This window comes from the organism of the source record quoted next, unplaced genomic scaffold (assembly GCF_019419815.1).
Source record: "Pyrus x bretschneideri cultivar Hongxiangsu unplaced genomic scaffold, Pyrus_bretschneideri_v1 Contig8, whole genome shotgun sequence".
Lineage (NCBI taxonomy): Eukaryota > Viridiplantae > Streptophyta > Magnoliopsida > Rosales > Rosaceae > Pyrus > Pyrus x bretschneideri.
In genome coordinates, this window is record NW_025999820.1 from 2,997,724 (window position 1) to 3,069,812 (window position 72,089).

The following is a 72,089-nucleotide window of genomic DNA, read 5'->3' on the forward strand; positions in this document are numbered from 1 at the left end:
CCAACGTGCTCTACACAACCTCAGGATCACACCTAAATTTTTAGAAAAATTTTCCACCGCCGCACGCGCCCACACGCGCCGGCCACGCGCAGGCACGTGCCTGGCACGCTGACGGCGTCAACTGACGCCGTTAGGAATATTCCGTCAGTTTTGACAGATTCCGTTAACGGCGTTAGGAATATTCCGTCACCTTCTCCGGCGAGCCTCCGGTGCCGTCGCCGGCGCCGGAAAACTGGGAAATTTTAAAACTTCAATATCTCGTTCGTTTTTCATCCAATTTTCACGATTTTTGTACCAAAATGACGCCTAGAACTAGGAGAACAACGATATACCACTTTTAAGGGTTAAAAACTACGAGATCTCACCTATCCACACAATCCAAAATTGACCAACTTCGAACACGGTGATCCCGACGTCCAAATCCTTCAAACGAACTACTCTGAGACTCCTTGGGACCTCACCAAGCTACCTACGAGCTTCATTTCCCCTAAAATGTGAGAATTTACGTTTGCATGAATAGTACTCAAATCGGACAACTTCGAATCGACGTGAAAACGATAGAGTTCTCACCTGAAAATGGTATGGTTACACTCGCACGAGCCTCACGAGCTCGAATATGTACTTGGTTCCTTCGATTTGTGGGTGTTTGAATGGTTTTGGTGTATGTCCGTACGTTTTCAGGGGAAATGGGAGGAAAGGGGGCTCGGGAGAGAGAGTACAGCGAAATGGACAGCGGGTTAGGAGAGTGATAGTGTGAGTGTAGTGCCCAATCTCCAACACCACACAAAACGACCACTAAGACTAAAATAAGCGACTAGGCGACAAGTAGTCTTTTCTTTGTCACTGTCCCGTTTTCTCACATCATTTTCGGCCCTTTTAAGCTCACGGGACTCTGTCTCAATTTCTTAAAACATTCACAATCAAATACAAATATATTTTTGATCCTAGAGCAAGGAACCTAACCATGGCCTTGCATGCGGCATCAATGCATGGTGCGAGGTTTTACCATTGAAGCCGAGAGCTTGAGATCTCAATCTCTAACCCAAGTGATGTTTCTATCACTGAATTGTGTTTTTGAGCTTTAAATCCAGTTGTGTTGCAATTTTTGTGGTTAATTTGAGGGCTTAATTCCCTGCGTGTGATTTCAACAAAGGAAAACGGACAAACTCCAACGAGTTCAAGGTCCAATTCTAGGTGAAATCTCTTGCATTTCACCTGGGTAAGTTCTCAATCCTATTCTTATGGTTTCTAACTTATAAATCGTGTTGGAAACCTTTGCGTTGATGCAAACATGCTGTCGATGCATTTTTTTTTCTTCAGATTTTCAGACGAACTCGAGCCATCACGTTCAAGCTATTTGCCTTCTCCCTTCGTGGCTCTTTCCCTCTCGATACCCTCTCCTGCCTCGACCAACTCTGTTCCTTAGCCTCCACAACAATTCCCTCTCTGGCGCAAAAAATTAGAAAGAAACAAAAGTAACTGACGTCAGCCTGCGTCATGTAGGCCGTCTCATGGGTTTGTTGATTATGGGCCAATCTCTTGCCTAGCTTGGGCTGGCTGCCAGCCTATGGCTAGAGTGCAAAGCCTGGGTGCCGGCCTATCAGTTTCCCGTTGGAACTGCTTTTAGGATGCACTACTAAGTGCTTTTTACAGAAGCAATCTCAAACGAGTCCTAAATTTATTATCCATTATGATCAAAATCGAACTTTCCATTCCATATATGTCTAATTTCACCAATGTGTGTGCATGTGGAAGAGTAAAATGTCCTTTAATTTGGCACTTAAATCAAGTCTAAAAGGAAATATTTACCAGTTACAAGTGATGCACACATAGGATTAAATGAAAATCTTGATCGAATGCCTAATGTTTCGTTAATCACAATGGTATTATTAATAGTTGTTATCTAACTATAAAATTTGACTTACTGTTCATTGGTGGTTGATTGGTATGGTTTGGCAAATTGTCCCAGTATATAACTGAAAGTTTGTTAAATTAACGACATGGATATGTTAAGCCAAATGTGGAGGACGATATTGGTGAATTTCCAAATGTGATGAGGGACAAAAGAAAGAAGTCCGGCAAACATTCGGAATATTATATGATTAAACAAAAACGAATATATTGTCTTAGTCAATGTTTTAAAAGATGCTAACACTAGTTGAACAATAGGTTGGGACCTAGCGCTTAGGCTCCTAGATGGAAACTTAGGCAAATGGATATAAATAAATTTATTATTTATCATATAAATAAATGTCTATTTAGACTAAAAATATGAGCATAAAAAACCCGAACTATTGCTAACTAGCAGCCGTCCCGTCATCCACCTCTACAATTGCAAAAAGTTTCTTTCTTTGTGAGTCGCCAGTATCACAACAGGGCTTTTTTTTACCACATCGCCGAGGCCGCTAACCCGCCCAGATGTGTGCCTGACGCCGCTCAATGGTCTTCCTGATTTAATACACGATACTGGATTAAGCCCGCTTTTTAGAACATTAGTTCCGGTGTAGAACTGAAAGTTTGACAAATTGACGACATGGTTGACATTGATATGCTGAGCCAAATGTGGACGAAGATATTGGTCAATTTTCAATTGTGAGAGATAAAAGTAAGAAGGCCGGCAAACATTTGGAATAATTTATGATTAAAAAATGAATTAAAATTTTCCTTTTTTTGTGAATACATGGAATATTTTGTACATTAAAAAGTAGATAAATGATATAAAAAAGGAACAATATTTACATATATGTTATTTTATACGAATCTTTAGATGCTTTGACATAAAAAAAAATTTACCTGAATAATCGTTATTAATGAGAATTGAACTTTAAACTTTATCACCTTCAAGCAAGCACAAATACTGGGAAACGATTTAAAAATTTTAAAATGAAAGGAAGCTTAAACGGCGTTTAAACGTACGCCCGAATGGCGGGAACCAACGGTTGAAGCTTCTTCTTCAAGCAAGACCTGCAAAAACCATCAGATTTTACCAATGCAGTCCCTGAAAATACCCAAAATTCAAGAGATCGATGAAGTTCCACTTCTACAAAGAACCCACAAAAACCCTTACCCAAGTCGCCACTAAGCAGATCCTCAAACTGAACCAAACGCTCGCCAACCTCACTCGCTCGCACCGTTACTCAGAGGCCCTCCAGCTTTTCACCCAAATCCACTCCTCTCCGTCCGTAAGACCGGACCACTACACGCTCTCTTCGGCCGTCACCGCCTGCGCCAATTGCCGCGACCTTGCTTTCGGAACCCAACTCCATGCCCACGCCATCCAGTCTGGCCTCAAAGCCTACCCTCACGTAGCCAACACCCTGCTCTCGCTCTATGCGAAAGCCGAAGACTTGACTTCTGTGAAATGGGTTTTCGACATGATTGAAAACCCAGATGTTTATTCGTGGACCACGCTGTTATCGGCTTGTTCAAAATTGGGGCATGTGGATTATGCCTGTGAGGTGTTTGATAAAATGCCCCAAAAGGGTAGTGTAGCGATTTGGAATGCAATGATTACCGGGTGTGCAGAGAATGGGTTTGATGAGGTTGCTATTGATTTTTTTTGTGAAATGCATAGGATGGGTGTTATGCATGATAATTATGGTTTTGCTACTGTTTTGAGTTTGTGTGGTTTGGGGGTCTTAGGTTTTGGGAGGCAGGTGCATTCTTTAGTGCTTAAAACCGGGTTTTTGGGTAGAAGTTCTGTTGTTAACGCTCTGATAACTATGTATTTTAACTGCAGAAGTGTTTCAGAGGCATTTTATTTATTTGAAGAAGCGGAAGGTGCAATATATGATCAGATTACTTTTAATGTGATGATAAATGGTTTGGTGAGTGCCGAAAGAGATAAAGAAGCTTTGGAAATGTTCAAATTGATGCAAGAGGCATGTCTTAGGCCTACCGAGCTGACTTTTGTAAGTGTCATGACCTCATGTTCAACTGCAAGAGTTGCCAACCATGTACTTGCCCAAGCTGTTAAGTCGGGTTTCGAAACTTTTACTTCTGTGAGCAATGCAGCAATAACCATGTATTCTGGTTGTGGAGATTTGCATGCTGCTTACCAGGTTTTTCAGACATTGGAGGAGAAGGATCTCATATCATGGAACACCATGATCTCGACTTATGCTCAAGGGAATGACAGTAAATTAGCCATCTTGGTCTACCAGCAAATGCAGAGGGCAGGGGTCAAACCAGATGAGTTTACTTTTGGAAGTTTGTTAGCAAGCTCGGAGTTGATTGAGATCTTGCAAATGGTTCAAGCCCTTGCACACAAAAATGGGCTTATCCTTAAGATCTACGTTTCAAATGCATTGGTATCTGCATATGCTAAGCTGGGTCTGATTGATCTGGCCTATCCAGTATTCGAAGATATCGAGTCCAAAAATTTGATCTCCTGGAATGCTATTGTTTCCGGATTCCTGTTGAATGGATTGGTAAAAGAAGGGCTAGAGCAATTTTCTAATCTACTAATGTCAGAACACAGGCCAGATGTGTGTACCTTGAGTATTATTTTGAGCATTTGTTCAAGCACATCAGCATTGAAAGACGGAAAACAAGTTCATGGCTACATTCTCAAATTTGGGTTTTCGCATCAGATGTGCTTAGGTAATGCCCTCATCACCATGTATGCTAAATGCGGCGTTATAGATTGGTCCGTAAGAGTTTTCAATGCAATGACTCAAAAGGATACAGTCTCTTGGAATTCCCTGATAGCTGCTTATGCACAGCATGGGCAAGGAAATGAAGCTGTGCGCTGTTTTGAGGCAATGCAAGACGCATCTGCAGTCAAACCAGATAAGGCCACCTTTACGGCAGTCCTTTCCGCTTGCAGCCATGCTGGTCTAGTTGTTGATGGTACCCGAATTTTCAATTCCATGATTCATAATTATGGCTTTATACCTGAAGTTGATCACTTTTCATGTATAGTTGACCTTCTTGGTCGTGCTGGGTATCTTGATGAGGCGAGAAACTGTAATAAACAGCAAGCAAATTGAAGCACATCCAAACATTTGGTGGACACTAATCAGTTCTTGTGCAGCACATGGAAATTTAAGGCTAGGACGAACAGTTGCTGGGTTTCTCCTTGAAACTGAACAAAATAATCCGACAGTTTACGTGCTTCTGGCCAGTATTTATGCAGCTGCTGGTCAATGGGAAGAAGCAGCTAATGTGAGAGAATTGATGAACAGAACAAGGGTTCCGAAGATTCCTGGATTGAGTTGGATTAAGTCATAAAAACATGCAGGGTCGACTGGAAACCAAACCAAGCCTCGTCGTGCCATTCTAAAGTACTAATCATAGTGGAAGCCTTACAAGATTCATTTTATTTGACACTCAGCACTGCCATTGATGAAGTTAATGCTTCCGTGATCAACGAATGAAGACGTAGCAGTAAAAAGGTAAGCTGAACCGACAACTCTTCCCATCGTCTCTTAGTCCAGTGTTCATCTATAAATAATGCACAGAATGTAACACAAAATATGTAACGTATATTTCTTCATATTGTTTTCAATTCGAACATCTCACATATACTTTTACATTTCTTTTTTCTAGCCATACCACTATAAGATATACAAATTTGGCAATAATGTTACAATTCATTAGGGAAAATACAATTGGATTTCCTCTTTATCTATCGTCAACAAGAAAGAATTTGCAGGTACTGACTGGTTTATCTCGACTCTTGACAGCAACAAGTCTGAAGCATGCCACTGCCTTGCCCTCCCCCATCATTTTCTGTAGCTTACTCGGCAGGAGGAGCTCTATGATAAGCTGGAATAGTAGCTGGAAAGAACATCTGTCTCACTCCTTCAGCCTTGATGATGGGAATATTATACCAGAAGCACTCTGACAAAAAGAAAACGCTCTTTGTTAAGAACCAGAGAAACTGATTGAAATCATGTATACTACTATGACGGCCGTAGGATCTGCTCAGTTGGAAAATTAGGTATCTACTATCTAGCTTATACGGAAGTTCATTTATAAAGCTTTGCCTTGAGATCCAAGGTACTGGTAAGAACCAACCAAATGGCTTCACATGGTGTACAATTTTCGTTCACATAATGAAATTCTGTTGTTTGATTAGAAGTCATCGATATCAAATGAGTCATTTGTCATTTTAGGCCAGGAAGAAAAACATGATTCAACATTCTATAATCATCTAGGAAAGCAAAGGGGAAAAGAAAAACCCACCAAAAGTAATCTAGCTCCAATCCACACGCGTCTCGGTGAAGGAAATGGTAGTAGCAAACGACCAACACCGTATACCGCCACAGCAAAAAAATGAAGAACTAAATTCAACGGACGAGGATTTAGACCAGAGAGCAAAGCCACTGGTCCAGTTGAACAGGCACCTCCAAGGCTTAGATAGTCAAAACAAGCTTGGCGCATCTCCGTCCTTGCTTCATCAGGGGAGCAGAGAACACTTTGTATAGGGCACCTGCCAAGGTATTTATCGTAGATGCAACCGGCTGTGAAAACAACGCTAAATATCAGTAGGATGAATATGTGATAATAACATCTCTAATACAAGCAATGCAACCTTGAAATCAATTGTTTTGCAGCCAAACAAGAAACGGAATTGAAACAGTTCGATTTAGCAAAGTATAAAAGGATTCTGCACATCGATATTAAACCGGCACCCATGAGCAACAGAGCTTACCTTGCGCAAGGTATAAAAGGATTCTAGGTATGTGCACAACGAAGCTGCATCATGTAGGTTCCGCAGAGGCTTAAGAAGATCCCTGAGTACAACAATATCAGAAAGTGCCACAGTCATTCCTCCGCCGGTTAAAGGATGGCGCATATTGAAAGAGTCACCCAGCAAAAGGGCTCCTGGAGTTGGCTGTGGATTAGCTGGCATGCTTTTGTTTGGCATTGTTCTAATATTTCCCTTATCAATTGCAGCAACGAAGGCATCATGAAGTTCTGGTGGAACCTGAAGCAGACATTTTCTTCGTTAATTCAAAATAGAAGAAGCCGGTTCAGCCCAAAAAGGGACAGAAACTACTGTCGAAAAAATAGGATCAATCAAAATGTTTCAATGTTTGAACTCAAGACCCCTAATTTTGAAACCGAAAGGTACCTGTGGAGCCACCACAGTCTTCAAGTAGTTAGCCATTGCACCATTGGCAATGGGAGGTACCCTTTGGCCGGGCACATCGACCAAACAGCGGACCTCTGTACTGCTGATTTGATAAAACAGGATCGGAGAGGGATCCGCTAGAATAACATGCCCATGATTTGCAAATGGGAGTTTGCAATTTTCCAAGATTAATCCCACGAACCAAGAGGGCACTTCAAGCTGCAAAAAAAAGTAGATCGATACCATCTTTGTCAATGTAGGAAGTGCGGGTTCCAACAGAAATCTCTGATCCTCGGATATGAAAAAATTAATGAGGGTTCCAGTTAAAGGTTTCTGCAAGTGCATCGGCATCCTAATCAAACCACGTAATCGTTGTATTAGAGATTTGAAGAAGCAACTTTACCTGAGGCTTGCAAAGAGTGCGGCGCAGATTTGAGAAGCAACCATCACAAACAATCGTAAGAGGAGCAGTGCGCTTGAAGTTCTTGACGATCCTTGGTTTTGTATCGAACACCCTTAATTGTCCCATTTACTTCAAGCAGGGACGTTACAGTACCTTGCTCCAGTTGTACACTTGAAAGAAAACAAGACACAAGAGGATGCAAGGGGGTCAATCATCGCTGCATTACGAAAACGGAACATTCACTGAAAAAATGCTGATAATTTACATGAAACCAAACATCATGGACTCAAGCACGACAACATAGCGTTCAAATGAGGAGGCAAGAAACTTACTTGGGAAGCTTTGCAGCTTTTTCCCTCATCCTCTGTATGAATCGGCCATTGTGGAAACTTCTCCCCGCCACATTGGAGTGGAACTGTTCCAGAGGATAGGTCAGCCGAGTGTTCTTCCCATCCTTAAAAAGAACATAACCGACCACTCGCTGAGCATCGATTTCCTCCACACAATCTGAAACCAATGCTCATACATGTTACTGTTATTGTCAGATTTCGCAACCGAAACCAATACTAAGAAAAGCGGCATATTCAACATTTAAATTCAAAAAGCCAACTTAAGTAAGAAGAGGAACAAAAAGAAAACTCCAAGAATTAGCAACTTTTATTACCTTCAAGACCCAACTCAATCAATTTGAGGTACCCTCCTGGCTGGAGCAGCTCGCCGACGATTCGATCTGGCTCCGTCAAGTCTCTTTCAATCACATGAACATGTCTTCCCTCCTGGGATTAGCAACAGATAAGTAAAACTTTCTACAATTCTACAGAGCGCATTGACATGCCAGTCTTGACGATGAACCGTCAAACTTTTTATTTATTTGCAAAGTTGATAAAAGTAAAATAACAAAAACTTGTGTACAAAGTTACAAACAAGAGTTGCGTCATCAACTTTAACTTTTCTAAGTGCATGGCATGCCAAGATCGTGACTTTTCAATCGGGCAGTTAACAGTACTATTCACAACACAAAAAGTAAAAAAAACAAGCGTTCTGAAGCCGACACGCTACGCCACCCAGATTCACAAACAACCAAAGAAGCTGACAATTTCCCAAAAAATAATAATAAATAAAATCAAAACTTTAATTTGGTTTTCTTTTACCTTGGCGAGGGTAAGGGCGAGAGCAGCGCCAGCAACGCCGGCGCCGATGACTATTACATCGGTGCCAGAGCCGTGAATTGGGGGGAATTCTCCGTCGTCAGAGCTGTTGATGCTTTTATCCTGAACGATCGTCGAATTACTCTTGTTCTTCTGAGCATTGCTCTTGGCATAGCCGGAATTCCGGCGACGGAGAACAGAGAGAGCGAGAAAGCCTAAGAGGGAGGCGAAGAAGGTCCAGAGAATGTACGGATCAACCGCCACAGTTGCCGCCATCTTAGAAGAAGACGCAGATGAGAAAGAAGAAGACCCAGATGAGAAGAAGAAGGCCCAGATGGAGAAGCCGGCGATCCAGATGAAGAAATGCGGGAGTGGGTGCAACTAGTAATGTTGGGCTTTCTTCTGGTTCTGGTTCTGGTTTTAGAATTATGGGAGGAGAGAGAGATTGGAGGTAGATGATGAGGGATGTGAATTTGAAATTGATTGCTGTGGATGACGATGGAGGAGGAGGGATGTGGGTAACGGCATGGGCGTGGACGTGGACGTGGACGTGGGGGGTTTTGTAGGAGCATTTTTGGGGTAGTTGGGTGAGGAATTGAATGCTCATTTTGCGTGCGTGATTACGGACTGTGCTTGTGTTGTCATTTGGAGCTCTCTCTCCCTTCCTTTATTTCTCTTCCTCCCGCCGCCAGCGATCCAAGAGTTCCTAATCCCTCGAATTCATCGCTTCGGAGCTTTCCAGTTGTGGAGAGGATAGGGATTGCCGCCGGTGGCTGCGGCAGTTGGCGAGGTTGGGTGGGTGAGAGGATAGATGGCTGGGTTTCTTGTTTTTTTTTTTTTTTTTTTTTTTTTTTGGGTAAAGGGTTACTTTATTACTAAAACACAACATAATTACATAAACCATACACTTTAAAAAAAAAATAAAAAAATAAAAAAATAAAATTTACATAAACCATACAAGCAATGGATGGCTGGGTTTGTTGTTTTGTTTTCCTTTCAAAATTTTAAATTTTCAGATTTTTTTTTTTTAATTCATCTCTTGTTAAAATTCTATTATATTGAGGATAGGTGTCAACCTCTGAGATTAATCATAAAAAGGGCGCAGAGAAGTTTGAGCGTAGAAGATTTGAACTCTTCAATTCGACATGTAGCTTCATAAAGCATCACTAGAAACTAGGACACAAGGACTACCAAAATGAGGAAGACTTAAAGAGAAAAGTTTGTCAATCTAATAACGTATCATTATGTATAAATTATACGACTGCTGAAACCCAAGAGTTATTCTCTTTAAAAAATGCAATTTTTAGACTCGTATTAGTTACTTGTTAGGAAAAGATTAGAAAAGAAAGACTTGTCCGTTAACGAAAATAAAATATCAGTTGTCCAAGTTTGTAGAACATAGCAATTAGTGGCATCATACAAACCACAAAAATGAATTCACATAGTTCTGAAATATTAAATATTTGAGAGGTGCCCCTAACTATAGTGGCACTAGTAGTATGTAATTTTGTTTGGTTTAAGTTCACTAGTCCTCTTACTAATTAAGAAAATTTTAACTAAAACTAGCAAACTGTACCCTTACGGGTGTGCTTCAGAGAGGTTAAATAAATTTACTTGTTTTTTATTTTAAAATAGGACCTGATATGTGTACATGATTGTGAGAGCGGCGTAAAAATAGTAAAATTCATGTTATTATGTAATTATTAAATTGTCCATTCTTTTAATTTTCTTCAGTTTTGAGGGGAGGGTTAAAATTATAATTTCTTGGAATTTCAATTGACAAAAAGATTAATATCCTAGTGGATGAGTGTGAGTGTCACATCCCGGCCCGGAGCGGATCACTTCCCGAGCCCGCTCCACCACCGTAGCACGATATTGTCCGCTTTGGGCTTACCATTCCCTCACGGTTTTGTTTTTGGGAACTCACGAGCAACTTCCCAGTGGATCACCCATCATGGGATTGCTCTAGCCCCCTTCTCGCTTAACTTCGGAGTTCCTACAAAACCCAAAGCCAGTGAGCTCCCAAAAGGCCTCGTGCTAGGTAGGGATGGGAATATACATTTAAGGATCACTTCCCCTGGGCGATGTGGGATGTCACAGTGAGTTTCCACCCATGCCTTCAGGGTTTAAAATTCCTCTCTCTTCTAAATAATTATTATAATTTTGAATTCTCCCCCTCCTGTTAATAATAATAAAATTATAAAAAATAAAAAATAATCCTTTTGAAAAGAAAAGTAGTATAGATAATTCTTATATCATAAAATCATATTAACTGAAAATTAAAGTTCCTAAAAGAAGAAGGGCCAAATCGTAAAACCAGGGACCACAAATTATTAAAAGCATGCAGCTTTTTAGTTGGGCAGTCCAAGGCTACCATTCGAGCCTAACTCAACACAAAAGAAAAATAGAGAAACAATTTCGATACTTTTTATTTTATTTTATGTTTTGTAATTATTTTTTATTTATTCAATACAAACATTGGTCTTCTCAAAATAATAATACAAATACTGGTAGAGCCAAATACAAGGCTCCTATGGGCTAAGCATAGAAGAAGTTTTAGTTCTATTTTTTTTTAGGAAATTGGACTTTCATAAAATCAGGGCAAAAGCCAAATTACAAGGAGAGAGCCACGAAGGCTGATAGAAACCAACAGAGAGAAAGCAAGAGGGATGTAAGGGTTACAAGATGTAGCCGAGCACCGACAAACACGTCGATCCAACGCTTTCTAACGAAAATAACTTACGGGGCATGGGAGACCGTCCTTGTTGAGGATTCCCACAAGCGAGGATGGAGGTATTTTGATCCACACAGAATTGCGTATCCCTGCCACACAATGTGACGCAACAAAGTCCGCCATAGCATTTGCTGATCTTAAGATCCAAGACCAGGTACAAGCCTGGAAAGAACTTCCCAAAGCCAAGACAGGGCTTAGAATGAGGAGAACTTCCCAAGGAGTACAATCCAAGCCAACATTAAGATAGGATATCACCAGCTTGGAAGCAGATTCAACAACAATCTGGAGCTTATTCCTTCGACGAGCAATGGCATACCCCTCCCAAATCACGATGGATTCCACCATCAGAGCACTTGAAGCAACAACTTCCACCCGAGCCACCTCAATGCATCTGTAGTGAGCATCACGGATAACAATGCCTGCAAAACCCCGAGAATCCCCCGACCTCCAACTAGCATCAACATTGACCTTAACCAAATTTGGAGGAGGAGGAGGGGACCATGGAAATGACCAGATAGACGCCCGTTGGAAAGAGGATGAAGGCAAGCAGCGCGTTGCAAAAAGAAGCAATCAAACGCGTTCCTAATGGCAGCAATTGTATTTAAGGGCAACGATTGGTACTGTTCAAAGACTGACATGCACCTGGATCTCCAAATGAACCAGCAGGAGAACGCAACCAGTATGAGAAACCTCGCCCTCTCCAATTTAGATCCATTAATTCCCATTTCCCACCCTAAGAAGCCAAGCATCAAACGATGAAATGAAATTCTAGTCCAATAAAAAACCAAGGAGGCCATCAAACTAACCTGCTTCCACCCATGGGCATAAGAGGATGAGGTGTTCAGTTGACTCGTCATGTTCGCCGCAGATTGGACATGTAGGGGAAGGGGAGCATCATCTCTAAAACAAGTTCCGGGAAGTGGCAATAGCTCTATGATCTCCACCACATGAAGTTCCTCATCTTGGGAGGCGTCTGTATTCCCCAAATCAACTTCCAAACATTCAAGTTAATTGATTCAATAGGACCTACACAAGGTGGTCTTTGCCCAATGATCTATCGATAACCTGATTTGACCATGTATCTCCCAATTTTGTCTGCCCGCCAAACCAGATGGTCAGGCCTCTCGAGATCACCAAAATAAGAACTCTCAATTGCCATTTTATTCGTCATCGAGATGACATTACAAATAAGATCCAAATCCCATACACCAACCTTATGATTAATGATTGACTCTACCGTCTGCTCCAAATTCATCGCACCATTGCTAATGGGGATAAGATGACCAACCACAATACTTGGGACTCAGACATCTTTCTATAGTCAAACTTTCCTACCATTGAGAACCTGCCAATGAGCACCTTTCATAATTACATCTCGTCCCTCCAAAGTACTAGACCATATCCATAAAGCTTAGCCTGCCTTTTAGCCTCTAAGAATGAGGAATTTGGGAAATACCGATCTTTAAGGACCCGAGCCCATAATGAATTAGGCTCCTGGATAAGACGCCAACTCTGTTTGGAAAAAAGAGTGAGGTTGAAGTCCCCAAAATTCTTGAACATCATACCGCCATTACACTTGGGCATCCCCATGTCCCGCTAATTAACCCAGTGGATGCCCCTGGCCTTATCAGAATTCACCCACTAGAATTTCACAATTGCCCTGTCAATATCTCTGCAAAGCCTATCCGGGAGGCGGAAAACGTTCATTGGGTAAGTTGGCACCGCTTGAACCACAACCTTAATCAACACCTCAAGACTGGCATATGAAAGAAATTTGTTCTTCCATCCTTGAATTTTTTACAATACCCGATCCTTAATATAAGACAGAGTCACCATCTTAGTCTTGCCCTACCCTGCTGGGATTCCAAGGTAGGTTCCAAGATCCTCCACCCTTGTCATGTTCAAAATCCCACATAGCTCTTCCTAAACAGACAGGGTTTTTTAGCACTGAAATACACAACCGATTTTTGGGTGCTGACCTCCTGCCCCGAGGCGTGATAATAAGTCTTCAGCAGCCTGTCCACATTTTTTCAATTTCGCCTTGATGCCACAAGAAAATCAAGGTATCATCCACAAATAATAAGTGAAATAATGTAGGACCATAGGCATTAATCCTGATTCCTTCGATAAAACCTGTCTCAGAAGCATGCATGCTTAATCGGGACAAGACTTTGCTGATGATAAATAATAAATATGGGGAGACTAGATCCCCATGGCAAAGGCCATGAGTTAGCCTAAAGCAATCACCCGAACTTCCATTCGATAACACCAAAAACTCCACAGTCATGACACATCTCATAATAAGCCCTACCCACAATCAGCTATACCCCATTTTCAGCATAGTGGCTTCAAGAAAGTCTCATTCAACTCTATCGTAGGCCTTGTTCATATCTAGTTTGATGCCAAGCTCGAACTTCGTCTTGGTCTTTTGGAGCTTGAGGAAATGGAATACCTTGTAGGGCAATGACGATGTTGTCCTGTATTTGGTGGTCTCCCACAAAAGCATTTTGGCTTGTTGAGATGATCATGGGAAGGAGGGACTTTAGTTGGTTGGCAAGAATTTTTGAGAGTATCTTTAAACTTACAAATACTAATCATCTAGGTTATTTTATGATTTTTAATTGTCGCAACCCACCTATGAAATGAAAAGTCTAAATTCTATATCTATTTTTAGGGAAAATAAGAGTTTTTTTTTTTTTTTCAAACAAATGATGTTATACGCTAAGAGAAAGGAGGTGTGCTTAGCCTTACAATGAACTAGCAATAATATGATTCAAATTTGCCTTTGACAAGAATCGAATTCAAGACCTCTCACTTACAAATGAAGAGAAATACCACTAGACCGTAGTACTAAGTGGCAGAAAAATAAGAGGTAAATAAACTCATCACTTTAACCATGCTAAAATTTAATAATAATAAATTAAAACTTCTACTTACTTTATTCATTTGAAATTTTAAAGGTTAGAAGCCTAGAAAAAAAATTTAAATTTCTTACTTCAAATTAATTTCATAGTGATAATTTTAGCTTAGCCCACCCACTGAATAATTTCTGGTTCCACCATTGAATACAAATATTAAAGATCAAGATGAATGTGTAAGGAAGGAGAAATAACAGTGTAAAAATCACTTCTTAAAAATGTGTCAATTTATTATCAAATTGTTCCTAAAATGGCAAGTGTCACGCAGTAAACAAATTTTTATAACATGTCTTTTTTCGTTTTTGGATTGGATTGTATACAACTTATTTGATGAGTATTTATCATTAATAGCAAAATTTAACACCCAATTTTATAAATGTCACTTTTTATTATAAAAAAAATTCAAATATAACAAAAAAGAAAAAACTCATGTGAATTGACCTAAAACCCCTCAAAATTCAAAACCTTGTGCAAGTCAGTTTATGATTAACGGTAACTCACTGAACATGGAAGGTCAATGGAATTCTGGTGGGAATTGTAAAGAAGTAACTCAACCGCTCCAAACTTTGAGCTCGTCTTACTACGAAAATAATAGAATTATAGAAGAGGTCATAAAGCAGATGAAAAACTCTTGTGAAATTCTTGAACATGGCTTGTCCGAATACGAAATCGATGGTCACCCATCCATATATGGAAGAAATTCAAGAAAGTTGGGGATTCAAGATTGCAGTCACCGGTGTCTTCCTGGCATTCCTGATGCCCGCAAAGAATTGTTGTTTCACCATTTGCTGCAGTAACTGAGGCTAAACCGGTTTCTATTTCATCTAACTTGTATATAATTCTTTCAATTGTTCATCAATTTGTCCATTGGGCTGACTTGCTAGCTTGTAATTTGGGACTCCACCTTGTGTTCAAATGGGGCTGTTGATTTTTTTGTTGTCCATTGTGTCTCACATTTGCTTTTTTGGTTGTTTGAATACCAAAGGAGGGACCATAAGTAAATATCAAAGCCTACTAGATGACTTTTATTTTTTTTTCGAATTATTTGTGTTTTCCTCTATAGCTGGGCATTGATCAGCCGTTGCATTTACTGTATTTAAAATTTTAAAATTGCCCTTATGTTTTAACCCAAACTTAATTAGACCTAACTATGGGAGAATGATTTTTTTTATTTTTTTATTTGTCAAACGATATAATTGTTAGATTAGATGTTAGATTAAGGAACCGACGGAGTTCAAACTCACGCTGTAGTGCAAGAGCAACACTCATCTCCACCACTGTGGTAGAGGGCCACTTGCAGTCGTTGGAGAATGATTGTGTTAGTTTAAAACCTAAATTTTGGTAGGCCAATCTTTTAACTCTAACCTAAATTATGGGTTAAATTTGACTCAATTTTAAATTTTAACGCAAAATTTATTTTATTTCCAACTATTAAAAAATGATTGGGTTAATTTAAAACCTAAATTTTAGATTTTAATCCAATAATTAGAAATGATCTTCTTAAAAAAATAAAAAAAAAAAAAAAAAAAGCTTTAAAAGACTATAGGCAATATACACATAAATATTTTTTTTTAATTTATAATACATTTTTTTTCTAAACTTGGGCCTTTTGTTTCAAATAAAAATATCGAATGTCGGCAGGATGCATCTTCCATTTTGATATTGGACCCCAAAATTTGTGTTTTTTTAATTATTTTACATTTATTTGACAAAAAACTTATTTTACATTTATTTGGAGGACCACAAGGTACGAATATGTATAAATAACTCCATAGCTAAAATATTACAACCTTCCGAACATTATTAGGAATATCCGAATCCTCTTTGTAAGGATTTCAGGAATTGTTTAATCGTGTATGTTTATCGTACATCGTGCAGCCAGTTTTCGTCATATACTGTTTGTGTTTAATTTTAAATAAAAAAATTAAAATATTCTCTGACCGCACGATGTAAGATGAACAGACACGATTAAAGGATCTCTGGAATCCTCACAAAGAGAATCCGAAGAGGATCATCTTGGCATTATTAGCATTTACAAAAATCACAGAGCGGCCATCGCCACTGATGACCCCAATGGCGGTGCGCCTCTATGTCTACATGTTTGTTAAAATTGATTGAGTAAATAACCTTAATTTTAATTATTTTTTTGTGTAAATTTGATCTTTATATAAAAATTTATAATATAAATAGTTTCGATTATGAACAAAAAATTTTATGAATCGATCATAAAGTATATTAAGAAGGAACAACTACTCAATCTTAAAAGAGCCATTGATTGCTATATATATCACGAGAGAGAATTGGAGTATCATTCAAGTGTGGTCCTCCGAGTAAATGTAAATCGGAATCGTACCGGAGTCGGTTACCTTGTGAGTTGTGACTTGTCTTTGTACCAAACAGTTTTGTTGTTAAATAACAATTAAATGTAGACAACAAAAGTTGAACCACATATTAAATAAAACAAAAATAAAAATAAAAATTGCTGAAATTATGCAATTGCAAAAATATCACTTGTGTTGTGGCCAATAATTAGAGAGAGAAAGGTAAGGTGCTTTAATGACAAACAAAAAAAAGAGAAATGAAGAATAGGTTTGAGGCATTTTGTATTATTTTTCAAAATTTAGGCCTTTATTTATTGTAAATCAAGATGGTAAGTAAAATAATCGTAAAGATAAAGGATCTTCTAATATCCTAAATACAATATACTAATAATTTACACAATTATATATGTGTTGGAATTAATACTGCAACAACTTTGACATTTGATGCTGAAATAATCCGTTTTCAACATTATATCATCTTTCTTCGTTGATATCAGATCAATATATCGTCAATAATTAAGTTTCAGCAACCAAACGTCAATCAAATTACCTAATTGGAGGAAAAAACAATCCACGCATCGTCGTTATTTGATTGTGATCAATTCAGCAATTTGAGATTTGTAACCATTAGTTCAATCAATTTTAAACCAAAAACAAAATTTGTGGGTAAGATTGTATAACTGGACAAAGAAGTTGAGCCCACCTTTAAGTACACTGCAGATGGGTAGTTGAATAAAGGAAGTGTTTAAAGAACCATAAATTATCAATATATCTTGATACATAATTGAGGGAGTTGGTTGCTTGCTTTTATCAATATATCTTGATACAAAATTGAGGGAGTTGGTTGCTTGCTTCTCTGTTTAGACAAGTACATATGCATGAAATCAAAAGATAACTTACGCCTTTCTCTTCTTTTGTCTACGGTAGTCATTGCCGTCTTTACCTTCTGCCTTCGACCCGTCCCTACGAGCTCTCTTTTGTCCCTGGCATCAGATTATTACAAAATACATTAGCAACCAATTCCTGTATCTGCCCATTAGTAGTTGGGACGAGGCTTCGTTGCTTTGTTGTATATGTCTAAGTGAAACGGATAAGACTTAAAATCATGAAAGAATTTACATATAAACAAACGCTAAAGTACCTCAGTGGTGAAAGCCTTGAGGGGGTCCTTGTTCTTTTTGGTGTTTTTCTTATATCCATTGCGGCGAGCGGGGTTGGGATTTCCCATTGCAGCTCTAGCAAGCTTAACGGTCTTGCTGGCTTCTTTAGTAGTTGCGTCCAACAGATAATCAGGAACATCACGTAGGTGAGGAGCGGGGGGCTTCTTGCTGAGAACCTTGTCATGTTTCAACAGATCTGCTCACGAATAATAAAAATTAGTAATGGTTTAATCTTGTAGCTTGAAATGGTACTGAAATGGGTATAATGACACTTGATACATCCAACTAACAATACCTAGGTCTCTTGGATTAACTTCAAAATGCGATTTCAACCTAAACATATAGAAGCAGACCGTTAGAAAACAAAAACATAAGTCGTCGTAGAGAGGTTAGTGAGGAGAAAGCAAAGGCTGGAAAACAGGGAACTAAAAAAAAAAAACACGAGTAGTTACACCCAATGTTTAAAGGGCCACAGCCTCATACTGAGTCACAGATAAAGAAAGCAATAATGGTATATACTTACTTTTCAGAATTGAGAATTTCATTTCTCAAATCTTGAGCTCGCGATTCTCTGACAGCAATCTTTGTCACACTCTTTGCAACATCCTATAAAAGTCGGTGTTTATCATCAGTGATCTTGCGGCTTTGAGCATACATTAGGCTTCCATTCAGTGTCAGATTAGGAATTTGAATGATGCAAAACAAGGTGATTGAAAGTTGGAAATTTATGGTTAATAGGACGACAATGTCTCAAGGGTCCACTCAGGAAGCGAAAAAAGTGAGATGACCAATGAAACCTTAATGAAAAGACAAAGGGAACCATGAAAGATAAATGAATCAGAACAATCACCTCAGATCTATATCTTAAAGACTCCACTGCGTTCTTGGTCAGTAAAGGAAATGGAGCAATTAAGTTTGAATCATCTTTCTCATCATCCCCCAAAAAGGATTTTATTTTTTCAAAGATTGTTATCTCATCTGGAGACACCTGTTACAAGAAACAAATATTAAAATGAGAATGTTTCACAAGATAAGATCATCATAATTATCATTATCAACTCTCTCTTCTATGGAGGCATTAAAGATACACGTCTTAGGCAAGATGAAACACACAAACCTAAATTTATACAGAAATCTTTTTAGAACATGCACTGTTGCATCACACGCATGCACAACAAACAAAAGTAATAGTACAAGTATTTTGGGTTCACTGGAACAGCCAGCTATGGTTATATTTGACACGTCCCAAGGAGCTTGAAAACTTCCACAGAGGATGCATGGGGTTATAACAGGGTTCAGGGTGTGAAATTCAGATTATTTGGTTTCCTTAAAAAGGGAAAATGGAGTGGGGCGGGGTGTGTTAGAGATGTAATGATCATCGAGTAACAAACTCACAAGGGAGATAGAAGCACCAGTACTATATGCCCTTCCTGTACGTCCAATTCGATGAACATATCCTTCAGCACTTAGAGGCATATCCAAATTTACAACCTGCATCGAAGAATAAAATGCTGGTATGGTTAAACAGAATGCTAACTGAGCATGGTATTTGATAACATAATTTTTAAAACACAGAAAACAAAGAAATCTTTCATTAATATAAAAGGAATCAAATTTTCATTAAAGGTGAACTTGGTCCACCGTAACCAAAAAAAAAAAAAAAACTAAACTAGCGACTCAAGGAACAATCATCGGCTCCTGAAACAGCAGAAGCCCACCATGACTTGAATTACCAAGACATTCTATCCAATCACAACATGAAAAAGAGACATTTGAATAGGGGTATGTAATGAAGAAATCACAAGTGCAAACAACATGAATAAGGAGCATTATGGCAAGCCAATACATAACAAAATAGAAAACTGTAATTCTTATATAATACCCAAAGGGATATACTGACATATATTGTGACATTTAGGTGCATGAGTTAAATAAATTATATTTTCCCACCTCAGATTGACAAGGCACAAGAAATTGGTTATCGACTTAATGAATTCTAGGACAATGGCTTAGGTGGCCAACGTGATCGTGGAAAGAAGCTTGAACCTTTGAAATTCTTAATTAAGTTACAAACGTAAATTTTAGCCCTATGGGACTCCTAGCTATAAAATAATGAATGAACTGAAGAAAAACTCACTGATCCAGAATTTTCACCACTTTTCAGCTATAACTATTTGATAAAATAAGATTAATATTTCCTCCAGATTCTCCCTCCAAATAATAAATGGTCAACTTTGCAACCGGTAAGTGATAGATACGCAGTACAGTTATTGGGACATTGTACAATCTTTCAAGATAGTAATTTGAAGACACACTTTCAAAGTAACAGATATTCATAAATATTCTTGGGAATGAAAAACCAGCAATTAAAATGTGAATTTGATTTTACCAAATCAATGCTGTCGAGTTCAAATAAATCATCCAGGATGCATACATGATATCCCAGAACTAACCCGGTCAAAGTTTAATGTAAAGAATGATAACCTGCAAAAAAACACCAACAAGAATAGTAATGACATACCGTGTGTACATTTTTGAAGTCAATTCCCCGCACCACTCCAAACTCAGAGTCAGCTTTATGTTTAGCATGCTTTCTAGATTTTTTTAGTTCAATACTACTCTCCGCCTTGTCTTCACTCTCTTTTGATTTGCTGTTATCAGTCGCAATCAAATAATCAAAAAGCCAGCATTGAATTCCTGTTGACAAACTACAGTTGTAAGGATATCGTAAAACATAATTCTCCAAATGGTAGACCTGAGAAATAACTCTAACCCATAACATGGGAAACCACAAAACATGAACAGACTGGAATACAAATAGATTCGGATATTGGCAAACCTCAAGAATGTGCAGACGAGAATTTTGTGGCAACTCTGAGTTTAAAACAGCTGATCTGATTCCAAACTGCAAAAATGGACAGTAACAAAGTAAATAAAGCAGACAGATAATAAGTTATGATTATGCAGTATAAAGGCAGTTAGACTTATATAACGGCATAAATCAACCCCTCCCTCCCTCTGAAGGATTGTGTTTTAGAAAGAAAAAAACGTTACGCATCTGAAAGAAATCTAAATACCTTTTCCAGAAATAATTTTAATCTGAACCCCATGTCAATTGTATTAGTGAATATCAGAACCTTTTTCTGAACCAGCTCCAACTTCAAGAGGGACAGTATGTACAGTAACTTGTCACGAAAACTGCATGATATCTAAGGAAAAAGAAAGTTAATAGACACATGAAAGTCTTGTTTCAACAAGAACTCAATTGGCACACAAAAGATACACAAAGCAATGAAAAACACACAAAAACCCATAAGATCACTGTTACCCAAAGAGGGAGAACTTATAAATAGGTGATAGCATAAAAGAAAGATGACAAACTAAACTGAAGTAGACATGCCTTAAAAATAAAAATAAATGGTTTTGGGCAAAACAAAGCATAGTATTTATACCTGAAAAATCTAAATGGTTATAGAGTTTACATGTTTCAGTAATTTATAGTATGAAAAAAATATACAGATTGACTGTGCTAACTGAACTATTACTTCTATGTTGAATGAGTTATGAATCATAAAGCACTCTTGGCAAAGATGGTGAAACAAAAGAATGTTGGGATTATGTGATTTCCTGTTAAGGCATCACAAGTCTTACCCAGAACTGCTGAACATTTTTCGGGATGACATCATCCTTGATATCTCCAACTTCAGGTAAAGTCAAAATGTAAGAGTTATGCAGAATCAGCTTCTTCAGTTTTTCAACATCATCACTGCCAAGTGTCAAAATGTGCTAGGTATCGTATCAATAGCAGATTGCAAAGTAAAAACCTCAAGTGAAAAAAATGATAAAATCCACCTTTGATCTATCTAGAGATAATAATGGAACCAAATTCATCATCCTTAACATCAACTCCTACGTTTCTAATTCTGAAAATAAGATTGGTGCAGATATTCTGTAAATAACAAACCTTGCGGTGGCAGACATAAGAAGACATTGACATCGCTTAGGGATGTGAGGTGTAAATGCTTTTATATCTGCCTCATAACCATATGACAACAGAAGATCTGCCTGAAACAAAATACAGTTTAGTGATCGGTCAATGGGATAATACTAAGTAAACAATCTTCAAAACTTGGCAATGGGAAAAAGCGAATATCGTAATAGTACCTACCAGCCATACATTAGTGCAAAAATTATAAAGTCAATGCACCTCTAAATTCTAAAACCATGTGAAACAACAACGAAGCAGAGTTTTCAAGTAACAATTACAACTCTATACAAAGACTAATACAATATTTGTCAATAACGCATACGGCATAAGCTATCAGGTACAGAATCAGTGTAGGAGCAAACAGTCTTTGAAGGTGAACAAAATTATTGGGGCAGCAAGCAATGAATATGAATTCCATCACTAAAGTAAAACTGACAAATATGTTTGTGCATCTGTGCCAATAACTGTTCCCTCACCTCATCAAGAACGAGAATTTCTAGTGAATCATCAATGGAAGCTGGTTGAAGAACACCATCTGACAAGCATTTCTTTATGCAAGCTGGTGTAGTAACCAGAATCTCAGGTAGTGCCGCTAAAGCCGTCTTCTGCAAGAACAATTGTAGATAAGATAAGAGTCAGCAAAATGGTTTTAGAATCACCCACACGTGTTCGTTTCATATAATTGGTAAAAGGTGAACGCACCCAATCAGGAGCAGGCATGCTGCTTGTCAACTGTACAACTTTCAATGGAACTCGACAGAATTCAATCAATGATGAAACCTCTGTATAAACCTGCATATGCGCCACAAACATTGGCATTCAATAATCAAACACACAGAGAAATACAAAAGGGCATAATCAATTGGAACCGGGTAATCACACAAAATCCACAAACCTGCTGAGAGAGTTCCCGAGTAGGCACGAGAACGATTGCACTCGGAGCAAGTTTCTTCTTTGATTCAGAAGCAAACAGCTTCTGAAGCAACGGAAGCAGATACGCAAATGTTTTCCCAGAACCAGTCTTTGCCCTAGCAACCACATCCTTACCTTGCTGAAACACATTTCCAAATACAGCAAAAACAGTAAAATTAACAACGGTTTCAACCTCGAATTCAATTTCCATTTCCAAATTTTCTCCGAATCCAAACAGAGAATAAAATCAAATTAATTTGGGGAAAGAAAACTTACAAGGATGAGAGGGATAGCGACTTGCTGAATGGGCGTGGGCTTGTGAATTTTCTTCTTGTTTAGGGCACGGATAAGGCGACCATCGAGCCCGAGGGTTTCGAAGGTCTGGTCCTCTTCTTCTTCGCTTTCAATTTCCTTGGGCGGCTTTTCTGTGGTTTCAGCCATGGGAGTCTGTAGTCTTTGAGCTCGAGCTCTCAGAGGGTTTAGGGTTTTGGTTTTGGAGCGAGCAAAAAGAATAGTAAATAAAAGAAGGGCATTTTTTCTTTGGTTTTAATTCGTTTTTGTAGAAATTGAGAGATGGGCTATGTGGGCCAAATTCAAGCGTTCACAAGTTTCAAGTGCTCGGCCCATTTTGTCAAAAAAAAAAAAAAAAGAAAAGAAAGTTACCTCCGTACCCATGTTTTGCCAATTTGCCATCATTTAAAAGATTATTAACTTTTACGAACTCACCAAAAATTATTCCTAAAGGTAAACTAATACCCTATAATTTGCTCATATACACATTGGCTCCTGCGAACTCTGGTGCGCGCAAGCTCGATCCTTATTGATTCTTCTCCCTCGTAACAATTAATAACTTAACTCACTAACGTTATCGTTTATCAACAAAATATGTTGAAGCTCCACATATTCCATTTGGGCTAAGAAGTAGTGATTTTTCTTTCATGATACGTATCAGTAGCATGACCCAAAAAAAAAAAAAAACATTGGAAATTTTCTATTTATGCAATGTAATATGATAGACAATTAAACTGGTCATTTTCTTTTTTGCGTAAATAATGTTTAATTATTGTTTACAATATAGAGAATTGTGATTATTGACACTGCAGAAGAATCAAGTATGGTCCAACTCCAACCCAAGAGTCCTTCCGACCACGAAGCATGGATTTTTTGAACCAACGATATTATTTATATTAAGAGGGATGGAGTGGCTTAGCCTCACAATAAACTAGTAATAATGCAGTTCAAATTTGCATTTAACGATAATTAAACCTAAGACTTCTTACTTACAAATGAAGACGAATATCACTAGACCCTACGTAGTACTAAGTGGCCATGAAGCATGGATTAAAGTTGCAACTACAAATATTTTGAGAGTAATTTTTGCGCTTCTCTTTTCACTTATTATCTATCTTTGTCTTTCTAGTCAACGTTGGACGCAACAAATAAAATAAAAAGATTTAAGAGACAAAATTAGGAGAGGAGTGCAAGGTAAAGGAACATCACTTGAGATTCTACTCAAGTGACAAAATAGACAAGCCATGTAATCTTAAGGTAAAAAAAAAAAAATCATTGTGTTAGAAATACAATCTGGTATACCAAGTGTCATGATATAATTGGTTGAAATTCTTTCATTAAGTTTTCAATTAATTATTTTATTACATTGGGTGTACCAAATTGTGATCAAAACACGTTGAAAAATCTCCCAATCTCAAGTGACAAAGTTAAGGAAAAGTTAAATGGGAAAACTGCACAAGTTGAAAGAAACACAATCAACCCATTGCAAGGGCCCCATCCCCATGATGTAATGCATGCCATTCTAGGAGGAGGACCCCCGTTCAATGAGAAGAATGAAACCTCATTTGACCATCTTCTGCTTTCGGTGTGAGTTGAAAAACATAATATTTAGCATCTCCACAACCATTGGATCAGATCATATCAGATCAGCTACTCTTTGATTAGACACGGACAAGTCTGGCGGGTCTACCTACTGTTTTGAATGTTCAAGGAATTTGACATACTTCGATGATTCCTTTGGTCACTAAATTCCTCTCCATAGGATCTTTGTCCAATTTAGTTGGATTGAGGTCGCAGGAGTATATTCAATTGAGATTTTAACTAAATAAGTTTAAAAGGGTTTTAAAATGTAATGTTATTCAATTAGAATTTTAAAATAATATTTAAAAGTATAGAATAGAGGTATCAATCAATATTTTAAATGAGTTCACAAAAATTCATAGAATTTTAGATGTATTTAAATAAGATTTTGCCACTTAGTACTACGGTCTAGTGGTGTTCCTCTTTACTTGTAAGTGAGAGGTATTAGGTTTAATTATCGCCAAAAACGAATTTGAACCATATTAGTGTAGATAATATTATTTGTTTGAAAAATAAAACATAAGATTTTAAATGAATTCATAAAAGTACACGACGTGTATTCAAAATATCATTGATTTGGTAAGATTTCTTTTTTTTTTTTTTTTTTTAGTACATCGATATTTTTAAACTAAGGAGATGGAGAGTTTGGCTAAGCTACACAATGGGTAATCTAATTTGATATCGAATTCACCATCCATAAGATTCGAACCTAAAACATCTTACTTCCAAGTGAAGAGGAATACCACCAGACTGAGTGGCAATTTGGTAAGATTTTTAAAACTGATGGATTTTATGAAAGCTTATACTGTAAATTAAATCATAACGAATCTTACATTTTTCCTTGAGATTTTTTATAGACTTATCACTCCCACCAACACAATCAATTTCTCTCCCAATTCACCATCTTTACCCCCAACTTCCTCTACGTCACACGACATGCCGCATCCAAATCACAAAAGTCTCATTTACAACTTCCATTCATTCAACCACAATTAGATCCGAGTCCCCCTACCTTACTACTGAGTACTGAATAACCAAGAAGTTTGATCATCCCTCCATTCTCTAAACAGGAAGTTGTCTTTGCATAAAAACACAAGCCCACATGTTTATGCGACTGTGTATCCTACGATGTATCTCAATGTACCGGTAATTGGTTGCAGGCAGTGATGGCTAGTGACTTCATCGGAGAGAAATCTGGTAGTCCCTAAGCATTGGTTTTTTAAGAGGATAGATCGTATGGTAATATCATGGTTTTTCACATAATTAGTTGTGATTTCGACCTCTAATTTGTTTATCATATGTACTTTTGATGTTGAATCGTAGTAATTTCACGACATCACAAAGTTATTTAAGGTCAATATTGAAATTTACAAAGTTTATAGAAATCCATCAGAATCAATGATAAAAGACTCAAACTCTATTTAAATCCACTTAGAATTCACTTGAAATACATTGAGTTTATAAAACTCAATTAAACTCCTTCAAACTTCACGGATATACAAATCACTCAAAATTCTTTTAAAATCTCATTTGAATATACCCCTCTTAGCTAACCACGTTTTATATGTTTTTAACTTCATACATTATTGGAACATAATTTTAATCCTAAATGTTGCTACGTTCAGTTATCCACCCGTTCAAGTACGAGCAATTTAATCAGTATTCACCAATGCACACCTTACAAACGAACCGTAGCAGTACTTCAATTTTACATCTCATCTAGCATGGGAATGTTGCTTAAGAATAGGGTTCACGTTACCACCAACCCCGCGAGCAATTAGCAAGAGATAAGAGCTTTACTAGAATTTAGAATTCAGAGTTTGTAATAAAAAGTGTCTCACACACATGCAATGCATCGATTCAAAACAAATCTAGGAGTATCTTAAGGTCACTAATTACATAGTTTAACCAAAAGAAAACAAAGTTTAATCCTAAAAATCCTCACCTACGAGCCTTAGACCGACGTTTACAAAAACAAAAGCTTAAAAACTGACATCCTATCAACGATAAATGAGTTCTTACTTTCAATTACATTCTGACATATGAGAAATGTTACGATACTTTTTTAAAGGGGATTTTTCATAGACCATCTGACACCTCATGTTACAAATGTTTTACAATATTGACATGAGAATTAACTTGAAACTGTGAGGTGGCAGAGATGGAGAGTTCCACTTTGAGAGTTTCCGTAACATTTCTCGTGTTTTATAATATTAAAACAGAAATTGTGCCAAAAACATAAGGTGACAAATTGTTTATGATGAGTCCCATTTTTAAAAGAGTCTCCTTAGCATCTTTTCTGACATATATGCACAAATAACTTACAAAGAACCCAAAAATAAATATGTTACAGACATATCAAACTGTAACTTGCGGATAAAAAGAAAACGTGAATTATTTGGGTGGGGACAAAATGGGCTGGAGCCTACAACACACTTTATAAGTTTATTCAATTAAGCCACAAACCACAATAATGGGTACCACTACAGCCTATATGCAACATGCTAAATAATCATCACAGTGAATTATTGTTAAAATTTCAGTGTAATAAGTCAGTCTTTTACTTTCATTTATTTAATTAAATTTATGGTTTTGTAAACTGGTACAATAATATCAAACTCCAAGTAGAATATAAAGGCGCAGAATGTTGGGCAAATGATCACTAGATTTAACGCCTTTGAGAGCTTCAGAGGTCGACAATTTCCACACCATGTGGTTCTGTTGGTCTCCCTACCAGCTCACAATACTCAAACACTATAAACACCAGCTTGGTTGTTTTAGTATATTTTAGTTCACTGCCAGACAAAACTTAAAACTGCATGAAGTAGTTCGTGAAAACGTTGCAGTGCGTGATTGGTTTGAGATGCCGTTATAATAACGTTTTGAATTGTAAGTAAGAGACAGAAAGCGAAATGAAGAAACGCAATATGTGACTGAAGCACTGTGTTTTGAATTGGGTTTTTGTACATTGTTGGATTGGTGAGAACGTTATAAAGAGAATCAAAAGCACCAAAAAGAAAAAGGAAAAACCAAATAAAACCCAAAAAAGAAACCAAAAATTCTCTCACCAGTAAAAGAAAACCAAAAATACATGAAATTTTTTAGCTCAAGGTTTTCGATTGGGGGTTTAAATTACCAAATTAGCCTCTTCTTCTCCGCCTCAGTAATCAGGCATGAGGTGGCTGATCTTCCCTTCTTCCAGCGCCATCTTCCGCTCTGTAATTTTCAACCAAATGCAGACGCCGGTAAAGCTGAGCACCAAGCTCGCGAACCCACTTCCCAATCCGATCCCGACGATCGACAGAACCGAAAGCCCTTTGCTTTTCAGCGGCGGCAAAGGGTACCCATAAAGCTCCTTGTTCCCCTGGAACGACGTCGCATTGAATCTCGGCAAGTTCCCGCTCCGATTTCCCAGCGAGACCGGAATCGGGCCCGCGAGCTTGTTGTTGGAGACGTCGAAGGCGGAGAGGCGGACGAGGAGGCCCAATTGCTGGGGGATGGGGCCAGTGAGGGAGTTGTCGTGGAGGTCGATGACGTTGAGGTAGGCGCACAATGTGAGCTGCGGCGGAATGGGACCGGATAATTGGTTGGAGGAGAGGTTGAGGACGGCGAGGTTGACGAGGTACTGGAGGTCGGAGGGGATGGGACCGGCGAGGAAGTTGGAGGAGAGGTCAAGGGCCTGGAGGTTGGTGCAGTTGGCGATGAAGGGAGAGATGGAGCCGCGGAGGGAGAGGTTGGTGAGGGAGAGCTTGTAGATGCGGCCATTGTTGCAGGTGGCGCCCTGGAGGTAGGAGTTCAAGCCGCTGCAGGGGTTGGCGAAGGTGGATTTGGTCCAGTTCAGGAGGGATTTTGTTGGGTCTTGGAGGGATTCGCTCAGGTGGGTTAGGCACGCCTCGTCGCTCGGATCTGATGTGGTGGGTCGGAAAACGGCGACGCTTAGCAGCGTTATCAATAGCACAGCAGAAGCAGAAGGAGTTCTAGCAGGAGCAGGAGCAGAACCCATCTGGGCAAAAATGTCAAATTGTGGAAAAGTTGGTTGCTTTTGGTAAATTTAAGGGTTTGGGATTTTGGGTTTTGGGGGAAAACAGACAGGGATTCCACAGAGAGAGAGAGAGAGATTGGTGTCAAAATTTTAATTTTCTAATGTTAGAAGGGTACAGGTTGGGAACAAAAGTTAGAAAGAAAAAGAGGGAGATGTTGGTGTTATTGAATCCTGCTATATTCTGTTATGGAAGAGCAGATTAGAAAATGTATATAAAAATTTTAGAGAGGGAGAGAGAGGAGAGAGAGGGAGCTGAGGAACTACTACTGTTTGCAATTCTGTGTGTTTGTGTTAGAGAGAGAAAGAGACGAGGAGAGAGATGGGGAGAGTGGGGGAGGGCACTAAGTTGGAGTGATGGCGATTGGTGGTGGTGAAAGCTAAGTGTTTGACACGAGGGAGGGCTGGGGGGTGGGTGGGCCAAAGGGCTGGGGGAGGAGGTGGGGCTCGGCTGTGGTGACCTGCACGTATGAGGGCGCAAGAAAGTGACAATACGCCAGGGGCATTTTAGTCATTTAGAGAGTCAGTTTCTGAGGAACCAGGGTCCAGCAGGGCTTCTCTCTATGCCAGCGATCGATAGCTGATACGGTCGAGGGAAGAAAAGGACAGATGGTTTGATGATGGTGAGATTGGGAGGAAAGAAGAGAAGGGCTTATTGATTTATCTACTAATTTCCTCGAATTTTTCTGACGCACATTTGATCGTTAAATTTAATTTTGCATGTCATCTCTAAACGTACTCTAGAATTTTCGCCTACTAATTAGATGTTTGTCACTTGCACATATAGTTTGACAAAAAAAAAAAAAAAAAAAGGAATTTTGCACAAATAGATTTTATGGTTTTGTGACCATTTTGTAAAAAGCAATGGCCCTGCTGCATGCATTATACAGAGCTGGGTAGGACTGCCCCTCTGCCACTCCATATGGTTCACCTGCAGCACCATGGAAGTGTAAAATATAGTACAATTCTTACCTATCGATTGAAAAGGACAATAATAATGGGAACCACAATTGATTGATATTTAGAAGGAAAACAAAGCAAAATGTGATTTGCAATCCACAATGAGCTTCTCAAAACTCTTTGTTAGTGATTTCACTCTTCATGTGATTGTTTAAAATGAGTGAGGATCCTGGAAATCGTTAAATCATATTCGTTAATCGTGTATTGTGCGGTCATAAATCATTATAAATTTTTTTATTTAAAGTTGAATATTAACAGTACATGGCAAAAACTATGTTGATAAATTTTTTTAAGGCTAAATACGTCGATTTGAACGTAGCGTTTCTTAGTTGATAACGTCGATTAGATTTAAGTTTGAGTTGTTTTAAGATTTTAGTTGTTTTGGAGTTTGGGAGCTTGTTTGAACTTATGCTTAAACTATGCTTAAGTTTGCTAATTTGAGTTTTTTGCGTCTTTTGTCAGCTTTAGTTTTTCTTTAAGCTAATGTAGCAATTTTGTGTTTGGTTTCAACGTCTTTAGTTCCGTCAATTTTACTGGATTTGTCATGCAAGACCTGGGATCGTAGAAAACCCAAATCTGGAATGCGAGCTAATTAAAATAAATAAAGAAACTAAAACGGTGTGAAAAATAATTCCTCTTATAAAAGTAACCAAGAAGTCTTTATAATGTTACAAATAAATAATAATACTCCTATTCTTACAACGATACAAGAAAATTCCATGTCTTCCATCTAATTTGACATCATCCCGCCTACCCCTTTGAATTGCCTGGTCCTATACTTAGGGACTTATTCCTTCACATACATATGATTGACAAAACTCAAATATCAATAACATAATTTAAGTACATAATGAAATTATATGCACGAATGCACTCGTTAATTCATATAAATAAACAACCTGACATGCATGTCCCATACTACATATTTTACCACTAAAGTAGTGATCTGGAATGCTCAAGTACACGAACGAACCCCATAAGTCTTTATCGCTAGTCTCAAATTACCCAATAAGGGTCACGTGCACATTGGGTTGACCTCAGACCAGGTACCCACCAAGAGCTGGGCTCAACTACACAAAAGCTCTTAACCACTACCTTGTTTTTCCGAGTTTCTTTCTAGCAACAACTTCATTCTCAGATCATGAATGATTATCAAGTTTCATTACATTTTCCACCCAACACAGATGCTCAGAAACCAATCCTCAAACCAAATCACAATAATAAAGAACAATCATAATAAAATAACATTCAGAAACATTAATGAGATTAATAAGATTCAAATCAAATATATATAAGCAATAATCAAACTAGTTAATAGAAGGTTTCCCAGAACGTCGTACCTCGATTCCAAAGCTATAACGTAACTCCATCTGATGCGTAGCATCGAAGACACTGCTTCATCAGCTTTTACGTTCCTAGTCACAAATAAGCTATTACTATAGCAAGTAGTAACTATATAAGCAATATCATTTCTATACAACTTAGGGCTCATTCCTAAACAACTTTTATGTTGTGTGATGTTTGCCAATGAATTTGAGTCCTACAAAACTTCAGTTTGTGTGGTGAGTCTGCAAATTTCATTCCTACACAAAATTTGTATGTTAACCAAATTTGATTTTATTATCGTTTTACTTGTTACTTTTATTTGCATACCGTGCGCAGGATTATTTTTTTACCAACTTTGAATCGGAAGCATTACATGATTAGGAACCTTTATTTTGTGCTATTTAATCTGCAAAAAAATAGCATGGACACACTCACGAAGGCACACTAGCAAGTAACACAAGTTGTCACCAAATGAAAGTTCTCTTCTTGTCATGCTTGGAAATTTTCATGTAATAATCATGACTTGTGTGGCACATTATACACTGCTTGTACTCAAGGCCTTCCATTTTGGGGGCGTGCAGTCATCAATGTGCATCACATCTCCTACTCAATAAAAATGTGACTTCTTATGCCACGAAAAGTCTAAGTCGTCGTCTCCCAAAATAAGGATTAGTACTTCTCATTAGGTTCTCTGTGAGATTACTGGATTACATGTGTATGTTTTGGAGCTATTCACATGAAGTTAGTTTACCGTCACGTGAAGTCCTATTGAGAATGAATCTCACATTGATGAGAGAAGGGACCTTACAGGTTATCTCATATTGCCAATTCGTTTTATAGTAGAATCACAACTTTTTAATGGTATCAAAGCAGGTCGTCCCACGTGTGAAGCGCAACAGTCACACGTGCTCCACATAACCCCGTTTGTGTGGTCCATGCATTAGACTTGAAAATTCGCCACACGTGAAGATACGTGTTAAGAATAAATCCCACATTTATGATAAGAGGGACATTGCATGTGCTTATAAGTAGTTGGACAACTCCTCATATTGTCAATTAATCTTATAATGTAACCTCAACTTTTTTCACATCCTAATTATTAAAACAATGACATGTATTGAAAAATTTACGCATGGTATTATTTTGTTAGAGCAGGACGTCACGGTGGTTATGATCCTGCTCCTTGTGGATCCCTTTGGAATAGAAATGTTAGTGGGGTTGGCCTAATTAGTATTGACTGCTTTTCTTACTTTTTTGAAGATGTGGTCAAAATTAGGGACTCTGCTTGACACAAAAGCAATGCAAAATCTAACATGTTTAGGCAATATTATGCTTAAGATGTGAATATTCACAAAGTAGTTTACAAAAAGTAGGTTTATTGCGTACAATATTTGAACACTTCTGTATTCGAATTTCTAATCGGTGGATTCCAGTTTACATAACTCTCTACTATTGACTATCCAGTTATTGACGTAATCTCAATTGACTTACCAATTCCTTTTTCTTTCAACGCACTTGCCAAATCTTGTTAGGCTTGCATAATATTTAATATAATTGTAAAGGTTATGTAATAGGAGGTGGATTTTCTACCCTTTCACTTTTCGTGCCCTTTTGTTTTGTGTGGTCACGGTTAAGCCACATCAACATTGTTTTTTTTTATAGAGATAATAAGTCAAAAAGGAATGATAATATAAAATGTTGACGTGGCTTAACCGTGATCACACAAACAGGAGGACACGGGAAGTAGGAGGGCAAAGAATCTGCCTCCTATGTAATAAGTAGGATATTCACATAAAAATATACTAAATTGGGATTGGAAGAGACTGACTAAGATTGAGTCGCATACAACCTTAATTGAGGATTTAATAGACAAACTAATGGATTGCATTTGCCAATTCTAGTGATATTCCTCTTCAATTATAAATAAGAGATTTTAGATTCGATTTTCGTCAAAAACAAATTGAATCACATTATTGGTAGCCCATTATGAGGCTTAGCCTACTCTCCCATTCCTTACTATAGATAATATTGTAAGGGTCTTCCTGTTTTAATGTAATAAAATATTAATATACATAAATGATGATGGGATATGGGCATGTTAACAAGTACATGAGCTAAACCACCCAAACACGAATGAGGATCCTCTCTAGATCATCTTTGTGATGAATTATTGGATCCTTTAATCGTACCTATTCATCGTAAATTGTGCAATCAGTTTTTGTTAAGTACTATTTGTGTTCAATTTTAAATACAAAATTTAAAATAATTTATGACCGCACGATGTACAATGATGAACACGATTAAAGGAGTTTCAGAATATTCACAAAGAGGATCCGGAGATGATCCTTATTCCCCAAACACCAACAGGATCCTCTCCGAATCATTTTGGTAGGATCTTGGAGATCCGTAAATCGTGTCCGTTCATCATATATCGTGCTGTCAGTTTTTATCAGATACTATTTGTATTTAATTTTAAATAAAAATATTTAAAATGATTTCTGACCGCATGATGTACGATGAACGGATATGATTAACGAATATCTGGAATCCTTACAAAGAGGATCCGGATTCCCCCAAACACACCTCATTATTTGATAAACATGATTTAAACTTTGGTTTATCTTCCCTTATGCGCTGGATACAATGACTAATACGTGCACGCTCCCTACACCTAGTTACCTATCCTACACACGTTAAAATCATATAAAACGACTACTGTTTGACCTTAAAGACACGAGGATGGATGATATGTTTTATATTTTTATTTAACGATATTATTCACACTAAGGTGAATAAGTGGATTAAGCTTCACAATAAACTAGCAATAATACGGTTCATATAAAACGACTATTGTTTGACCTTAAAGACACGAGGATGGATGATATGTTTTATATTTTTATTTAACGATATTATTCATACTAAGATGGAGAAGTGGATTAAGTTTCACAATAAATAGTAATAATGCGGTTAAAATTCTTTTTTGGCAAGAATCAAACCTAAAACATTTTACTTACAAATAAAAAGAATTATCAGTAAATCATAGTACTAATTGACAACTCAATTATAATTTTAGGTAACTAAAAATTACTCATTTCACTTTCTCATAATTTTCAACTGTTTAAGATAGATTAAATATGTATAATTACTCGAAAACAAAACACACCAATTAAGTTTGAGAAAATTGAAAAATAATCATTTTTTAATTGTCAATTGTTAAAATCGGCAATTTTCGTTATGTTATCGGTATTAGATCGCTACGGTCGTTAATATATGATCGCACCAGTTTATGGAGTTGGGCTTCGTAAACTTGACTGGAATGGTCCCATCTGTTCGTGCCGATCCCCAACAAGGGTGCCTACAAACCAACATACTGTTTGTGCTGCTTAGAATGGGTCATGTAGACCAACTGAAAGCGAATGGTGCTAATGGAGTTAAGGGGCCAAGGAGCTTTGTGTGGCTCAAATAGGGGCCTTGGACCTTAACTTTTAAGTCAGGCCCCTCATTCTTATGGCTCTCTCACCTCAACTTATCTAATTAAGCCCAATTTGGTCCCCCCAAACAGCAAATATCTTTGTGCTGGGAGTATCTTGGTGTCCAAACTCATGTCACTTCCACACGAGGCTTGGGTGGGGTATGTTAGATACTAGAAGACACAATAATATTGTGCATTATAAGAGACCATGTGGACATTTTTAGAATTTGTTTGAAACGGATAACTCACTATATTCAATATATGTTATAAGAAAAAACCAATGGGAAGTTTTAAATATTGTTTAAGCTAAAGGTAGAAGATAAATTTTTGCACAAGAAAACATTTTTTTTTTGGTTGATCTATGAAACTCATCTCTTCCAATTCTATTATTTTTGTGAGTCTTTTTGTTCGTAGGGCTTGTTTAATTCTTAGCACTAGATAACTTACAAGATTTAAAGTACGTCCAAAGAAGAGATGAAGATATGTTGTCAAAGTTGCAATTATAAGATAGAGCTAGTCATGAATAAAGTTAGCTTTTCTTTTTCTTCAAAAGGAAGCTAGTTGCTTCACCACGACAATTTACCTTTTCAGAGCCACTGGGCCATTCCTGTGGTGGTTGAAAGAAAGTTATCCTTCAATCCATATAAAATGAGAGAGGATATCAAACAAAAAAGAAAAAAAAAGAAGGAAAGAGAGAATGTCCTAATCACTGCCAACGCCAAAAGCAAAAGGCAAAAGCCAAATGCTTGTTCTTTTCCTTGTTAGCATTTTGATTGAAACCAAATCTTATCAATAGCCCTATAGTCAACAAATATATATCTACCATTTTGTATCGACCGTAGATCATAGAGCATGGGTTGGACATACTGCAATTAAGAAAATGTGGTCGTGCATGATTGAGTTGGACTTATGTTTCGACAAGCCCTTTGTCTCGAGTCTATTTAGATGTTGATTTGCAGATGAAGCTGAGACACAAACATTTGCTTTTGCTTTTGTGAGTAAAGAATAAGAGGAGAGAATGTGCAACAACTTGGCAAGGTAGCAACCAAAAGCTTCAATTGGTAGTTGGTTGTCATTGGACCTTAAAAGGTCCCATTTACAGCCATATAACAAATATCATGTTTCTGTTTTATAGCTCAAATTATTGATGCTTATTATAGTTCTTCGAAAATTCTCCTATGCGAATGTGGATTGTGAGCATGCATGGGGGCGAGTTTACATGGATTCGGCTGGTTTCAGGACCGGTTTCAGGACCATTCGAAGGCCAGGAAAAATGTGTGTGAGGGTCTTTCAGGGATCTTCCAAATGTTAGATAAGGAACATTTATGTGCCCATCAAGTATTTGATGAAATACCTTCTAGGAATAGGCCCATTAGTGCTCGACAAATTTCCTCGTCGAAAAAAGTTTGTGTGATATTGTCACATATTCTTTCTAAATAAAACTTGAATGTTTTACACTTGGACTCCCTCAAGATTAGAATCATAAATCCGCCAATGTGCAGATGAGTTGTGCATGACTTATAGGGTGCCTTTGTTGCGTCGGACTATTTCGGACTAGACTAGCTTCAGGGACTAAGTTAGATTGGCTTAGACCAGACTAAACTGGACTAACTTAGTGAAGGGTTTGGTGCAATGTCGGACTAAGAAGCAGGATAATGAAAATAATACTATCGCCAGTTTATTAGTGTTTGCTCGGATTGAGATTAAATTATTGTTTTATTTTAATTTTTTTCTATTAAACATATTATCATAATTAAAATTATTGGATGAGAGTGATAATAAAAAATATAAACCAAAATTTTTGCCAACGAAAGAAATACATGATTCAAAAGTAGCATCAAATTGTAGGGTCAAGAGCAAGAAGAGATCCACTAGAAGGAATTACACCATCCTCACAACCCAAAATCAAAAGAAAAATGAAAAGCAAAATAAGAAACTATCAGCTTGCAAAGCAATGCTAAACTACCAGATTGCTTTCAAAATTCAAGTCAAAATTTTCACATTTGCTTATTCTAGTTTTGCTTCAATTTTTACAAATGAACAATATGCCATGAAATTTGTGCAGTTGCCGGCTGGGGAGGCTCACTCAGTCATCATTTTCTTCCTTAATTGCAACTTTTTTTCCCTTTGCACTTTGTGCCGTTCTTCGTTTGGCCTGATTTGGCATATGCATTCTACTCTTACAACATGGAACATTGGAGCAAACTTACTTGATAAGGTATTATTAAGGCCTGCCTTCTTCAAGGCCTTCCTGATATTCTTCTGATTCATTTGGAAGTGAGAAATACAAAGAGAAGGAACAATAGATCTCAGTATTGGCTTCCTGTAGGTTATTGCCTGAGCACTACATATCAGCAAATCAATTAACAAATCTAGCAGTTGAATGTTCAGTCATTTCCAAACCAATAAACTTTCAGTTGAAGAATCAATCTCTGCTATGAATATACACAAAGTAAAAGAACAAAAAGAAAAGAACCAATCAATGCTTCGTGTATCATAATAAGCATACTAATTTGAGACGAATCATCATGGAACAGCTACAAAGGAGATGCCTTGTATTTCCTAAAACAAAAATATCATAGTACCACCAAATAACCTATATCCTTATACTGGACATCTCGACTTAGATGAACTTGATTTAAAAAAAAAAAAATTCACATCAAAGATGCACAATCAATTAGGATCACTTTGATCTACTCCTGTCCTTTATCAAGTTTGGATCAGAACAAAATTCCCAAGCCAACTGGAGAAGATGAGAGGTATAACAGCAAAGAAGTAGCACCTACTAGTTCTTATATGTAATTAAACATTCACCCACCTACTTGAAAACATTATGATAGTGCTAATATTTCATCAAACACCTTCTGGGCACTTTCCAAATCACCCTTTTGCACATACCCATTGATCAAAAGATTGAAGTCACAATCATAAAGATGACAATATTTCACTCCTTTGGTAATGAATTTCTTTCTCCTTGGTCATGAATTCGCAATTATAGCATAACAAAATCAAATTCAATTTGAAAAATTGAAAATTGTATGCTAAAAAGGAGAAGCTCTCACCAGGTTTCGGCAATGGTGGCGGACTTGACAAGCTTGTACTGCTTCAAACACAACGGTGAAGGAGAATCAAGGTTTAGTGGTAGTTGAGCTGGAACGGCAAAGATTGCTCTGCAGCTCAAGATCCGTTGGCTAAGATTGCAGTGAAGGATTGTGGAGCTGGTGAATGGTGCTCGAAGTTGCTTCAGGAGCTTCAAAGCCACAACCATGGAAATTTTGTTGAGAGAAAGAGAGAGTGAAATTGAACAAGAAGAAGGGAAGGGAGTCGGTGGACTCTTTGTCAGTTTTTGTTCGGGATATGGGTTTAGCTTTTAGGTGGGATGGTGAAGGTGAAAGCCCAAGGGAGAGGGTGCGAAGTAGTGAAAGAGAAGGGAGATGGCGAAGGTGCGAAGGAGAAGAAGACGGATGGATCGGCTGCGAGAGAAGACGAGACTAGGAGTCAGCTCGAAATCAAGGGCTTTCGCTAAGAACGGCTAGCGAGGTGTTCAGTTGGGGCAAGTCCCTTTTATTCTCATTAACTCTTGTCCATGTAAATAACAAACACTAGACTGCACTATCATTTAGTCTAGTCCAGTCCAAGGAATGATGGTGAAGGCAAACAACATAAAAGGACTAAGCTGGACTAGCTTAGACTAGACTAAACTGGACTAACTTAGTGAAGCGTTTGGTGCAGTATTGGACTAAGAAGCTGGATAATAACAAATTCTAATATTATATTATTTAATATATAAATTATTAATATTTTATTATGATCTTATCTTTTTCTCCATCTTTTCCTACCATTTCCGTCCCACTCTCTTCCTCTTCTCTCATCGTCCCACCCTCTCCCTCTTTTTTTCCTCTTAGACCTCTCAATTCATGTCTCTTTCTCATTCCTAGTCAAACTCCTTATTGATTGCAGTCTTTATTTCTTTGTCCTCCCTCCCTTTTTAGCTATGCGTTGTTCGAACGGAACCTCACGACTCCAATTTTCCCTATGAGTTGCAGGTTTCCCGATGTGTTTTCCGGCCAACCCTCGTTAAATTGGATGAAGTTAGCACCGCCAAAAATTCATCACCATCCCTGGACCGAGATCTTAGCTTTGCACGCTCGAATCTGTCATGGATTTCCATATAGTATACGGAGTGACTCGAATGATGATTTTGCACTTGAATGTTAACGACATGTTAATGAACTTCATAGTTGGTAGATATTATTGAAATAATGTTGATATATTGTTGATATTTGATCAAAATTATTGATACAACGTCGATATATAGCAACAACAATATGTGGATATAATGTTGTCAATATGGCTTGTTTATGTCACTTGAGTCGCTCTGTATTTTGAATTCGATTCATACGCAGCCCATGCACACAACTCAAATGCGAAAGGATTGAGTTTGGAAAAGGAGAAGTTGGGCCCCAAAAATGGGGAAGGAAAAGGCCTAAAAGTAACCTAGATGGTATTAGATCAAGGTAAGAAGAGCTGAAGAAGAGCTCCCAAAAACCCTAACTATATTAGTCTAGTATGGACCTAAAATTGGAGCCCACGGAACAAGTTATAACAAAGGCCTATTTTATACACACTAATGGCACTAATGTCACTTTAGACCGAGAAATCAACCAATATTGACGCTGCCATCACCACCTACCACCATGGCGGCAAGCCATGGAGCTTGGATTTCTTGTAAGGAAGGACCTCTCATACTGTAAAAGAAAAAAATGGGAAAGTATCTATAAAATTACTAACCAAAATATTATAATGTGTAATCAAAATAATCATATTTATCTTCGACGGATTTTCATATTTGAAATCATTACACGATAACCTCATCATTTATACTATTAAAATAATTATTAGAATCAATAAAAATTTACAAACTCTAATACTCAAGTAAGCGGTAGAATAAAGTACAAACAAATAAAAATTATAGACAATAATAGAGATCTACAGATGTTATTGTTGCTTATTGAATGGGTTTGTAATTTTTTTAATAACTTGAATAGATTTGGAATTTGGAATGATAAAAATAATAAATTTTGAGAATGAGATAAGGAATAGCTTCCAAATTTCTGGGTTGCACTGTGAAATAATTCAGATTAAAGTGTGAGGCAAGATCTTTTATTTTTATACATAGAAGTGAATGATGGATTTAATTTTAAAGTTTGATTTGTAATAAAAGACCATAACTAGAGATAATGTCTGAATTTAATAATAGGAGGGCTTTAGAGGTAAAGAAATCGGGATTATACACATAAGCATATAGATACAAATATAGATATATTTTTTCAAGGTCAGGATACGCCCAAAACCACCCTGCTCCCTTGGTGCCTCTGCCAATGATGGCCACCACAACCAACACTATCTCTAACATGACCATCATCACCTCCACCATCTCCACATCCATCATCCCTGTGGCATCCCAACAAACCATAGCCACCACCAACCCCAACCATCCTTCGTCACCATCACCATTTTTGTCACCACCATACCCCGCCGCTATTGTCTGTCCCCTCCCCACCCAACTATTCCCACCACCCATATTCCACCAACATTATCTATCAGTTATTACAAGATCATTACTATCAACACAAATGTGTTATCTTTTGATATTAGACATTGGTACTACACACACTTTCAATGTTTTCTTTCTCAAAGAAATATTTTCGGATCAAACTATTAGACGCATTCTCAAATCACAAAATGAAAATATTATTATTATTTTTGTTTTACCATTATCTTTGAAATTAAAAAGAATAGGCGAAATGCTTTTGAGTTGACTGCAAATAGTTTGGAGAGGCAAAAATACCTCAAATATGGTAGTTGTATGTTACCTCGTCTAATTTCGTCTCATTGATCTGACGAACTTTATGCTTTGGACTTGGTTGCGAACAAAAACAAACAAAGCCACAGGAGTAAAATTGCAACTTGAAAGCCAAAAATACAAAATTTCCTTTCAATATCGCAAGAGTAACTCGACCATAGAAAGCTTTCAGAATATCAGAATATGAAGTCTTACAACCGTCTGTCCGAGAAAAGGTTCCACCGACAATTTCATGACCAAAACTCACATCGACAAACAATTCTGCTCAAATCGACATATAAATATCATCAAGACCTACCAAAAGCATTGATAATATCAATAATATGGTTGATATGTAGACAGTTGGTAACATATCGATATGTTTGTTAATATTAAGTGATTGAACAAGTCACATTTTTGGGTGCCTTTCTCTCACCAAAACTTATTTTTCTAATTTCCAATCGAAGTCGGTGATTTAATTATAAATACAATAGCATCTGTAGGAAAAGTTCAATTACTTCCAGGTAAATTTAGATATGCGAATCCATATATAGGAGTTAATGCTGTGCCACTATTTGAAATGCCTAGCAGATCTTTATTTCCTTAATATTTTCCTCGAACGGCAGCAAAATGTTTGATAAAATGTTTCAAAAAAGCTAGGGTGAAAAAAACATTGTGATCCCATGCTGTTTGATGTGAAATTGATACAAGGGCGGTCTCCTCAGCGCAAGAGAACAAAAAAACATTTAGCTTTATAAATCTCAAGAGAAAAATTAACATTTTGTAAAATTATTTGATGTAAAAAACACAATAAAAATTCCGAGAACCGAATACCGTACACCTTTTTTCTTTGTGCGAGTAAGGACAATTATTTTTCAACTTTAATTTGCAATCTTTTCCACGTCCAGTTGTTAATATTCCTTTTGGACCTCACAGCATGCATGCAGTGCAATGCATGCTATTCTCTCTTTATGTTCTTTTTCTATTAATTTGTTTTATGTAGAGAGACGTTATTATTTTCTCCTCATGCGTGCCTCTGCCTTCTTTCTTTGTCTTATTAATATCAATTTTTGGTCACTTTAATTATTTTGACCACTGCCTGCACTTTCTCTTTTACCCTTTTAAACCAAACAAAAAAATAATTTAAGAAAAAGGATTTGTTGCTCCCCTTCAATCAAAAGGCATCGATCTCAGCCTAAATGATCATTAATTTACCTTTTTCCACGCAGCAAACCATTGTTCAATTTCAATGTCAAATTAGGTGTGCCCATGCAGATATGGGTTGTTAGGAAGTAAGATCTTGCTTTTGATTTTTAGATCCTATTACTATAAATTCATTATGTCCAAGTGTCTTAACCTGTAGAGCAACTCAACAACTTAAAATTCACATGCACCAACCCACCAATTGTGATGTGACCACGAATACACAAAGTAGTTATTTAAATGGCAGACCATATGATATTTATAACATATTCTTTTAAAATACTAATGCATATACAACAAAATTACAACACCACAACATAACTACAGCTAACCGCAACAAGGTACGAAACTCTTCACAAAGATATACTGTCATCGCATTCATGTAATTGACCTTAATTTCAAGTAAAGAAGTTTAATCTCATATCATATGCATAATGTAGTAATTAATGATTACTATTTGGTTGTAAAAAAATAAATCATAATTACAATCTAATCTATTATGTCATTCAGGAGCTGACCTTGCCAAACTGCAATAATTTTGGTTTAGGCACTTTGCCAAATCTCATTTTCCCGCCACATTTGTTACTCAAAACTGAAGCAGATCCCAATTAATCATTAATCTATCGTCAATCCCATGATCTATCGTCAATCCCATGATCAGATGAGCTGGTGAAGAGCTAAGAGAGATTTGATATTGGTAAACAAATTTAGAAACAAGAAGGGGAGATTAGTACTTATCTCGTAACTTGTTCTCGTCACGTTTGTTTTTTGAAGGCCAGAACCTTTACCCATCAATAAGGGCACTCTATACAACCAATAATCTAGCAGAAGTTTAATTACTTCGAGTACCTCGTGCTAACGTTTAGGGCTAGGGGTTCATCTACAGTGTGAAAAAGTATTGAACACGAACACGTTCAAATATGTGAATTCATCGAAGTAACGCTAAAACTGCCTTCGCATTGCAGAAAAATCTAAAAAAATGGAGTTAGTGATGTGGTTAACATGTATATGTTGAGAAATGACTTCTGTGCTCAAATTTTAATCATTAATTTTATCAAACTATTAAATTTAACAAATCAAAGAAAAATAATTGACCCCAATGCCGAAGATAAAAAGAGTGCAGAAAACAATATTTTTTTTTCTTCTTCTTTTATGTGTCATATTTAATCTTCATCCCAATCAATAATAGTTTACTTCTTCTTGCCAAGCATGCATAATGATTTAGAATGATGTTTTTACCTGTTACTGCACGTGTGAAAACAGCCAATTCAAAGGGTTAATTTTTGATTGATCGTAGTAGCCAACAGTAGGACATGGAATTGCTTTTATGCAGACATGATTAGTTTACATCGAGTTTAAGTGTGGTTAGACAGAAAGAAACAACTTTAAGGTTTTTTCCAACACGATGCATCGAGCTTTCAATTCAAAAAAAAAAAATAGCAGACAATTCCCAGTACTAATGGGCCATTATAATCATTAACAAAAACCCATGAAGTTCATGATCTGAGAATAATCCATTTCCACCTCTCAACGCCCCTTTTTCTTTTGAATTATGGGGAAGGAATGAAAGCAATATCTGTTACCTTTGGAGAAAGCTTAAGTAAAAAGTAGATCAGCAATGATGGTGTCGTAATGCACATACAGAACTAATAAAAGATACTGAGCTAAAACAAGAGATTCTACCGTGTAACCAGCTGTCACCGACCCTTTTTCTTCTCTCTTCCATCTCGTACGTGACCGTGGTTACACTTACACCGGCTAATCCTTTTTTTCTCTCTTTCATCATGTGACTTGGTTGTTTACACCGACTATATTTTTCCCTGTTCATCTTTTTCAGCACGTAATTACACTTAGGTTTTGCCCTAAAGAGGACCAGATCCTGGTCAAAGCGCAAAAGGAAAAGACTATTTTATGTATTTGTCTCAGCATCATTGGGACACAAACTGAGCTGGCCCTGTACTTATTGGGGCAGTAAAGCTGTTAAGAAATTATGAAAACCAGAAAGCATATCATTTCATAAAATAACTACAATCTCTGTAGAGCATCTTTGATACTTTTCCCTTCAATTTCTTTCATCATTTTGATAAGATAGGCTTAAAACATGAGGGAAATCAGCGATGTTTTCGTTTACTTTGCTCACAAAAGGCCCTACCAAGACCATATCATTAACCATAATTTATCGCCACTAAGATAAAAACTACATGAACTATCGTTTGCATGTAATTTAGTGAAAAAAACTTTCCACAGATGAGCAAAAAACACAGAGCCTATGGCTATGGCTATGCATCTGTCCAGGCAGCGAAAATTGGCATGTGAGGAATGGTGAGTCCTGGCCTGGATTGGACTGTTGGGATCCAAGAACTCACTGCATCACTCGAACTCGTGAAAAACTTGGAAGCAGATGGAGGCATTCCGAAGAAACTCGGCTGGCATGACTTATCAGGGCTGGCTTCTCTTGAGCTGCCTAAGCTTGTCACCAATGAAGAGGCATTGGAAAAATGAGCATTCCCCATTTTGGTAGAGTCCTCTGCCTCGGCTTGAATCACATTCTGAGTTTCGGTGCTTGGTTGCTTCTGATCAAGGTGCTGGGAGGACTGATAGAGTGCCATTTTCCAATCTTCCCCTTCACTAATGTTCTTCAGTGGGACAACGGCTTCCCCATTGCCGATTTGGGAAACATTGGTTTCATTAATAGCCTCATTAATGGGTACAACCTCCTTATTTCGCTTAGCAAGTTCACCGGCAAGGAGGGTATTGCTTGACATAATTCGATCCACATCATACCGTGTTATGTCAAAGTTGGTCACAGCATTCAGTCCTCGGAATTTGATTGCAGCTATGTCATAAGCCTCAGCAGCTTCCTCTTGAGTGCCTGAAAGATTACAGATTAAAGATGACCGAAAAAATTAAGGTTTTACGGAAACTCAGAAAAGCATGGGGAGCCTCTGAAGGAACAGCCTTAGCAAAAGCTTAGTGGGCAAGTCAAGCTGACCACCATGCACCATACAGTAGTATCCATAACTGGCTAAAAAGACAATAGTTTTAAGAGCTGAGAGTGCTTCAAAGATTGGCTTTTTAAAGTCATAAAATCATATCATTCAATCACTTTTTTTTCCCACAATCTTAAAATAATGATAACATGCTTGAAGAATATACACCACAATGGACATTTTGTCTTGTAAAAGTGAAAATTTGAAAAATCACTCACTGAATGTCCCAAGATAAAGATCCTTATTTCCAGCAACCCTTCCAATCCTAGCTTGCCATCTTCCATGTTGGTGATGTCTGCTACACAGAGAAAAAAGAAAAGAAACAGATTTCAGAGATTTTTATTTGATATATATAATTTTTCTCATAGTTATTTGATCTAAATTATCATATAAAATTATGAATAGCTAATAAGACCTTGTAACTCCTCTATACATTGAAGCCCCTCTTGAGAATCCACTGCTTTTCCTGTAAAGGTAGCATTATGTTAGTAACTGATTAGCGCTTAAACGCTCCTGTATATATAAATCTACCGAATGCATGATTAGTAGCATGAACTAAAGCAAAGATCTACCTTCGTAAGTGAGCAACATATTCTTGTCTGGTCATATTCTTCATGTCCTCTAGTTCTTTTTTATAATTTTCCAACTGATATTAATCATCCCCAAAGTTCCAAATTTAATAACCAAAATAAATATATATGGATTGAAAAAAAAAAAAAAAAAAGTTCAATGCAAAAACATAATGATTACTGGGAAATTAATGTGAGTGGATGGTCCCCAATACTTGAGTGCTGCTAGATCATAAGCTCGTGCAGCTTTTTCCTCCATATCATAACCTCCTAAAATGCAAATCTTGGAATGATTAGAAAAACAAAAACAACATTGTTTGACAGTTAAAATGGTCAGCCAAATTATATGTAAAATAATGCATACCCAAGTAAACTGAAGATTCATCATTTGATTGTAATTCCCCAGCCAATCAAGAAAAAACCAAAAAATTAGAAAATAAAATCAGCATAATATGGAAAACAGTCAGAAATAATGCAGAATTTGACTTAAAAAATGTACATTTCTTCTAATTAAAAGCATCATTGTGTTTTCTTCACAAACCTTGCCTTCCCTTCCTGCTCTGGCCTTCTTTCTTGCAACTATTGTCCCACAGATGCGCTTCGTATCGACCGGTCCATCGGTGCCTGACCAACACAAATGCATCAAGAAATCAGAAAACTCAAGAAATGGATCAAAACCCAATTTGCAAAGTTCGAACTTTTTACCTAAAATTTGTTTAAAAAGTTGAAAAAACATAAAATTATCATGAATAAATAGGAAAGACTAACCTTGTGACTCCTCTGTACTGAGAGGTTCTCTGGCCAAATGTATCCAATGACTTCCTGTGAACAATCTGCTTTTGATCCACCTTTATAGGCCCTCTTTTCTTGGTATCCACCACCATTGTAACACAATCTGCAGTCACAGTGGGAGAAATCTGCTGTGAGCCGGTCACACAGCTGGACTGTGAACCAGGGCTCATTGACAAGCTCAAACACTGCAAATCCCCATAGGGCATTCCCCCATTTTCTCCCATGCACCCAGCAGCCATGTTGTTCTGCTCCATGACATTGTTTCTGGAAACCCAGCTCTTCATCTCAGCAATGCTCAGATCAAGCCCCATTCTTGCTGGGTGCAGATCGTAATTATCTGCTGAAACATGGCTTTGTTTGTGACCATCTTCCAAGAACATCTCATGGGTTCTGAGGCCCGAGTAGTATGATGAGTAGTGTTGTTGGTGGTGCTGCTGGGTGTGCTGCTCGTGCTGAAGATTATGGCTAAGCAAGTTTTGGTGGTTGCTGGGTACATGATGGTGGGTTGTTGGGTGTGGGTTTTGGGGGTAGAACATGCTGTCTAAGCTGAGAGCCATGGCTTCTTTGTCGTTGGCGCTTTCATAGTGATGGGTCCCCATGGCTGCACCTCCAAAGAAGTCCTCTAGTTTTGGAGTTGGACTAGTTGTTGTCACCATTGCAGCTTCAGATAAAAACATTTAAAAAATTAAAAGGTATAAATTTTTTTACCGGAAAACACAAGAAATAATAGTCCCAGGAGAAAATAGTACCGTGAGGGTGGTGCTGGGACCTGTTGAGAGCTTCCATAATACAGAGAGAGCCATCAGACTTGAGTGGCATCATGGACAGAGGGGAGTACAGGACTGGACCGTTATCCTCCCCTTCTCCTCCTCCTCCTCCTTCAACTCCATAGTAAACTCCATAGCTAAAGTGAGGTGGTGAGTGAAAAAAGCTAGCAGCAGCAACAGAAGAGGAAGAAGAAGGGGACTCCATCTTCATGTTTGGCGACAGTGAAAAATCCAACCAGTTATTATTACTGTTACTGTTGTTACCATCATTACCCATGGATTTCATGGTTTTTGAGATTTCTTCCTTCTATTTTTGTGATCAGAAATTGTTGGGTAAGTTTCTGTTGTGCCAAGGCAACTCAATCATTGGGCAACATATAAACTAATCATACTCTCCGTTCTCTTCTTCCTTATTTGCCCCACTCTCTTCTTCCTTTGCCTCTGGTTTTTCAAAACTGGGTGTTTTGTTTGGTAGCCGCAGAGCTGATAGGACCAAATCTAACACTCGTCTAAAACAAATCCCGACTCCTGCAACTGAATCTATCTATGCTACCCTTCTCTCTCTCTCTCTCTCTCTCTCTCTCTCTGTGGAAAGATGTGTGATTTGTAAAAAGGGAACAAAACAAGGCCCTTTAAACTAAGCAAAGAGAATGACATACAGCAAGCAGTGCTGGCCCTGCTGGGTATCCTTCCCTCATTCTATACGCATCTGTGTATGTGAGAAAGACCTTTTCTTTTACCTTTTTTTTCCCTTCTCCTTTCTTTAATTTGCTTTTCTTTAAGATCCCCTTAATACTCATCGCATTAAAAGATCATTCCACCAAAAAAATATGTACAAACACGAAAATAACTTCCTGTAACACGTTGTAAATGTTCATCTCTTTCTCTCTCTCATTATATATTGTGTTAATATTATCATGTGATGAATGACATAAAAAAGATATATACATCATGTTTTTGAAAATGTTAATTAGTTAACCGTTTAATGTAAGGTTATCTTAGTATTTGTGTCTTAAGGTTTTGCTTGTAGTGTAAGGATTTCTTGCCCATTAGATTTGAAGTCAAGTCTTTATAAATAGGAGGTTCGTATTTATGTTGAAATAATAAGTCCACCAAAATGTAATCTCTCTAAATTTATAGTCTGTTTGTTCTTTTATTTTACGTACTCTGATTTTTCAACTTATTTGACATGAAGTCTTGTCTTGTAAAAACTGAGACTTCGTTTTCTCATGTAGGTAATTCAGTAGAGAGCCAATTAAAAACCAGTAGTCAAATGCCACACCCAAGTCACTTGTACCTCTCTCTCTCTCTCTCTCTCTCTCTAAAGTTATTGACTAATTAGAGTTGGTTTAGTGGGTGCAGAAATTAAATGAACTGGGTTGGGTTTTGCTCTGCTTCAGATTTCACGGGCACCAGACAAACTGTCCCTCTAGTCACTTCACAACAGAGGGAAGCAAAGCAAAGCTAGCTAAGCTAGGCAGCTTCTGTATCTGTACTGTACTGGGCTGGACCTACTACACTTTGCTATGGCAGTGTATAGGTATCTAGTGTGTGTGTGTGTGTGTATCATCTCGACGATTATTCTATTGCCTATCATGATTCAATACAAGACAAGCCCCTAACGACGCCATCTTGAGAAGCTGCTTCGCGTGGAGTACCTGTCTATCTTGCTTGCTAGTCATATTTTGACTGGGTTGTTTTGGCGTTCACAATGAGAGAAACTTCTTGTAGTTTGCATCCCAAGGTTTCTTTTGAGATAAAATGATATTTCTTTAGAGTAAACTGTCGATTTAGCCCATAAACTTTCATTTAGCTTTCGATTTTTCCTTGAACTTTTTTATTGGAAAATTAAGGACTCAAATTAATTTTTTAGCCAATTTGCCTTCTACAGTTAGTTTTTCATATATTCCATCCATATTTCTGTTAAGTGAGACCATGTGCATAACATGTGGGGGTAATTAAATCATTTCATTTTTAAAAATGATTAAAGAACTGAATATAAATTTAAAAAAAAAAAAACAAAACTTTCCCTCTATTTTTTGCCACTAATTCATATTCTCAATTTTATTTTTCCCTCTCATTCCTATGCATGAGAAATGACATATGGTGTTATTGTCTTCATAAGTAGCTAAGTTAGTCTTTTTTTTTTTTTGAAGCATGTACTACATTTTTATTTTCTCTAACAAATTAATAATTTGATAAATGCTCATGGTGTTATTGTCTCTAGTGCATTAATATAAGAAACATGTTCATAATACTCATAAAAAATGCTCAAGATAATTACATACTTTTCATAATGTCATAATAATCTTAATACAATTTCATAAAATGATCCTTAAGAAGTTGGAAAACATAAGAGATTTTACCATCCAGAAGAATTGTTTAATCATTTTTAAGAGTGAAATGACTTAACTACCCTCACATGTTATGCACATAGTCTCACTTAACAGAAATATGGATGGAATATATGAAAAACTAATGGTAGGGGCAAATCAGGCTAAAAAAATTAGTTTGAGTCCTTAATTTTCAAATAGAAAAGTTCAGAGGGAAATCGAAAGCTAGGTGAAAGTTCAGGGGGTAAATCGACAGTTTACTCTATTTCTTTAATAGAAGCCTTTAAAAAAAGGATTCCCATTTATAAAAATGAGGATTAGTTGTGGGATTCACACAACATCGAACTTTAACGATTCGAACTGTCTATTTTTCAAGTTGTACCCCATAGATCATCCTTGCAAAATATGAACCAAATCGGAAATATTTAAGACATCTAATTGGATTCAAAGAAATGAACGAATACTTTATTATATAAGAAACAATGAAATTTGATCTTGATAATTAAATAGACAAATGGTTTCGGATTGAATTGAATTTTTGCAAGGATGATCTATGAATCGAGATTAAAAAAAATATATGAATCGGATCGTTGAAATTTGATGTGGAGTGGGCCCCACACCTAATCCCCATTTTTTTTTTTCAAAAACCGAGAATCCCTTTGCATAAAGGGTCTATTTCTTTAATAATCATCAAGAATTTACATAAGACATGCATACTAAACGCATTCTTAAGAGCAAATATTGTTTAGGAAAAATTATATATGAGTGTTGAGAGTATGAATTCCACGTTGGGAAAAAAAAGAAACCTTGCATGTGCTTATAAGTAATTGAGCTACTCTCAATATTGCCGATTGGTTTATGGTGAAACTCTAATTTTCCTTATTGTATCATAGTAGATTGTCACATGTGTGGAAACCAACGGCTACACGTGCTCCACATTACTCAATTTGTGTTGTTCATGTGCTAGGCTTAAAAATATGTCACACATGAGGGGACATGTTGAGAGTATGAATCTCATATCGGAGAAAAAAAAGGACTTTCCATGTGCTTCTAAGTAATTGTACCACTCTTATATTGCCAATTAATTTTATTGTATAACTCCAATTTTTTTTCAATGGAAAATTCCTGAAGCAGAGAAGAAAGGCTGCACATGCAACAAACAAGAAAAAATATATAACATTCACCAGAACTAAAGCAACACTAGCCAAAGAATTCACCATAACTAAGCATTACAAGCCAGAGAATTACTCCAAAGGCAGCACAAGAAAGAGACTGCCCAATATCTGATGATTATGTACTTATCGGAAAAAAGAAACCCTACTTTGACTCACATTAATCCAACAAATACCGAACTTCTTCCTCAGTCTTTTGCCAAGCGGCAGAGGGTTTTTTTCCTATTTTTTTCTTCTCGCTAATGGCTAAGGTTTCAACATGAAAGTTGTTTGTGGTTGTATCCCAATCTAGTTATACTTTTCATGCATTTAACTATTTATGAACTGAGCCGAAGAAGTAGTGACTAGTGACTCCTTGTTGCTTCGGTGATTGTAAACAACGCAACGCACCTAAGTTTCTAGAGAAAGACTAAAGAGATATATAATCACCGTAGTCCACATACACACATATTAAGACCGATTTCAAGACAAAAACGAAGCTAATAATCATGGATCCAATTTTGAGGGCCTTAAATCTTTAGTGATTTACGTTGATTGTAAAAGCAAATATGTAACTCGTTGCATGAAATGTCATTTTTCACTAAATATTTTTTTACTAGCCATCCACTGATTAGGATTGGATATTTTAAGACATTTTAATGGAGGTGATTGGACTTGGGTTGCCTTTTTCATGTGTCTTCGACCTGGATGGTCGGACTGAATTCTTAATTTTCTTAATTCCAATATAAGGAAGAGAGTAAATAACATTGGATTCTAATCATTTCAACCTTTGCTTTTGTAATAAGCTTACAAACGAACAAATTCGACATTTGAACAAAGGGTAAAGCTTAAATTTTGTCTATTAATTATCTTAAATTCATTTTATCAGACAATCGGAAATTAACATAGATATGTAAGAAATAAAAATGAGTATGTGGATAGTATCACCTCTGAACAATAACCCAAATTGAGATAACTCAAACCATTCTTTAATCTTTTGTCATGAAAAATAATTTTTTATAATTAACCTAATAATTCATAAGAAAATTCTAACCTATATTTTGAAAAGTTATATATTATCTAACAACAAACGGAGTACCTATTCGCCGTTAATGGATATTGATCTCACAAATAATGCATTAAGAAGTGACAAACATTAAAACTTGCTCTTTAAATTGACTAGCACCAACTCATCACCGCATTTATCTTTTTGTGTTACTAGGCAAACAAACCCAAAAGAAAAACTAGTGAAACAAAAAGGAAAGAACAAAGTGCCTAATATGGGGCAGGCAGCTTCTCGATCTTATGAACTAAAGCAATCTTGATGCGAGCATACGAGGCCCATGGTAACATTTTGACATAGATATATGACAAGATTTACTGTATAACTTGCCATAAAAAATTGGGGACAACAGAATAAAATCTAGAATTATTGGTGAGCAAGACACAGTGCAAAACCATTTATATTTGCTTTATCTTGTTGTGGTCAATGGTCAACACAACTAGATCAAAAGTGAGAAGTGGGACACTAACAAATTAATTAACTTTGAGTGGGAGCTAATTAGAGGTCATCTTATCTTAATTAGGAGCCATATTGAGCTAGCTTACTAACTTTAATTGTGAATTGTTTTATAAGTTGCATGATAATCCATATGAGTTGATGCATGTACTTCTAGAAGAACGTATAGTTATAGGGTGAGCTTTGCTCAAAGTTGATATTCCTAGAATGATGAACCAAGGTCCCTTTGAGAACATTCTTTTTGTAGGAAATGCATTTTATATCCCACTGATCATTATAACTCAGACTACAATGCTAAACCAACTTTAAATATTTTATAACTTTACAGTCCAATTCGAAAGTGAAACAATTTACAAAGAACTGTGGGATTGCTTCTTGATCTAGATATTAGTGAAGTTTTATTATTAAAATAAATTGGAAGATTTTCATACTATCATTTTAACATGAAAACAAAATTAAGGCATCTATAAAAATGAGTGAAGAATATGTACATATAAAATAAGAGTGTAAAAATCGATATACTTAACAAAAATGTTGTGTTCGCACATAAGTATATATCAATCTTTTCTTCTGCTTTGTATATTTTCAATTTGCCAAAACTAAACTGGAACCAATCGAACACCAAAAAGAACATTGGCCAATCAATCAAACAGAGGTTACCCTTTTTTTTATTTGATACTCTTGCATGGAAATTTGCATGGCCAAGGTAATGGAGACAGATTTTCAAGAAGGAATGATTTGGTTTCAAAAGAGACTGTGAGCTCGGGAGTGAAATATGACCAAAGGACACAAGGAGAATGGAGCAAGAGAGAGACCCTCACCCTCCTTTTGATTGAAGTAATGATGAGCAAATCCATTATTCCACAGCCAACATAGCACCAGAAGCCAATGAGATTTTACTACAAGTGGTGCATGGCCAAGCAAAAGAGCTTTGTGCTGCCTCGTCAAATTAATTAGTTTTCCTTTTTTCCTTTTTTCTTAACTATCCATTTGGTGGGAGGCAGATGGGAAAGGAAGGGTTACTGGTGCCTCTTTCCTCTGCACTGTCTCTTTAGAGTTGGCTGTTTTCAAGTTCTCTTAGAAGGAGAAGGATTCTCTCCCTTCTTTTTTTTTTTTTTCCTCCTTTTCCCTCTCCTCCTATTTGAACGGTCACGGTTAAGCTACGTAACATTTTATATTAATTTTTTTTTTTTAATAGAAAAGGAAAGACAAAGTAGAGAGTGTGAGAGGAGAGGATGGAAGGATATGAAAAGAGTAGGGAAGAGAATCCTAACCCCTCTTAAAATCCAAATGCAAACTTTGAGAAACAAAAAGCGTTAGGCTCGACTTTATTTTATTCACAAATTAATTTGCAACTCAATTTTGAACACAAGTTTTGAGGCAAATTGATGTAAAAAAATTCAAATATTTTACATGTAATAAAAGTAAAAGAAAGAATGGCGAGCAATAGAGAAAAGTGATTGGAGAATTGGTAATTCACGTATTAAAGGATTATTTGCTACGTCTCGAAAGTGGATGTTTTTAACTTTTCACGTTGTTTGGATGAACGCTACTTTCATTTATGATGTGTTCATAGTAGAGTTGTTCAATCTCCCACTAAAGTGGCTTGAGCCATCTTTTGCATAAATCCGTCAAACAGGAGTCTAATAATAATGGAGATCCTTTTATTTGTCTTTGGAGGGTTTCAAGGGCTTTATTATTAGTCTTACTTAGCTAAGTCTTTTGAGATGCCTTAGGGGATTGTAATTTGTTTATTAAGCCATTTGGCTTCTCATTTGTAAGAATCCTTCAATCAATTAATCAAATTATCCTTTGGGATTTCTATCAAATTGGTGGAATCACAAATTAAGACTAAAGGGTTAAGACTAGTGGTATTCTCTTCACTTGTAAGTGAGAGATTTTAGGTTCGATTATTGTCATAGGCGAGTTTGAGCTACATTATTGCTAACCCATTGTGAGGCTAAGTCAAACCCCTTCCTTAGTATAGATAATATTGTTTGTTCAAAAAAAAAAAGATATATTAACACGCTATAATAACATTTATGTTGCAATCCTATTAGATTAGGAATGTGATTGTGTAAATCCTAGTATATCTAGAGATATCTTGGAATATTCCCTCAAAATTACATCTCTCTCATATCTCTCTCTTGCCACCAGCCCTCTCACTCTCTAGTCCTAAATACAATTCAGTAAATTAGACCTACAACACGTTTTCAGCACGCTCTTGCCAGAAGCTAAGGAACTGACGGATCGTGAAGAAGGCTCTTCTACACAATCAAAGGCTTAATTGTCTTCTGCCAATCAAGTTCTTTTAAAATAAATTAAGATATTTGAAATGACCTTGAAGCATGAAAACATTCCCATGATGCAGTAGCCCCCTATATTTATATTTTCCTTTCAATTATATATATTGCATATGTGTTCATATATTTTGTCAATATATATTTTTGTTCATGCAATACGCAATTATGCTATGTGAAATTTGTGAGTCAAAGCATCGAAATTAATTTAGAAGCAATTAGGGTTTTTAACCCTAGAATTTGAAAAAAGAAGAAAATAAAAAATAAAAAATTTATGGGATTTTGAGACATAAGCCGTGACTTCCTGGCCCTGGCACCGACGAACACCAGCTAGCCTGTAAACATGCCGAGCCTAAGATGATGTCGTTCTGACATCTGACTTCCGTAGCAGCCCTTTGGGCTTTGCTGCATACATTGGATAACCAGGCCGAAGTGTACCTGATAATTTCTTACACGACATGAAAATAACGGATTTCGGATCAACACGATAACTAATCAGGTTGTTACCATGTCACACGATAAGAACCCGTTAATAACGAATCCTTTACAGGTTTACACAAGAATGACACACGGGTAACCTGTTTCGACACGATAAGAAAAAAGTTATTTTGATGATTTTAATTTTTTAAACTACTAAAAAAACTTACTATAAAATACAATAGATATATAGTGGATATGTATATATTGTTTATTAATTATTAGGGAATTATTATTAGCACTCTAAAAATCTCATTCTACACTCTAAACTTTATATATTAGGATAGAAAAATACACTTGTGAGGAGTGTAGAATGAGATATTTGGAGTGCCAATAACACTTCCCAATTATTATTGTATTATTATTCTATATAAATTTTAAAAATTTGTTTTATTTATTTATTTATTTTTATGGTATACTATAGGCAAAGTTTGAGATTAAAAAAATTGAGTTAATTACAAAAACTACCTCAACTATGGGTCAAATGACACTCTCATACCTCATCTTTTAAAATTGATAAGTCATCACCTCTTACGAATTTGTGTCAATGTTATATCTTCCGTTAGCTTGGCGTTTTTTCTCAGTTAAATGCTGACATGGCTTGATCTGGGACCCATTTTATTAAAAAATTAATAAAAAAATTATTAAAACAAAAAAAATCATTTAATATTATTTAAATATTAAAATATAATAAAAAAGTACAAAAAAAAAATAAAAAACATTAGCCATCATCTTCTCTCTCCTTTCGTGCATCTCCCCCCTCTTTCTTCCCCATCATCTTCCTGCAACCCAGAAAAGAAGAAGGAGAAAGAAGAAAAGAAAAAAACCCAAACCAAACCAAACCCAGTTCATCCCCCTCCCCCACCACAAACCCAACCCCTTGCAACCTAGAAAGGAGGAGGAAGAAGAAGGAAAAAAAAAAAATAACAATGGGAAACCCAGTTCGTCCCCCTTGCAGAAGAAGAAGAAGAAGAAGAAGAAGAAGAAGAAGAAGAAGAAGAAGAAGAAGAAAAAGAGGGAAGAAGAAGAAGAGAGAAGGAAAAAAATAAAAAATAAAGCAGCAAACCCGTCCCCTCCCACCCAACCCCACCCTCCCCCACCTAACCCGCAGAAGAAGAAGAAGAAGGAGAAGAAGAAGAGGGAAGCAGAAGAAGAGAGAAGAAAAGAAAAAAAAACCCAGTTCGTCCGCCCCCCTCGCACCCACCCTCTCCCCTCCACACCCATTCCCCCACCCCCCCCCCCCCCCCGGCCGCCCCCGCCGCCCATTTTCTCCTCGCCCAGCAGAATGGGGTTTTTTTTTCCTGGGTTTTTTTTTTTTTTGGGGTTGTAGGTAGTGGGTACGAGGTTGGGTGCAGAGGGTGCGAAGGTGGGGAGGTTGGGTGTGTGGGTGTGGGGAAAAGAGGGGTGAGGAGCAGGGAAAACAAATTGGTTTTTTTTTTTTTTTCTCTTCTGTTTTTCTGGGTTGTAGTTGCAGAAAGGGGAAGAAGATGAAGATGGGGAGAAGGGAGAGAGGGGGGGAAGGGACGAATTGGGGGTTTTTTTTTTTAATAACTTTTCTTCATTATTTTAATATTTAAATAATATTAAATGATTTTTTTTGTTTTTAATAATTTTTAATTTTTTAATAAAAATGGGTCCTAGATCAAGCTACGTCAGCATTTAACTGAGAAATAAACGGTCAAGCTAACGGAAGGTATAAAATTGACACAAATTCGTAAGATGAGGTATGACATTGTCAATTTTAAAAGATGAGGTATGAAAGTGTCATTTGACCCATAGTTGAGGTAGTTTTTTGTAATTAACTCAAAAAAATTACAAAACACATTAAAAATAAATTTATCAAGTAATTTAAAAATACTAAACACATTAAAAATATAAGAATAATATTTATAGGTGCAAAAAACGTGAAAAAAATATGCAAACGCTTGTAATCGCATTCTCTACACTTTGAGGATGAGTACATTATCGTTTGAATTTTTAAAACCATACAAACCCTCTTGAATAATATTTTTAAGGGAGTTCAAAATAAATAAAATTCAAAATCATTAATGTATAAGTCTGAAAAATGTGAAAGCATATATATAAATGCTCGTGATTGCATCCTCTACGCTTAAACAATGGTTACATGGTCGTTTAAATGTTTAAAACCCCCCAAATCTCATGAACAATGTTTTTTATTTGAGTGAAAAATTAATAAAATTAATAATAACTATTGTAGAAGTGTGAAAAATGTAAATATATACACACACACAATCACTCGTAATGACAAGCTTCACAACTTTTGTGAAGGGGTTAACTCCAAAATTTTAGTATGTATATACTAATTTAGTATTATGTTTTACATTTTTTTGGGTCAAATTATGTTTTTCATATTCATTATTTATTGATTTAAAAAATATTTTTCTTAACGGGTAACGAGTCGGGTCATATTATCTAATAATATTAATAGGTCGATTTCAGGTCATATTACCCATTTACTTCAACAAGTGTTACACGACACGACCTATTAAGTTATTGGGTATGACACAAAAACGACATGAACACGAGAAACACGACACGAATGCCAGGTCTAGGGCGAAGGCATGATTTGGGTTTTTGAGACGGGTTTGCAATCCTAGCCCACTCTAGCATGGCCTGAAGCTCTGCTGGAATTGTTCATATGCCCTAGGCCCATCACTAGCAAGCCCGATGCTTACTAGGCTTGTCCTCTTGCCTGCCCTGGCTCGCTTGCAACAGCTCCCATAGTTGATAGGCTAGCCCCCCTCATGGCCCAACCACAAAGGGGCAATTTCGGCTGGGCTTTGTAGTGCCTCTACCCAAGCCAGGGAATGATAGGCTTGTTAGAGCTTTGGCCCAATACCACAACAAGCCAACCCTTAAAGTTGGGCTTGCCCAGAAACGGCCCATAACGAAGCCAGACCTCACTGGGCTTCGTGCATTCCCACGCCTTTTGTGGACCAAACCAGCAGCTTGGTTGTTGGGCCTTTCATCCATGTCACGGTTCGTGGCCTGTAGCCTATCTCGTGGCCCAAAAGGCCATTAGGGTCTTGTCCCATACACGGCAACTAGACCACTAAGATTGGGCTACGGTTTTTGAATCCAATGTTATTTTTGGCATTCCCGGTAATATTAACCTAAATGTTATTATTTTTCTTCTACGATCAAACCTGAATGGTTACGATCTATTAAATTAATTAAAGTGACTAGCAGTCCATTAATCTAACAATTAATCCAAAATTATTGGCCCGAAGGCAATTAACGATGGAATAAATTATTTCTTTTCTTTGAACGGTTGACTATCTTTCGTAGTCCCGACGCACTCACACTTGGGTTCTTGAAGCAATCCATAAATTCACTATAATTAGTTGTATATTATATTCTGTGTTCTTGCAGGTACCCCTGTATATGAACCAACAATCCCCAAATCCACAAATTCACTATACTTAGCAATCCACAAATCCACAAATTCACTAAACTTAGCAATCCACAAATTCACTACACTTACCATATGAAACCCATAGCTTTCATACTTAAATTAAACCAATACATGTCTATAGAATCTGAATATTCTACAATATATGTCCATGGCTTACCATATGACTAACCATGTTTTTGTTGTACCCTCTGTTCTAGGCACACGTTGAACTCGAACAAGCTCAATTCCACCGCTTTAGAAGTATTTGGAAGAAACTTCCTAAAGTAGGTTCAAGACGTGAAGCTCCGTTTTACTGCAAAGAGTCTTTGAGCCACCATCGAGGAACTTACAAACAACCCAATCGACGAAGCTCAGAAAGCTACTGTTATATCTTCATCTGAAGACATATCCATAATGCACTGCAAATCGAGTACCTTGTTAAAGAGGACCTATGCACCCTGTGGGTTGCTCTGGCTGATCGCTTCGATCACCAAATTTTATTTTACTTGCCTAAAGCAAGATGCGACTGGCAACATTTACGCTTCCAAGACTTTAAGTCTATGAATGAATACAACTTTGAAGTTTGTAGAATCCGATCACCACTTAAGTTCTGTGAAGATGACTTAACTGAAGATGATCTCTTGGAGAAGATCTATTCGACCTTCAATGCCACCAATATTGTTATGCAGCAACAATATAGGGCACAGAAGTTCACCAAATTTTTTGATTTGATCTCTGTTTTACTTCTCATTGAAAAGCAAAACCAACTTTTGATGAAGAATTATCAAGCTCAACCTATTGGCTCGAACACTCCGCCTGAAGTGCATATGACTAATTTTAGTTGCTACAACAGACGAAAACCCCGTCGTGACCATGGAAATGGGCGGCAGGCCCCACCACGGGCCTAAGGTCAATAAAGCAGAGGCTCACCCGAGGGAGGAAGTTTGACCCAGAAGCGTCAACCTCTTGCCTCTAAGGCCTTCAACTTCAAGAACAAGGGAAAAGCTACCATTCAATTAGCTTCCAATGTATTGGACATGTGCTACTGCTGCGCGCCAAAGGATCATTGGTCACATGTATGCCGAGCTACCCCCGAGGTTATTTCCAAGTATCATTCCCATCATGAGACTAACTTTGTGCATGTGGAACATCACGAATATGCTACTACAACTATGGAGGTTTCATATTTTCAGAAGGCATCCGCCCATATGGAAGAATAAAGTTTTATTTTTCTGAGACATGTTAGGGTGTTTTACATCCCTAGTGGCCGAACCCCCCCTATTTTTCTAGGTTTATGGTTTAATTTTTTGGACAATTTTTCTAAGTATTTGGAATTATTTGTTTGGTTTGGTTTGTTTTGAATTATGGAGAATTATTTTTATGGATAATATTTCTCGATTGATTAATTGAATGAAAGGAATTATATTTATGCATGTGACCGATTCAATTAATTTATTTCTAGATATGACTAGTGGGGAAGTTAGTTGTTTGGCTGATAGTGCTACCACACCCACCATCTTGCATGAACAATACTATTGTACTAACTTCGTACCTAAAAATGCATCTCTGACAACCTTTTCAGGCCCATCCAACCTGATAGAAGGATATGGAAAGACCCATACAATGTTGTCTAATGTTACTGAATTAACCATTAAAGAGGTCATATATTCTCCACGTTCTTGAAGAATGTTGTTGAGCTTAAAGATAATCAATATCATGTTGAAAACTACTGAAGAGAATGGTTTTGAATTTCTTTGTATCACTTCTTACGAATATAGCCAGAAGCGTATTAATGAAAAGCTAGAACGTCTCTCGAGTAGGTTGTATGTAACAACCATTTGATCTGTGGAGACCTATCACATGGCTGGCCCTATGCCTAGGTTCCAAAGCACTCTCTTGCTTTGGCACGATTGAATGGGACATCCCAGACGAGATATGATGCGCCGTATCCTCAAAGTATCACACGTGCACCACCTAAAATCTTATCCCAATCATCTACCATACAAAGCATGCTCCTTGGGGAAGTTGAATATTCAACCCTTAACTACAAAGATTATTCACGACCCCTCTAAGTTTCTTCAGAGTATTCAAGAGGATGTTTGTGGACCTATCCAACCAACATGCGGACCATTTAGTTACTTCATGGTGTTGGTTGATGCATCGACACGTTGGTCACATGTCTGCTTATTATCCACACGCACGCTGCATTTGTGAAACTCCTAGCTCAAATGATTAAGCTTAGGGTTCACCACCTTGATTATCCGATTAAGTCAATTCGACTGGATACTGTTGGAGAGTTTACGTCATAGACTTTTGATGATTATTGCATGTAAGTTGGGATTGATGTTGAACATCTTGTACCCCATGTTCACACCCAAAACGGCCTGGCAAAAGCTTTCATAAAGCGCATTCAAACGAAAGCTCGGACTTTGGTTATGCGAATCGAATTGTCAGTAAACGCCTGGGGTTTGCAATATTGTACGCAACTATGTAGATCCGCCTGAGGCATATCGCTACCTAACCTCATTCACCATTACAGTTGGTTATAAGATACGAGTTTGACATCTCGCATTTACATGTGTTTGCGCAGTCTATATGCCAATAGGGCCGCCACTAAGTACCAAAATGGGTCCTCAAAGAAGAATAAGAATTTATGTCAGTTATGAGACCAAACCCAAGCCTGGGCTAAGTGCTATTTTTTAGGTTTTATCACCCCCTCCCCCAAACCCAACCCATGCTAAATGTGTGGGCTAAAAGTTAAAAGCCAAACAAAAGCCAAATCCCACCCCCCCCCCCGCGCGCGCGCGCGCGCGCGCAAGAAATTAGCCCAAATGCAAGTGAACTCGCTAGAAACAAGCCTAGTCGTAGCCCGCCCACTCACCCCAATTCCCCCACGTGGCATCAAGCCTTCAGCGCTCGACATGGGGGGGCCCACTGTCAGGGCAGCTGTTGGCCACCTGCATGAGCCCAACAACTTTAATTTGCATCGGATGTCTGATATATTTGGATCGTTGGTTGATCCAACAGTCCAGATTCAAATTTTGTTTTATATAAAAAAAATGTAATTTTAAAATACGTTGAATCCAACAACTGAAATCGAATATAATCAAATCTAACAGTAAAAAAAAAAAAAAAAAAAAAAAGTCTAATGGTTGAAATTTAAATCCAACAGCTAAAATAATTAAAAAAAATTATTTAACTCAAATTTCACCCAAAAACTCTATAAATACCTATCTATTTGTTTAAACATCCACACAAAACTCACTTTTCTCCTACAATTCTTCCAATTTTTCTTTCTACCATTTCTTCCCATTTCTAAATGTTTCAAGATGGCAAGAGAGCATATTAGAGGTCATAATTGGACTTGTGAGGAAGATGTTGCTTTATGCTTGGCATGAGTTTCTATTATCAATTTAGTGATTTTTCAATATTTATCAGAATTTAAATATTATTAGATTAAAGTGTTCATAAAATTAATTTACAATAGTCTACATATATTTTTTTTAAGTTAATTTAAGAAAAAAATTAGTCTAAGTTCATTCTTTAATAATTTGGGGCTAAAATTTTCGACTAGAAGGATTAGAGCAGAAAAGTTGTTTCTGGGCTAAAAATTTTAGGTTTTAGCCCAAAGGTTGGAGATGGTCTAATTCCCCATAAATTATTCACTACTTAGAGCCCTTGACAAGAGATCTCTTTACCGCACGTTTTGCAGATCGTCAATTTGATGAGACAGTCTCCCCGTCATTACAGGGAGATAAGATCACTAACGTTCCTATAGAATGCCGCGAATTATCATGGATTACTCCCACTTTGTGTCATTTAGATCCCTGCATTACGCAGTCTGAAATTGAAGTGCGATGTATTCTAGATCTTCATATCATTGCTCAATGCATGTTGGATGTTTTTATTGATCTAGCAAAGGTGACGAGATTACATATAACCCCTACAAATGTACCTGCAAGGATGCACGTACTTGACATACGCTATAACATCACCTTGGAAGGCCGGATCGTCCTCGAGGGTAGGGCGGCCGCACCTCCCACACGACCCGGTAGACTAGCGGCAAGCCAATCATCTGCTCCTACCCTGAAGCATGGCAGACCCCCTAGTTCAATGAATTCACAACCCCGGAAGAGGAAAACAGCACAAACTAGTAAACCTAGTCTAAATCCGGCCACCACTTACTCATCTATTCCAACGCATGAAGTTATTCTAGATTACGGTGATGTCTTAGACGAAACAAACCGGCCTCCGAAGAATCGCGAGATTTTGGTCCATTACGTAGTATTGGATGAGGTTTGGAATCAGAATAAGATGATTGTTGATGATGCATTTGCACATACTGTTGTTACCGACATCATGCTTAGCAATGACATTGAACCACGTTCCGTTGATGAATATCGACGTATAACCAATTGATTCAACTGGAACCAAGCAATCTAGGTCAAACTCAATTTACTTGCAAAAATTAAGATGTTTGGGCCTTTAGCTCATACTTCACAACATGTGAAGCCCGTGGGCTACAAGTGGGTTTTCATGAGGAGGTGTATTGAGAAGAATGAAATAGTGCGATACAAAGCACGCCTCATAGCGCAAGGCCATTCTTAACGCCCTGGGGTTGATTACGAGTGAGACGTATTCCCTTGTAATGGACGTCATAATGTTCGGCTACCTTATCAATTTGGTAGTTTCGGAAAAACTGAATATGCAGCTTATGGACGTGGTAACCGCATATCTCTATGGAGATCTAAATACGGAAATGTACATGAAAGTTCCAAAATGACTTCCATTGACTGGTTCAAATAGTTCTAGACCATGGAACACCTTCTCGATTAGATTGAAGAGATCACTCTATAGATTGAAACAATCCGGGCGAATGTGGTATAACCGTTTGAGTGAATATTTGACAAATCAAGGTTATGGGAACAACGAACTATGCCTATGCGTATTCATTAAGAAGTCATATTTCAGATTTGTGATTGTTGTAGTTTATGTCGACGACATGAACCTCATTGAAACTCCCACAGAGCTTCAGGAAACTGCCGTTCACTTGAAATCAGAATTTGAGATGAAGGATATTGGGAAAACTCGATATTGTCTCGACTTGGAGATCAAACACTATTTGAATGGAATCTTAGTACATCAATCGAACTACACCAAAAAGGTGTTACGACGTTTTAATGAGGATAAAGCGAAGCCTTCGAATACTCTTATGGTCATTCGGACTCTAGATGCTAAACGAGATCCTTTCTGTCCCAAGGAAGATAAAGAAGAGATTTTGGAGCCTGAAGTTCCATACCTAAGTGCAATTGGTGCTTTATTGTACTTGGCTCAATGCGCCAGACTTGACATCTCCTTTACTGTTAATCTTTTGGCTAGATATAGCAGCGCGTCTACACGCAGACACTGGAATGGTGTTAAAGATATTTTCTGCTACCTCAAGGGTACTACAAATTTGGGCTTGTTCTACACCCATAAATCCTCGAAAGGAGCTGTCGTCCCCTATCTATCCTCAGGTTGATTCTTGCCTTGTTAGTTATGTAAATGTTGGTTATCTGTCTGACCCACATAAGGATGTCTTTATTGGAGACACCGCAATATCTTGGAGGTCTACCAAGCAAAAGGTAGTTGCAACTTCTTCAAACCATGTTGAGATTCTCACCTTGCATGAAGCCTCGCATGAGTGATTTTGGTTGAGAGCAACCATGAAACACATTCGAAACACTAGTGATCTTACTTCCATCATTGACCTTCCTATGACGATCTTTGAAGACAATGCAGCTTGTATCGAGCGGTTAAAGAAGGGATACATCAAGGGAGATAACATCAAGCGTATAGCGCCAAAATTCTTTTATTTTTACCAGCAACAACAACATCAAAACATTGAAGTCAAGCAAATTCATTCCTAGGACAACCTAGCCGATCTCTTCACCAAGTTATTGCCCAATTCTACTTTTTAGAAGCTCGTCCAAGGAATCGGTATGCATAAATTATCTGAGTGGAATTGCTTGTAGTTCTCTTATTTCGAAGTTATGTCTAACTCGGGGAGAGTATCCTGAAGCATACTCACTTGATCTTAATGTACTTCTTTTCCTACAATTATGAGCATTTTTCCCATTGGATTTTTGCTACCTAACGAGGTTTTGATGAGGCACCCATTCTAGGATGATCATACTCTATTAAGTTAACTACTTTCGTCCCGTTTGACGTTTGTTTTAGACATTATGCATTCTTCTCACTTTTCTCCTTAGTCTTTAGGTTTTTACCTGCCTTAGGTTTTAGCATAGTGAGGTTTTGTGAGTTTTACTACCAATGCATACTTTCTTTAAATTTTAGACTCGCATTTGCCCGTTATGTTGATGACTTCATCAATTGTTCTACCTCAACTGCTGAAGACTTGATGCGAAGTTTTGTTTGAGTATTTACACACTCAAAGGGGAGTGTTGCAGTCCTATTAGATTAGGATTGTGATTGTGTAAATCCTAGTGTATCTAGAGATTTATTGGAATATTCTCTTTAGTAGATATTATCCTATTAGAGTTGTAATCTTATGAGGGTAAGAATTTAACCTATCCTACTACTATAAATAAAGGTACAGTTGGATGATACAACATACATCTCAGAATTACATCTCTCTCTCTTGCCACCGACCCTCTCCTTCTCTAGTCCTAAATACAGTTCAGTAAATTAGGTCTACAACAATTTACCATTTTTTGTTTCTATATATGTTTGTTTGATCACTCAGTGTATCAATTCACGTATTATAATAAGACTTTTGATCACTTAGTATATCAATTCACATTAAACGACACAATATTCATGTCGCCACTTCTAAATATATTAATAAAAATGTATATGCTATAAATTGAGTTAAATAGTAAGGCCACATAACTATGTTTCAGATTATCAGGAAAATTTACTTCGAGTTCTCATCTTGGTTGGCCATCTTGACAAATAATACCCTTATATTTAATTACGAGAAATTAATCGGAGAAACGGTCAAAACCGTTAATCTTTTCGTAGAGTGCTACATCATGTAAGTACATAGATAATTATTGTAATGAAAACAACAAGTTGAAAGAAAAAAAAAAACGAAATTAGATATTAATTTGTCCTTGAACCTCGATGCATTAACCCAATGAATTGTGGAGTATTCATAATTATAGCTTCTTATGTAATTTGAATCGAGTTGAGAAGAAGACATCTCTCACCCAAAGAGGAGACCAAGAAAGCACAGCAAACAAACCAGTCATGTGACCAAAACTAATAACCTTTGGTGGTCTGGGACTCAAAATTTTCTGTGCAACATGCCTAGCAAACACACTACCATCCGTTGCTTTGCTTCCTTGAGAAGCCCTGGCTCTCTCAGCAATAGCCTCCTTGAACTCCTTATATAGTTTCCAATCCTGACCGCCCAACCTCTCTACATTTGCACTCCCAAAATTTGATCTAACGGCCCCAGGCATAACCAGCACAACATCAATACCAAACGGCTTCAGTTCAACCCTCAAAGTATTTGACATTGCATGCACTGCTGCCTTGCTTGCACAATAAGACCCTGCCCATGGTGTTGGCACTTTGCCCACAACGCTTCCGATATTTACGATGCTGCCTCTGCGCTGTGATGCCATGTATGGCACCACTTGTTGTACAAGTCTCAGTTGCCCAAGCGTGTTAATCTCCCAAGCCCTTCTTATAGTCTCTAACGGAAGCTCGGCGAGAGGTCCGGTGCTTCCTATTCCGGCATTATTAACAAGAACGTCGATGCGGCCGTACTTGGAAATAATCGTCTTTACGGCCAATGCGACACTTTCGTCCGAAGACACATCAAGCTCAAGTGTGTCAATGTATTCTGAAGGACTTAAGTCTATGTCGTTCATGCGGTGTGAGATGTCGGTGGCAAAGACGCGGCATTTCTGCTCGGCGAAAGCCTTGCAGTACTCATAGCCAATGCCACCTTTGGCACAACCTGTGACTAGAACAACTTTAGAGTCAGAAGCACTCATGTTTCTTTGATTTCCCTTGTTATTGAATAATGGATTGGATTGCATAAACCTTATATAAGAAGGCATGCATGAACTGTGTTTATTGCGCCAAGATGTATAATTCTTGTTGCTAATTTTATTATATTGGCGCACTAGAATATACTCGAAGGAATATGTTATTTCAATCATAATCGGCCGGCTTTAAATGGACTTGTTTACAATGGTATTTATCGTGAATGAGGATGTCAAATTCTTGATTTGCATATGGTTACACATATAGCTCCAATAAACAATCGTAATCTATCATATCCAAATTTTAAATTACATAGGTTATTGTATGGGCTTGAAATTCAAAATTTGAGCCGAGAAGAGATGAGGTCCAAAAAATTGTAAAAAAAAAAAAAATCTAGTGAAACAAAAAGGAAGGAACAAAGTGCAACTATGGGGCAGGCAGCTTCTCGATTATAACTCAGACGACAATGTTAAATTGTACAGTCCAATTCGAAAGTGAAACAATTTACAAAGAGCTGTGGGATTGCTTCCTTGACCTAAATATTAGTGAAGTTTTGGAAGATTTTCACACTTTCATTTTAACAAGAAAATAAAAATTAACATATATAAAAATAAATGAAGAATATGTACATACAAAATAAGAGTGTAAAAATCGGTAGACTTATCACAAATATTATTGGTGATGGGTTGTTGGAATTGGTGGCTAAGGGAACCATATTGGTATCGGTGACGGGTAGTTTCACTAGAGTTGTGCGTGTGTATATATAAATGTAAAGTTAAGGTCTATGCACATGTTACTACACATTTTATTCTTCTTCTTTCCAGCCACCACGACAACGACATCAAGAACTTATTGAGGTTTAATGAGTATTTTAGTTTAGTGTTTGTAGTTGCTTATGATTAATAAGAAGGTTTACATATAAAGATCTCTTTCTAAAAGATGTTTTAGTACGTCCAACCGAATCTCACATTTATCATGTAGATAAAATCACAAATGAGTGTGGTTGATACAAAATAACAAAAAAGTTCAGTTTATTTGTGAATGGTCGTGCATACATGCTATCTGTCCATCAGAATAAACTTCTTTAATGTGAACTAGCAATGCTAATAATTATTTAGTCCTTTATGGTAAGTTTAGAGTAGTGAAAGAAATGATGCACATCACCAAGGAAGGGGACGTTGTGGTATTTGGCATATGAAAACGTGAAGTCGAAACAAAATCTAAATAAGATTTGCAGAGAAATGGCCAAAAGGTCAGGGGTCAAAAGGAAAAAAAGTATAAATGGATAGCAACCGAACTGAAAGCGACCAGAGGAGAGGAAAGGAGAGGAGAGAGGTGTGTGTGTGTGCAATTTACCTATGCATGGGGACTAAAACCAAAAGCTCTCTGCCCTCTTTGCCATTTCGAGAGCAAGACAATACCCTTCTCACCGTTTAAGTGCCCCTCCTAAAGTCCTTCTCCATTAACCAATCCCATTTCTCTGCAAATCTTCAAACCCCTATTACTCTCTCTCTCTCTCTCTCTCTCTCTCTCTCTCTCTCTCTCTCTCTCACCCATACAGACACAGACACACGGAAAACTGTGTCATGTCACATTCAAAGATTAAGATTCTCTCTCTCTCTCTCTCTCTACAGCTACTTGTATAACTGCAAAATCTAGAAGCCAGAGCTGCTGCTACAAATTTCCTTCACATTTTATTGATTGATTAGGTTTTGGTATTATATATGCCTAAAGATTTATTCTTCTGCTAGATTTGGGTGGGAAAAAAAGGCTGAGTCTAGCATAAGACTCATAGATCTTCTGGGCCTCCCTCCTAATTAGGAGAGCAGGAGGTGACCCATTGACCCAACTAGATTTAATCCACTCATAGTAGAGGAAAATCCCTACATATACAAGGAAGAAAGTGAGTTAACGTGTATTAAAAGCCATTCTAATTCGATCACTATTCTAATTCGATCACTACGATTCTCACATTCCCGGCCTCCGGCGCCCTGGGGGGCGGGGGAGAGGGGGGTTTGTGTGTGTGTGTGTAGACTCTTTATGCGGGATCTCCATTTTTTTTCCAAGAAATGGGGATTAGATATGAGGCCCATTCTATATCGAACTTCAACGATCTTAACCGTTTAATTTGTAAGTCTCGATTCATAGATCATCTTTGTAAAAATTCAATTCAATCCAAAATCATTTGCCTATTTAATTATCAAAATAAAATTTCATTGTTTCTTATATAACAAAATATTCGTTAATTTTTTTAAACCCAATTACATGTCTTAGATATTTCCAATTTCGCTAATATTTTGCAAGAATGATCTATGAGGTGCAACTTGAAAATTAGATAGTTAAAATTCGATGTCGTGTAGATCCCGCAACTAATCTCCATTTTTATTAAAAAAAAAGGGAATTCATTCCCTTAAAGACGTCCTATATATATGGGTTTAAACGGTTTTTTTTTTTATTATTGGGTTTAAACCTATTGGGATTGTAAGATAATCTCCAACCATCTCCAACTGAAGGGTCCAGAGGGCTAAAGGACCAAAAATAACCCGAAAACCATCTTCAACCAAGGATCAGGCCAAAAGACTCATGGGCCCCATTGGACAAAAAATGTCCAAAGGGCCAACCCAGCTAGCCCAGAGCTAAGCCACATGCTAACATCATAATTGTTTTTTTTTGTGGGCCAAGATCATTTAAAAAGTATTTAATTATAGACATTGAAAGGTGATTAGTTCAATGTTGGAATGATCCTTTTATAAGCATGTTTGCTTGCCAAAATCTCTCTGAGAACCGACGTGGGACAAATGATAAGAGTAGAGATTAACTCGTACCACTAGTGCCATTTTTTTTATATCACCACATCAATTGTGCATGCACGTGCACTTTGACCATGCATCAAGTTGGTCTCCAATATTTTCCATCACAGTAATAAGTAATTGGTTGTGAAGAATGTGAAGAATGTGAAGTGATTAATATTAATTTATGAGGATTGAGTGGGCCATGCATTAACAATTGATTAAACAAGAAAAATATTAGTTTTGGATAACATAGGCAATGATATAACAATATATGATTAAGTTGTTGTAAATTTTAAATTTAAATAATAAATTATGTTTGGTCATATGATCCTCAGTTGGAGATAGTAAGAAATATGGTCTTGCACTTTTCATTAAAATATTAATTTCTTGGAAGGCCAGAGGCTAAAACGAGCTATCTGGCCCTCCTTCGGTTGGAGATGGTCTAAGTAGGGTGTTTTTGTAAAGGAAAATCCATACCCTTTCACATTGGACATAAATTTAATAAGGACGTTATGATAGTGGTGTTTGACACGTATCACGCATTGTCATGTTTTTTTTTTATCTTTTAACACAATAACATCATATGATTTTGGTTTGTAACAACACCTTAACAATCCCTTTCAAATAAGTTTATTTTATTTTTTATTTTTTTATTTTTTTAGCAGAACCCTAAGCCCTATATAAGTCACAAGAGGCTGAATTTGGTTTCACTTTTACTTCTTTCTTAGAGCATCTTCACCTGCTAGTCAAGGGCAAAGACAATAAAATTGCCTTTATTATTCACTCTAAATAGTAATTGTCTTTGTACAAGTCTACCCATTTGTAAGCAAGAAAGACATGGACAAAGATGATTACTATTCACAAATATATTTTTTATTTTTTTAATGTTATCTTTGTCTTATCCCCACATGTCATTATTACTGTAGATTTTTGTTTACTTTTAAATGTTTAATTTGCAAGTGTGTTGAACTTTAGAAGACTTTTTAAGTGTGAACTTTATAAGTTTTTATTTTTATTTTTCAAATAATTTTCTTTAAAGTTTTAGAATTGGATTTATCGTGGTCGTTGAATTTTTCAATTTTTTGAAATAAGAGGCTCCACTAAGCTCAACGTAACAGCGTTGCAAAATTTTCAATTTTTTAAAACGTTGTGCGAAAATGGTGAGCAGGACAGGCCCCACAAGAGCTTGGTTATGAAGGAGAACTAGGGAAATGGATCATTTTCGGATCCCTTCCTCCTAATCTACCAAGTTCGGGGATCCAGACCATTAAAATTTGATTCAATGGCTAAAGTTATTATAACTTTTAAAGTGAGCCCCTGTTTGTAGCTATTTGATCAAATTTCAATAGCTCGTATCCTTAGACTTGGTGGATTAGGAGAAAGGGATATAGAAAGAATCTCTTTCCGAAAGCTGGGACACCATGAGGTGCCACGTGAAAAATGAAGGCTTTGGGCTTCAAGTAGGGCCCCCTTGTCTGCTCGGCTTCACGTGGGCTCAAGCCCTGGCTTCAGGAGGCAAAACAATTGCAAGGGCTCTTACGGCCATCTCCAATATAAGGCTGGCTAGAAGGCTCGTTTTAGCCCTTTGGCCCTCCAAGATATTAATATTTTAATGAATAGTACATGGTCATATTTGCCTTCAACTCCTACCGAGGGCTAAAAGGCTATAGGGCTCGTTTTAGCCCTGTCACAAAAAAACCGTCTCCAACCGAGGGCCAAAGGGTCATAGAGCCATACATAATTTATTATTTAAATTTAAAAACTACAACTGTCACATCCCGGCCCGGGGGGAACCACTTCTCGAGCCAGCTCCACCACCGTAGCATGATATTGTCCGTTTTGGGCCCCGACCACGCCCTCATGGTTTTGTTTCTGAGAACTCACACGAGAACATCCCAATGGTCACCCATCCTGGGAATGCCCTCGCGCGCTACTCACTTTACTTCGGAGTTCCTACGAAACTTGAAGCCAGTGAGCTCCCAAAAGGCCTCGTGCTAGGTAGGGATGAGAATATACATATAAAGATCACTTCACTGGACGATGTGGGATATCACAATCCACCCCCCTTAGGGGCCCGATGTCCTCGTCGGCACACCACAACCAAGGTTAGGCTCTGATACCAAATTGTCATATCCCGGCCCAAGGGGGACCACTTCCCCGGCCCGCTTCACCACCGTAGCACGATATTGTTCACTTTGGGCCCCGACCACGCCCTCACGGTTTTGTTTCTGAGAACTCACCCGAGAACTTCCCGATGGGTCACCCATCCTAGGAATGCTTTCGCGCACTACTTGCTTAACTTCGGAGTTCCTACGGAACCTGAAGCCAGTGAACTCCCAAAAGGCCTCATGCTAGGTATGGATAAGAATATACATATAAGGATCACTCCCCTGGGCGATGTGGGATGTCACAACAACTTAAATTTAAAAACTACAAATTTAATTCATCAAAAAACAAAAAAATTGCCCCAAAAAAAATTCAATTTGACGGTAACTAGCTATTGTATTTGAAATTTTGGCCTACCATGACTATCGGATATAACCGATAGGAATAAGTACAATGTTGTCGAATATAACAGACAAGAATAATGACAAATTTAGCCTGGCCTGGGGCTAGATTGGGCCAGCTGGTTGGCCATTTGACCTTTTTTTGTTCAGTGGGGCCCACGAGCCCTTTAGCCTAGTCCTCGGTTGGAGACGGTTTTCGATCATCTGGATCCTTCGATTGGAGATAGCCTACCTTCCTTGGAATTGCCTCCAATTTTTTCCCATCGGAGCAGTTTGTCTTTAGGCCAAGGGCAATTTAAAGAACAAAAATCTTCATAAAAATTTCTGCAACTTATTAAAAAAAAATTAACATTTTCAATTTGGGGAGTGATTTTCCCATCTTTTTGTTTTGTTTTGTGCGCTTAGTTTTTCTTATTCTAATATTTAAGTTGAATAAATCAAAAGTAAGAATCTAAGAAATAGAAATAAAGAGATTATGTAAAATGAGAAGCAAAAAAAAAAATGTGCGAAATGACTTCCTTGCCGAAATGACATTAGTAGTGAATGTCTCCCGTATAAACTATATATTATTTGTTTTATCTCCTGTGGAAACTTGTTCTAATACCATGATAAATGGGCCACCACCAATATCTTTGATATTTGTCCTTAAATTTACCACCTATTTACTAGTTTTAGGATTTTATCACAAAAATTCTCAATAATATTAGTAGCAACCACCCACATATAAACTAGGGTTAAACTTTATTTACTACCCTCATGTTTAGTGGTTTTCAACATTTAGTACATCAAGGTTTTTTCGTCCCAGAGTCATACCTAAAATGTTAATTTTGGGACAGTTTCATACATCTGTTAGTCAAACTGTTAATTCTCCCGTTAAGTGATAACGTGGCACCCAGGTGGACAATGACTGGGCACCATATGTCATTAAAAATATTAAAATAATAATTAAAAAAAATTTAAAAAAAAATTTAAAAAAAAAAAAAAAAAAAAACCCATCCCTTCTCCCCCTTCCCCCTACGCCTTTAACCCAGAAGAAAAATATCACATCCTGGCCCGGGTGGGACCACTTCCCGGGCCCGCTTCCACTACCGTAGCAC

General features: G+C 37.3%; 6 protein-coding genes across 7 annotated transcripts; 1 reads left to right on the top strand and 5 right to left on the bottom strand.

Annotated features, from left to right (window-relative positions):
- Window positions 1–2,847: 2,847 nt before the first annotated feature.
- Window positions 2,848–5,799, top strand: LOC103952680 (pentatricopeptide repeat-containing protein At3g49740). Its single transcript, XM_018648784.2, is given in 3 exon segments — window positions 2,848–4,969; window positions 4,971–5,396; window positions 5,657–5,799. Coding segments are annotated over 2 exon segments (2,205 nt in total). The 5' UTR covers window positions 2,848–3,026; the 3' UTR covers window positions 5,233–5,396; window positions 5,657–5,799.
- On the bottom strand, window positions 5,467–9,102 carry LOC103952682 (squalene monooxygenase SE1). Its single transcript, XM_018648783.2, is given in 11 exon segments — window positions 5,467–5,820; window positions 5,823–5,844; window positions 6,190–6,416; window positions 6,419–6,467; window positions 6,659–6,934; window positions 7,082–7,300; window positions 7,485–7,550; window positions 7,552–7,654; window positions 7,817–7,991; window positions 8,149–8,260; window positions 8,636–9,102. Coding segments are annotated over 11 exon segments (1,602 nt in total). The 5' UTR covers window positions 8,909–9,102; the 3' UTR covers window positions 5,467–5,740.
- Window positions 9,103–17,333: 8,231 nt separating this feature from the next.
- Window positions 17,334–23,190, bottom strand: LOC103952681 (DEAD-box ATP-dependent RNA helicase 16). Its single transcript, XM_009364336.3, is given in 16 exon segments — window positions 17,334–17,588; window positions 17,747–17,961; window positions 18,061–18,098; window positions 18,289–18,371; window positions 18,616–18,753; window positions 19,161–19,256; window positions 20,287–20,447; window positions 20,450–20,462; window positions 20,605–20,670; window positions 20,843–20,974; window positions 21,417–21,531; window positions 21,730–21,830; window positions 22,230–22,358; window positions 22,456–22,545; window positions 22,649–22,804; window positions 22,942–23,190. Coding segments are annotated over 16 exon segments (1,785 nt in total). The 5' UTR covers window positions 23,107–23,190; the 3' UTR covers window positions 17,334–17,501.
- Window positions 23,191–27,467: 4,277 nt separating this feature from the next.
- Window positions 27,468–28,919, bottom strand: LOC103952679 (receptor-like protein 44). The gene has a single exon (XM_009364334.3). It carries the CDS (start codon window positions 28,538–28,540, stop codon window positions 27,698–27,700), a length of 843 nt encoding a protein of 280 aa, XP_009362609.2. The 5' UTR covers window positions 28,541–28,919; the 3' UTR covers window positions 27,468–27,697.
- Window positions 28,920–43,370: 14,451 nt separating this feature from the next.
- LOC103952678 (AP2-like ethylene-responsive transcription factor ANT) lies at window positions 43,371–47,223 on the bottom strand. 2 transcript variants are annotated; one of them, XM_009364331.3, is made up of 9 exons: window positions 46,483–47,223; window positions 45,710–46,394; window positions 45,483–45,565; window positions 45,306–45,314; window positions 45,123–45,211; window positions 44,945–45,018; window positions 44,788–44,838; window positions 44,591–44,670; window positions 43,371–44,254 (listed from the first exon to the last, which is right to left on the bottom strand). In XM_009364331.3, the coding sequence occupies exons 1-9, from the start codon at window positions 46,784–46,786 to the stop codon at window positions 43,662–43,664; spliced, it is 1,968 nt and encodes a 655-aa protein (XP_009362606.2). In that variant the 5' UTR covers window positions 46,787–47,223; the 3' UTR covers window positions 43,371–43,661. The 2 variants fall into 2 exon arrangements, with proteins under 2 accessions (XP_009362606.2, XP_009362608.2); XM_009364333.3 differs by having other exon boundaries at window positions 44,591–44,667; window positions 46,483–47,219.
- Window positions 47,224–64,855: 17,632 nt separating this feature from the next.
- LOC103952704 (short-chain dehydrogenase ptmH-like) lies at window positions 64,856–65,701 on the bottom strand. Its single transcript, XM_009364360.2, has one exon. The coding sequence runs from the start codon at window positions 65,699–65,701 to the stop codon at window positions 64,856–64,858; it is 846 nt and encodes a 281-aa protein (XP_009362635.2).
- Window positions 65,702–72,089: the final 6,388 nt, after the last annotated feature.

What these genes read in the sequence shown, in the direction of transcription:
- LOC103952679 (XM_009364334.3), bottom strand. Translation starts at nt 28,540, where the DNA reads ATGGGTTCTGCTCCTGCTCCTGCTAGAACTCCTTCTGCTTCTGCTGTG.
- LOC103952678 (XM_009364331.3), bottom strand. Translation starts at nt 46,786, where the DNA reads ATGAAATCCATGGGTAATGATGGTAACAACAGTAACAGTAATAATAAC. An exon ending in GTCCCAGCACCACCCTCACG is followed by an intron (nt 46,395 to 46,482) that starts GTACTATTTTCT and finishes TTTTATCTGAAG; the next exon opens with CTGCAATGGTGACAACAACT. An exon ending in ATGTATAGAGGAGTTACAAG is followed by an intron (nt 44,671 to 44,787) that starts GTCTTATTAGCT and finishes TTCTCTGTGTAG; the next exon opens with CAGACATCACCAACATGGAA.
- LOC103952704 (XM_009364360.2), bottom strand. Translation starts at nt 65,701, where the DNA reads ATGAGTGCTTCTGACTCTAAAGTTGTTCTAGTCACAGGTTGTGCCAAA.